Source organism: Nycticebus coucang, chromosome 14, assembly GCF_027406575.1.
Source record: "Nycticebus coucang isolate mNycCou1 chromosome 14, mNycCou1.pri, whole genome shotgun sequence".
NCBI classification, from domain to species: domain Eukaryota; kingdom Metazoa; phylum Chordata; class Mammalia; order Primates; family Lorisidae; genus Nycticebus; species Nycticebus coucang.
Window position 1 is genome coordinate 14,475,699 of NC_069793.1, and position 72,089 is coordinate 14,547,787.

Consider the following 72,089-nt stretch of genomic DNA (forward strand, 5'->3'; position numbering starts at 1 on the left):
GGGCACCATACATTGGTTTTATAAACAGTAGGGTGATAGGTGAGAAATACCTTTTTCATATTCTATTTATCTTTTATGTTTTCATGTGGTGTTTTTAACATACAGAATTTTTTTTTTTTTAGACAAAGTCTCACTATGTTGCCCCGAGTAGAGTGCCGTGTTGTCACAGCTCACAGCAACCTCAAACTCTTGGGCTTAAGTGATTCTCTTGCCTCAGCCTCCCAAGTAGGTGGGAGGACAGATGCCCTCCACAACGCCTGGCTATTTTCTTGTTGCAATTGTCATTGTTGTTTAGCAGTCCAGGGCCAGGCTGGAACCCGCCAGCTTTGGTGCATGTGGCTGGTGCCATAACCAGCACCATGATCACTGTGCTACAGGCGCTGAGCCTTGACATATAAAATTTTAATTTTTTTATGTACACAAATGAATATGCCTTTTACAGTTTCTTTTTATGGTGTTTAGGTTTTAACATGTATGTATTTCCCACCCAGAAAAATGACAAAGGAACAAAGATTCACCTATATTTTCTTTATAGTATGTGATAGATCTGCAATGCATTTTGATGTATTTCTGAGATACAGTCAGATTTCTCTTCTCAAGTAGTTAACCAGTCAGTCTGCCCCCAATGTTCGCCAAATGTTTCTTTCTCCACTGATGTAAAATACCACATTCACTACCTTTACCAACTTCCTGTGGATACCTGGGTATGATTCTGAGCTTTACAACGTGTCCTGCTGATGTATCCAATTCTTACGCTGAAAAATAGTTTCAATTATTAAAGTTTATAGTAAACTTTCTATTGAGCCAGTTAATTACCCTCTCCCTATGATTCTTATTTTTCCAGTTTTATTTATTTTTTTCTTTTAATTTATTTTTTTTATTGTTAAATCATAGCTGTGTACATTAGTGCAATCAAGGGGTACAATGTGCTGGTTTCATATACAATCTGAAATATTCTCATCAAATGTTCAACGTAGCCTTCATGGCATTTTCTTAGTTACTGTATGTAGACATTTGTATTCTGCATTTAGTAAGTTTTGCCTGTACCCATTCTAAGATGCACTGTAGGTGTGGCCCCACCCATTACCCTCCCTCCACCCTAACCTCCCCACTCCCTTCTCCTTCCTTGGCCCTTCCCCATAGTCTTGTGCTATAGTTGGGTTATAGCCTTCATGTGAAAGCTATAAATTAGCTTCATAGTAGGGCTGAGTACATTGGATACTTTTTCTTCCATTCCTGAGATACTTTGCTAAGAAGAATATGTTCCAGCTCCATCCATGTAAACATGAAAGAGGTAAAGTCTCCATCTTTCTTTAAGGCTGCATAATATTCCACGGTATACATGTACCACAATTTGCTAGTCCATTCGTGGGTCAATGAGCACTTGGGCTTCTTCCATGACTTAGCAATTATGAATTGGGCTGCAATGAACATTCTGGTACAGAGTTTTTGTTATATTGTGATTTTTGGTCTTCTGGGTATAAACCTAGTAAAGGAATTACCCTCTCCCTATGATTCTTGTTTTTCCAGTTTTTTTTTTCTTTTTGTCTGTTTTCATTCATTTTCCCTTCCTACTAAATATTGAAATTTTTCTTTCTAAAAGTATGTAAGTTTTGGCTTGGTGCGTGTAGCCCTTAGGGCTCTGGCCACATACACTGCAGCTGGCGGGTTCAAACCCAGCCCAGGCCTGCCAAACAACAATGACAACTGCAACCAAAAGATAGACAGGCATTGTTGCAGGTGCCTGTAGTCCCAGCTACTCCAGAGGCTGAAGCAAGATAATCACTTAAGCCCAAGAGTCGGAGGTTGCTGTGAGCTGTGACACCACAGCACTCTACCGAGGGCGACAAAATGAGACTCTGTCTCAAAAAAAAAAAAAGGATATAAGTTTTCTAACAAATTCTGTGTTCACACAAAGATTATAAAAGTAAAACCCTTTGTATGACACCTAGAAATACTCATTTTAATTGTTTGGTATATGATCTTCTTCAGTTTGGTATATGGTATATTTCGGAGCTATATATACATATAAAACAATAAAAACCTCAGAGTTTGGACTTCTTTTTCCACTGAAATGGCCAGAAATCCTAATGAAATTGACCTCAAAATTTAAAAAAGAAATTTATCAACTTATGTAACTAAAAACACTTGACGTGGATGGCTTCAGGTAGGATTTGTTCCAGGATTTCTTATGACCTCATTAGGCTGCAGTCTTTCTGGCTCCATCTCTTAACTTCCCTGTGGTCTATTTTAATTCACATAATAGCATCAGAAGCCCCAGATATAAATAATCAAAAGCCCATCAGGAAAAAAAGAGCATCTTTATGTTCCCAGTTACCAAATCAATACACCCACCTGCAGCTGTTGTGAGTGTTGGCTGCTAGTAGCTCACAGCTATATTCTTCCTTGGAGAAGTACCCTTGGCTAAAGGATCCACTTTTTCCAGAAATGCCTGAGAAGTCACACCCACCGTGGGGACAGCCCACAGTCAATGAATGATCGATATGGGCTGCAAAAGCTGAATTCCTTGCCTGGAGGGAGAGTATATATAACTCACGCTCCAGAGTTCCCTAAGAATCAGGCCAAAGCTTGGACTCCAGCTGAAATTGTATCTTTGGCTTAGCTATTTCTTGATTCATTCACTCCCTGTGATAGAAACTGGTCTAGGGTAGTTTGTCTTCAAGCACTTCCTTGGTGAAACTTTTGCCCATAAGTCCTTGTCTGAGATCTTTGCTTAAAGAACCTAACCCAAGATGTATTTGTTCTTGTGTGATGCTTAATATTAATAAGAACAACAGTAGTGGTTGTGTCATACATCAAAGCACTACAGATCCCTCCAAAGCTTCAAAAAGGGGGGGAAGGGCAGTAACCCCTTTCCAATCACCCCTTCCACAAGTTCTCCAGGTGACGTCAAATGGAATAGCCTCAGCACTGGGACATTCTCTCTCTTTTTCCTCCACCCTGTCCCAGCTGCCATTCTACCTTCCTTATCACTCCAAGAAACAGTGAAATACCATAGACATACTCTTACCACACAGTTATTTCAATGGATATTTAATTACAGGAAGTGATAATCAGTATTGTCAAAAATGCTCTGGAAGATAGAATGCCCTGTGCTAACTGCCAGGAGTTCTGATTTGTGGCTGCCTCCCTTCTTTGTAATATATTCTTGTATCATCTGGCATCCGTAATTGCAAAAAAAAAAAAAAATACCTAGCTGGGCTGAACGCTTTTTAATTATCAAAGAGTTTTATCCCAGCCTTGTTACTCAGAAGCCAACAGGGCACATGGCCTCTTTGAGATTCTTCCTGCTGGAAGAGCTCTGATTTTACAATAATGAGTAGATGAAATCTTACAGGGCAGGGAGTGATTCCACAGAGGCAGAACATGAGTTATTAGTGGGAACCAGAATGGGTTCTCCAAGAATCCACCGTACACCTGAGGAGATGGGACTAGACACTAAGGAGTGACTGTGGGCAACTTGGCACAAGTAGAGTTAGGTGCAAAATTATGCACTCCTGACAATGAGAGGGTGGGTTTCAGAGACCAGAGAGGAGCTGCGATCTGGAATAGTCAGCTGACCACAGAAACCCTGGAGATGAATTTGTGAGGAAGGGGAGCTAACAAGCTGCTCAGGGTGTACATATGAATAAACCATCTTTTGACTGCCCTACCCCCATTCCCTCCTGAACTAATCATCACTCTTCCTATGAAATCGTGAGCAGACAAAGCAGTCAAGTTTCAGCCCCTGAGATGGAGTTGGCTGCAGGACTAAAGGTGATCACACTGTAAAGAGCACTTCACCAGGAATCCTCAGATAGGAGTTCCAGTCCTCACACTCTTAACTGCAGGAAGGGAGGGCCAGAGGCAAAGAAGAGCCATGTTCATCCCCTGCAGAGTCTGCAGTTGAGCTTTGAGATTAACAAGGCTTAAAAGTTGGCACGAACTCCCAAAAGATTTGTTTTTACTGTCTTAGATGTGTGGAGAAGCTGAAATAATGAGCCTCTGCTGAAGTATGTTCTCCCTGACAGGTTGCCATCCCCCCACCATCTACCCCAGGGCCCTGGGGGCTGTCCCAGCTACTGATTCAGGGAAACCCATTGAGATCACTGCATTGATCTCCACCTCAACAAAACCGTCCCCAAAGGCATTTTAAATATTCCACTGCCTTGCTTGGCAAGAAGAAAACCTCAAATCGGTAGGCTCCATTGCTCTATCAGCTGCTGTCTACAAAATGCTTAACCAGCTTTAGTTAGTTTGAATCCAAGCCCCAGATGAATCCAGTTGGATTATTCCACCAGGTAATTAAGACCTAGTTGTCAACTTGGATGAGCCCTTTCACTCTTGCAGAGGGACTCAATCTTAGGAAGCAAGAGAAACCTTGGGAAGAAACTGGTTCTGCAATAGCAAAATAAGGAAGATGAAACTGGGCAGACAATCCCTCCTCTGTCATCAGAAATTGTCACCTCACGGGACGATGACCAGCCTGGGATTTCAGCTTTTATATAAAAAACATACAAGTAAGACTGAATCAATTCTTTTGGATACCTACGGATTTAACATCTTTGGGCTTATGTGTCACAGTGTAAATTTTAGAACATGTAGACAGTTTCATGGGGACAGAGTTAGTACTAGACTGCAGAGTTAGACTGGAGACTTTCCTGCAAATTACTATACTTCCTGGAAGTATGTTGGAGCGGAGTTAATCACATGTACTAGACCTCTGGGTTTGGAATCAGATAGACTCTGAGATTGTTCACTGACTAGTCATGTGACCTTGAACAAGTTACTTTTCTATTCCGTCTTAGTCTCCTCTAGGACAAGATAATACCCACTTTATAAGGTTGTTGTAAGGATTGTGTCAGATAATGTGTGCAAAATGTATAATATGATTGATGCAGAGAAGATGTTCAGTAAACGGCCATCAGTAGTGGGAAAAGCAGCATATTGGTTCGACACTCCAAATCCGGTGTCAGAGGACCAAGGTTAGAAGCTACACATCTCTTTGCAGTTGTGTAGGCAAAACACTGAATGTTTCTAAGCCTCAGTTTCCTTACCTGCAAAATAAAGAGGAATATTTTTCTCTTGGCCAGTGGCTTGGCCTATAATCTCAGCACTTTTGTAGGTCAAAGTGTTTGATAGCTGGAGGGCAGGAGTTTGAGATAATATATATTATTTATATATATCTATTTTATAGGTAATGTATATTTTTAAAATATATATTATATTAAATATAAATATAAAAATATATAATATAATATTATAGTATAAATATAATATATATAAATAAAAGCTGGCATGGTGACACATGCCTATAATCCCAGCTACTCAGGAGGCTGAGGCAGGAGGATTGCTTGAGCCAGGAGTTTGAGGTTGCAATAGCTATGGCGATGCCACTGCACTCTAGCCCGGGCAACAGAGTAAGACCATGTCTCAAAAAATACACGAATTAAGTAAAATTAAAAGTCCAATAAAATAAAATAAACCATCATAAGACAGAAAATTTTATGTAAAAATAAATTCTCTCTTATAATGTTACTGTCAGTTGAAAGGAAATAAAGCCTTCCAAGTGCTTAGCGCCTGACTCCGCTTGGTAAATGTTAACAATAATATTTTGAGAAATTGATTTCAGTCAGATGAGAAGAGTCAACTTGGATGAGCCCTTTTACTCTTGCAGAAGGACTTGATCTTTGGAAGCAAGAGAAAGAAGAGGTTGGGAGAAGGTCCCAAATTAAAGTAGGCATAACACAAGTTTAGGTACCATCTCTGCTCTCTATATGCCCTCCAGACATCTCATATTCTTTTATGTTACATATTATAATCAAAACATATTACAGGCAATAAAATCAAAGCATAAGTGTTTGATTCTAGGCTTTCTTAAAATGTTCAATGGCCATAACCATCACTTTCCCTTTTGTGAGCTGTTCTGGGTTCAGGGATTCTGTTGTTTCCCAAGTTGATGGTACTGTAGTCTCCTTACTAAATAAGACTCTGTACAACTTGGTTGCACCAACCTGGTCCTAACACTTTTTGTTCCTGAGAAATATCCTGGAAATTGCCTTAAATTGCCTTTCTGGAAAATAAGCAAACTCTGCCACATAAGATAAAAATCCGGTCTGGGTTTTCAAAAATCATTATTACGTTGCCATTTTATTGTGGAGAAAATTGAGATTCTAATCGGTTAAGCAATTTTTACCAAGATCATACCTAAGGAGAGATGTGGTCCAAATAAATCTGTTTCAGCTTATAAAGAAAGAAAGAAAAATATAGACCACAAAAAATACAAAATCAATCTTAAGCCTCTTCTCCCATGGATGTTGAGTATTTGCCTAGCAGCCTTAGAGAGATGCTTTGATTTCAAAGACGTAGAGCTTGGGTCTGCAGAAAGATTGATTTCAAATCTTTGATGTCAAAGATTTAGAGCTTGGGTGTGTCCCCCTACCACCTGCCTCCAAGACAGCACTATGATATGGTAGAGAGAGTTCAAAATTTGGAGTTAGAAAGTCCTAGGTTCAAATGTTGGTTCTATTCCTTCCAAGTTGGGAACTTCCTGAACTTCTCTGCGTTTCACTTTGTTCATAAGTAAAATGGTCATGGCTAGAGCCAACTTGCAGGACTGCAGGAAGAATTAAAACTAATTATGAAACAGGGCTGGCATGTGTGTGGAGACCTGATGTGGCTACATCTGCACCCCGACATTCTGCCACCTAATCTCTTGTCGAATGCCTTGAATAATTGTGTCCTTAATCAGAGAGAGGCCCCCTGGAACCAGGAATGAAATATACAGAAAATGGACTTTGACAATTTTAGAATTAGATGCTGAGAAAACTTCAAATTAACCAAGTTTTCTTATGATCTAGAAGGAGGAAGAGAGGCGGTGCCTGTGGCTCAAAGGAGTAGGGCACCAGCTCCATATATCGAAGGTGGTGGGTTCAAACCTGGCCCTGGCTAAAAACTGCAAAAAATAAAATAAAATAAAATAATAAATAAAAGGAGGAAGAGCTAGGAATGTTGGCTAATGCCTATAATCCCAACATCTTGGGAGGCTGAGGCAGAAGGATTGCTTGAGGCCAAAAGTTCAAGACCAGCCTGGGCAACATAGCAAGACCCCCTTCTTTACAAAACATTTAAAACTTAGCTAGGCATGCTGGTACATGCCTGTAGTCCTCAGGAGGCTGAAGCAGGGAGCTGGAGGTTGATGTACCACTGCACTCCAGCCTGGGCAACAGAGTGAGGTCATGTCTCTAAAACAATTTAATTTTAACTGAAACATAATAGATGCACACATTTTAGGGGTATATGTGATAATGTATTCATGTAATTTGTACTTACCAAATCAGTGTAATCGGGATACGTATCACTTCAAATATTTGTCTACTCTTTGCGCTTGAGACGTTCAAATTATTTTCTTTTGTTTTGAAATATACAAAAGATCAGTCACCTTAGCAATCTTTTAGATAACTTTTAGTTATCTATCAAACACTAGGTCTTATTTTTTCTGGCAAACTGTACGAATTTGTATCTGTTAATCAACCTCTCTTCACTCTCCCTCCCCCATCTTCTATCACTATCAAAATGTATGAAAAAATTACAAAGAGGCATTATAAACAGTACCTTTAATTACTACAGATTTTATCAAAACTGGAAATCCTGATGTTGCTACAGGAAAAAAAAAACAAAACTCCTAGCTGTACTACACCAAAAAGAGTTTCTCATAATCTAATTTTGATATTCATGGATTTATCCAATGTGGTTATGGATTCAGGGACGCTGAATTAGCAAAATCCACCCCAAGAGAATGAGGGATGTGGTATTTAAAAGGCTAGGCAAATGGTTCAAGGGCATGGTTCAAATCAGGAATCGTGGGTGAGGACCCTGGTTCCTCTAAGTGTGGGGTCAGCAGGTAGTTTCACACGTCTGATCTCAGTTTCTCATCTACAACTAAGATTAATGCCACCTCTCCAATTAGATTGTTGCCAGGCATCCATAAAATATTGTATGTAGAGGACCCTAGGAGGGAAGAAGTGCCTTTGAAGAAAGGAGATATGAATTGGGCAACAGCTCCCAAGGATCACCTGGACTTTAGGAGGGACTTGGAAAGTGGTCAGCGGCACGCAAGTAGAATTACGATGTGACTCAGATCTGTACCATATGGCAACAAGCAATCATAGGAAAATGCAGAATTCACCATGACTCAAATATGAAGCAAATTAAACATAATTATTTTAAGCAATTGGTAGCTCACAAGAAAAGAGCATTGGCTTGACTTGGTGTTTGAAAGCTCCTCTTAGATGCAGCAGAATTTTCATGACATCTCCTGTTTATTTCCAATCACACTGTTAGCCTTTTAGTGTGAGGCCTGGAAGTAATCCTAGTAAAGAAACACCATGTACTAATTTCAGAATTAGCCCATAGACAAAGCATGGAAGACTTGACTAGAATAGCAAGCGTGGTTATGCAAATGGAATAAAAGATACATATTTTTTAAGTGGGGTGGAAGAAAGGCCAGAAGAAAGAACAGGGGAATAATTTCTTCATCTTACTTAGTGAGAGTGAAATTTACTCAGTCAGTTCTTGTAATAAAGACTACATATACAGGGTGTCCATAAAGTTTGTTTGCAATTTTAAAATGCACACACATGAACTTTATGGCCACCTGTATATAATATTGAAACAAACATACAAATAAATTTAAAGGCAGCAATGTAACAAAGTTTAGGTGAGAAACGTGGATTATTTTTCAGAACAGGAAGTCAATAATTACAGTCTAAAATTGGTGATAATAGTAGCAACAACAATAAAAGCTAATTATTATTTAGCTCCTTGTGTGTACTGGGCACTGTTCTACAGCCCTTATAAGGGTTAACTTGCTTAATATTCAAAATATCTTTTCAACGTAGGGATCATTATTCCATGTTGTGGATAATGACTTGAGACACAAAGTGGTTAGGTAACTCACTCAAAAGGTAGCAAGCCCACAAGCTCCAATGCATGATTAGTAATCAATGCCTTGTAAATAACCAAAAAATTTCTAAAATAACATTATGTTGAAGACGATGGCCTCTGAGCTAGAATAGTAAAGATTAAAGTGCAAAGGAATGCTTTTAGTTTTCCATTAAGGCTATTTGACTAGGCAATTTTTTAACTGTCTGCCGGAATAATTATATAAGAAGGAAAAAAAGTCAGTAGGTACCAGAAGGTAACCCTCAACATGAAGGACAGATTCATCTTTATAATTCTGTTTTCTTTTCTTTTCTTTTTGTTTTTTTGAAAAGTAAATTTATTTCAGTTTAATGTGAGGGTACAAACAACCAGGCCAAAATATTTGATTTTTCTGGGTAGAATCCCTCTTATGGTTATGTCCTGCACATAAAAAATAGAAGCTCCGTACCAAAGGAAAGTCATAAGGATTGTCTCCTTTATTTTTTCTGAATGTTTTGTCATTTTGTGTTGCACATATAAGTCCATGATTCCCTTTGAGTTAATTTTTGTGAAAGATACTAGGTCTGCGTATAGATCTATTTTTTCACATTTAGATTTCAATTTTTCCCATCACCATTTGTTAAAAAGATTATCCATTTTCCCTTGAATGTTCTTTCCTCAATTATCAAAGGTCAATTGATTATATATGTGTGTGTAACTCTCTTGCAGGTGAATACTCCATTGTTTTATGTGACCATTCTATTTCCAATACCACCATCTTGATTGTAGCTTTACAGTAAGTTTGAAATGGGGGAATAAAAGTCTTTTAACTTATTATTCTTTAGAGGGAAAAAGGTGTGCCAACCTCCCCTCCCCTTCCCCCCTTACTCCTCCCCCCAACATGACTAGAAATGAGGTTTTTCTCCTACGTGGGCATGTGTCAGATCGTCTACTGACTTCATATTAGTATTGAGTGCATTGGATAATTGCTTCTCAATTCTTGTGATACTTTACTAAGAAAAATGTGTTTCACCCCCATCCAGGATATTACAGAAGATATGAAGTCACCATCTTTTTATGGCTGAATAGTATTCCACTGTGTGCATGTACCACAGTTTGTTAATCTTTCTACTTCTGAAAGGCTTTCAGGAGAAGTGATTAAAAGTGTAGTGAGTGTCTAGAAGGGGCAAACCTAAGACCAGTGTGAGAAAGGTAGCCAGAGAGCAGGTCTGCAAAGAGAATTAGCTGGTGAAACGTAATCCGCAGATGGACGTTCAGGCAACTGAACAACCACGTGGCAGGCCTGGGGGAGGTGAGATTCCAGCCCCAGATGGGGTTGGAACAGATGTTGTCTACGTCTCTTCCAAACCTGACAATTTTATGTCTCTTATCTTCACAGAAATTTCCAAAGGCAAACCAGAGAATTAATTACATATGAAACACCAGCTCAAGCCTCAGTTCCATAAAATTACAGAAGATACACAGGGAGAATCAGCCAGGTTCAGAATTTCTGAAAACCAAGCTCTATAAATAGGCCCGGAATTATAAACCAAACTTCTAGCATAGAGGGAGAGATTCTGTCCTTCAATTCCGGGATCTTTTTAGAAATTCCATGCTCATCCTCAGACCAACCATCCACACTGAATCCATGGCCAGGAATAATCTCACCAGAGTAACTGAGTTCATTCTCATGGGCTTCACTGACCAGCCCGGATTGGAGGTTCCCCTCCTCCTGGTCTTTCTGAGTTTCTACCTAGTCACCCTGCTGGGGAACATAGGGATGATCATTCTAATCCGAGTGGATGTGCGACTCCACACCCCCATGTACTTCTTCCTGAGCCACCTTGCCCTGCTGGATGCCGGCTACGCCTCGGTCATCACCCCTCAGACTCTGGCCACACTGGCCACGGGCAAAATGGTCATCTCCTACGGCCGCTGTGCTGCCCAGTTCTTTCTCTTCACCCTCTGTGCAGGCACAGAGTGTTTCCTGCTGGCGGTGATGGCTTATGACCGCTTTGTCGCCATCAGCAGTCCACTGCGCTACTCCGTGGTTATGAACCCCAGAATCTGCTGGAGTCTGGTGGCCGGAGCCTACACCTGTGGGGTGTCAGGAGCCATCCTGCGAACTGCGTGCACCTTCACTCTCTCCTTCTGTGACAACAACCAGATTGACTTCTTCTTCTGTGACCTCCCCCCCTTGCTGAAGCTCTCCTGCAGTGACACAACAAACAGGGAGATTGTCATCATCTTCTTTGGCAACTTTGTGATTTTGGCCAATGCTGTCATCATCCTGATTTCCTACCTGCTCATCATCAAGTCCATTTTGAAGGTGAAGTCCTCAGGGGGCAGGGCCAAGACTTTCTCCACATGTGCTTCCCACCTCACTGCTGTGGCCCTCTTCTTTGGGACCCTCATCTTCATGTATCTGCGGAGTGGCTCAAACAAATCCCTGGCGGAAGACAAGGTGGTGTCTGTCGTCTACACAGTGATCATCCCCATGCTGAACCCTCTGATCTACAGCTTGAGAAACAAGGATGTGAAAGCTGCCTTCAGAAAAGTCGCTGGCTGATTCCAGGTGCCCCAGAGGCTGTAGAGCTGTGTGAAAGGGTCTCTTACTTCAGTGCCCTTTCTTCCCATATCAGTGTATCCTATTTAGGCAGCAGAATTATGGGCAACCTATACCTGCAAACAGAAGAAAGATAGACAGGAGCCAGCAGGTCCACAAGAAAAACGGCAAATGTAGTGAAGTTTGCAGCAATTGCATACTATTTTCTTCTTATTCCCTGTAACCCCCTTCCAGTCCATTCCTTAGCACCCAGCAATCTCCTACTACTTTTTTTTTTTTTCTGAGACAGAGTCGCACTGTGTTGCCCAGACTAGAGTGCCATATTATCAGCCTAACTCACATCATCCTCAACCTCCTTGGCTCAAGCAATCCTCCTGCCTCAGCCTCCCGAGTAGCTGGGACCACAGGTGCATACCATGATGCCTGGCTAGATTTTCTATTTTTGGTAGAGAGGGAGTTTTGCTCTTGCTCTAGCTAGTCTGGAATACCTGGCCTCAAGTGACCCTCCTACCTCAGCCTCCCAGAGTGCTAGGACTTCAGGCATGAGCCACCACCCCCAGTCTTCCTGCTACTCTTTATGTCACAACTTATAGAATCTCAAATGTCTGAAGAGCATTGAGTTTATTTCTTTTTTTTTTTTTTTTTTTTTATTGTTGGGGATTCATTGAGGGTACAATAAGCCAGGTTACTCTGATTGCAATTGTTAGGTAAAGTCCCTCTTGCAATCATGTCTTGCCCCCATAAAGTGTGACACACACCAAGGCCCCACCCCCTCCCTCCGTCCCTCTTTCTACTTCCCCCCCAATAACCTTAATTGTCATTAATTGTCCTCATATCAAAATTGAGTACATAGGATTCATCCCACACCAACACTCTTCCCCCACAGACCTGGGCCTGCCAACCTTTCCCTTTGATTTTGCTGCCATCAATCCTACCTTCCCCTCTGTGTCAAAGATCATCTGGGATCCCTGTGATAAGTGGCCCATTTTTTCTTTCACTATGTGAGGGTCTAAACATTCAATAAACAGGGAGTGTTGTATAAGACAAGAGCCAGGGGCTCAACATCCATAGCTCAGTGTTTAGGGCACTGGCCACATACACTGAGGCCGGCAGGTTTGAACCCAGCCCAGGCCTTCTAAACAACAATGATAACCGCAACAGCAAAAAAAAATAGCTGGGCATTGTGACAGGTGTCTGTAGTCCCAGCTACTTGGGAGGCTGAGACAAGAGAATTGCTGAAGCCCAAGAGTTAGAGGTTTCTGTGAGCTGTGATGCCACAGCACTCTACTGAGGACAACATGGTGAGACTCTGTCTCAAAAACCAAGGAAGGGAGGGCTGGAGGGAGGGGGGAAGGAAGGAAAGAAGGAAGGAAAAAGAAAAGAAAGAGAGAAAGAAACAAAGAACAGACAAGAGCCAGGGGTGGGAAAACTGTGGCCTGGGGGCCCATGTGGCCTTCTGGATCCTTGAGCATGGCCTTTTGACTGAATCCAAATTTTACAGAACAAGCCCTTTTAATAAAGGGATTTGTTTGCTCTAGTTTGGACCCAGTTGCCAACCAGCCAAGGGAAGGAAGTATTTGAGAAACAGGCTTCTGCTTTACCCATGGTACCAACTCAGGCCCCCCTCACCTCAAAGGGTTTTTTTTCTTGCTCAGACCAGAACAATGGAATTTCCAAATTGTCTTACCACTTGCCACCTCACTGGTTCCACGGTTCCTGCTTTAATGTGACTCTGACATCCTCTAGATGACTTGAGCCATCTCATCTTTGGAAATGTGTCCTCAAGGGCCAGACATCTCGTCTCTGAAAGGCACAGTGCATTGCTGCCCCTCACCTGACTGTCTGTCTCATGAACGGTTCTCTCCTTCCAAGCATCCTGTTTCCAGAGGATGTTATAAAAATTAAATAAGATGGTGACTACGAAATCAGGTGTTTAATATAGAGAGTTCCCTTCCTGTTCTCTCAATTTTGATGTGAACCTGGGGCCCTGGCCACAATTCCATGGCCCTTGTCAAAAAAGAAATGATCTCAGGAATGGAAGAAAAAGTATCCAATGTACTCAGCTCTACTATGAAGCTAAATTACAGCTTTCACATGAAGGCTATAACCCAACTATAGCACAAGACTATGGGGAAAGGGCCAAGGAAGGGGAAGGGAGGGGGGAGGTTAGGGTGGAGGGAGGGTAACGGGTGGAGCCACACCTACGGTGCATCTTAGAATGGGTACAGGCGAAACTTACTAAAGGCAGAATACAAATGTCGACATACAGTAACTAAGAAAATGCCATGAAGGCTACATTGAACAGTTTGAAGAGAATATTTCAGATTATATATGAAACCCGCACATTGTACCCCTTGATTGCACTAATGTACACAGCTATGATTTAACAATAAAAATAAATAAATTAAAAAAAGAAAAGAAATGAATCACAGGACAATGATCATGAAAGTCGATGACGGGTGTGTCCTGAGGAAAATGAACAACCTGATCCTCTGCTCTAAGGAATAAAGCAAACAAGTATTTAATTGAGGAGGTGAGGGATGCATTTATTTGCATCTTTTAATTGAGGATGCATCTTTTAATTGAATAGGTCATTTGGTGCCCAATGAACACCTCTACCCAACCTTGATTTTATGAGAAGTTGATCTTCCTTGTTCCTCCATATGGAAACAACCATTTTATTAAAATGACCCACGACACACGTGGCAGATGAATGATGCAGAAATAAACACCTGACCTATGTTAGGCTAATAACAACTTTCCATTGGGCATTATGAAGCTGAGCATGTAGAAGAGATTCAGAACAGAAAATCAGGTTGACCAAGGGTAGGGAATATCCAAGTAGCCACTAAACCTATGAAGAGATGCTTATTCTCATTAGTGATCGGGAAAATCTGAACACAAAACCAAAATATGCTCAGTAGATTAGCAAAAAATTTAAAAGTATGCCTCCACCATGTTGACAAGGATATGAAAAATGGATAGCATGAATTGGTTTAACATATTTATAAAACAATTTGACATTTTTCTTTAAAAATAAAAGATACATAAATATAAAAAAAGACTAAAAAAAATTAAAAAAAAATAAAAGATACATGTAAGCAGTGACCCAGCTATTCCAGTAGCCTAGCAATACACACTACCCTGTTTCCCCGAAAATAAGACAGTGTCTTATTTTAAGGTGTTCTCCCAAAGATGCGCTAGGACTTATTTTCAGGGGACGTCTTATCTTTCCTGTAAGTAGGTCTTATTTTCGGAGGATGTCTTATTTTCGGGGAAACAGGTTAGCAGTGGTTCTCGACCTTCCTAATGCCTCCTAATGATGCAACCCTTTAATACAGTTCCTCATGTTGTGGCAACCCCCAACCATAAAATTATTTTCATTGCTACTTCATAACTGTAATTTTGCTACTGTTATGAATCATAATGTAAATGTCTGATATGCAGGATCTATTTTCATTGTTATGAAGGGGTCACAACCCACTGGCTGAGAACTGCTGCACTAGAAAAACTCTCACCCGTGCACCCCAGGATATGGGTATGAATGTTTGTAAAGCATTGCTATAATAGCACAAAATTCAAGATGGTTGCCTGCAGTTTTTTTATTCTTATGGCCTGGAGTGTAGGTGTGATGGCTGGAGACCTGCCAGCTACTGTGGACCAGAAGGTGGCCTTAAAAATGAATTCAACAGATAGAAGTCAACAGAGCAAGAAAAAAGAGATGCCTAAGGTCCTGAGGACATTTTTAATCCACTCTATGAGCTGCCCCATCTCCAGGAGTCTTTCATGGGAGAAAGAAAGAAATATTTATCTTATTAAAGAAAGCAACTAGAATCAACTACATATTGTTTTTTCAAAAATAGGCTTCACAAAGTCATACTGTTAGGGATATGTACACAAATGACAAAGGTTTACATTAAATGTAAATGATTATAACCACAGCCAAGATACAGGAGCAAGTGGGAATTGAGAAGGGGAAGGCCTCCTAAGAACTTCTGGAGAAAGAAAGTATTCTACTTATCTTGGTCTGATAGTGATTACCCGGTATCTGTTTTATAATTTTTTATTAAACTGTAGCCATTTTATGTAGTTTATTTTTGTGTACATTATATTTTGCAACAAAAATGCAAACAAATAGATTAACTTGCTTCCCACCCCTAAGCTAGGATGAAGGCCTGAGCATGGGTCCTGTGTCCACGGCAGACGGCAGCACACACCCCTCTTCACACACCCCTCTTTCCATGGCAACAACACGGTAGTATTCTAGGGGTACTAAGAGGCTCCTCCTCAGTAATGACTTTTTCTTGCTCTGATGTTGTGACTAATTTTCCACCATTAAAGCTGTCTTTCCTTTTATTTTTATTGACAGAAATTGTATGTGCACTATCGGGCTAGCTGCAGTGGTTCCGCCTATAATCCTAGCACTCAGGAAGTCCAAGGTAGATGGATGGCTTGAGCTCAAGAATTCAAGACCAGCAAGAGCAAGACCCCATGTCTACTAAAAACAGAAAAATTAGCTGAGTTGTGGCAGGTGCCTGTAGTTCCAGCTACTGAGGAGGCTGAGGCAGGAGGATCATTTGAGCCCAAGAGTTTGAGGTTGCTGTGAGCTATGATGCCACGGCACTCTCTGCCCAGGGTAACAGAATGAGACTCTGTCTCAAAAAAAAAAAAAAGGAAATTGTATAGACACTATTTGTGGTATACAACACAATGCTTTGATATATATGTACGTAAACCCTGTAGAACTGCTAAATCAGGCTAATTAACATACATCATCTCACATTCGTACCTTTTTTTGTGATGAGAACACTTAAAATCAACTCTCTTGGCAATTCCCAAGTTTCAAGTTTCTAAGCAATCTTTCTTTATACCAAAGCTAAATATCCTATAGGTCTGAACATTTATCCCAGAGAACATTCTGGAAAACAGGTGGTTAAACTGAAGAAAGCCTGGTCTCAGGGAGCCATGGAGGGCCCACAGGGGTCTGAAGAACTGCCTCTGAGGAATTCAGTCAGACTCCCCAGAAGGGGTGAAATTCAAACTAGTTCAAACTGGGTCTAGAAGGAAGCTGAAACCCTGAGCAAACCGGTCTAATAGATAAAACCAAAGTGATCAAACCCACACAGTAGCCGGATAGTCCCAGACTTCTCCCCTGACCTTCACTGATCACTGCACACAGCCTCCAGCAGCCAGCTGAGAAGCTGTGTGACCTCAGGTGAGACGCACAACCCCTCTGGGCCTGCTTCCTCATGAATTCTGTCTCAGAAAATAAAAATAAATCAAAAAATAATAGTAGGCCTGCATTCTCCCTCCATTTCTTCCCAGCATTGAAGGCAGTAGCTCAGAGATGACAACACTCATTCCCCACAGAGCACATGGAGGAACACGGGAATGATGTCATTCAGGGTCTGCCACTTACCCCTGAGCCTTTTAATCCCCAGGCCCATTGTTTGCTTACCTAGAAGAAGAGAGGCAAGACTATAACACCCCTGCAGTCAGCTCTAGCTGAGGGGAGCTGGCTTCCCCCAGAAATTGGAAGCCCGGTCTCACTCAGTCATTTGTGACTTGCAGACAAGCCAGGGCTCACACAGCCCCCACTAAAGGCAGGTAAATCATCACAGTGAATTGTGAAGAAAGAGAGAGGGTTTCTCTGTCTTTCATTTTATCATTATCACCTTTGTACATGAGCGACATCTGAGGTGATATCCACATAAGGATCAAACAGCCAGAGGACGCCAGTGAATCAGAGAACTCAGTGATTCAGGAAGATTAGGTAACTACCTTTCTGTGGGTTTCAGATCCTCACAGATATTTCCTTGGACCTGCTCAGAAAACAGGAGAAAATATTAACAGTGCTTTGTAGAAGTCCGTCTCAGGAGCACTGCCGACCAGCTCTCTATGAGGTAATGTAAACCCTGTAACTACATTACGTGGGGTGAAAAAACATGTTCCAGAGACTACTGAACGTGCTTTCCCGATTTTTTTTTAACAGAATTTACATTTTCTCTGTGTGGCCTTTTAGATGCGTTTTTATTTTCCCCAGCCTTCAATTCTGACTTCCATAAAGCAAGCACAGGAATTGCTGCCTTGCTGAGGCAGGAATCAGTAACAAATTTGTCAAATGCAGGGAACAATGGTTGGTACACAGATATTAGTACTCCCCGGACACCACTCTATCACTGAGTGCTCAGAGCACGGACTCAGAATGGGCCAGCTCCCTCTAAGGCGTTGTTCTCAGCTCGGGAAGGTCAGAGAGAAAGACATTTGCAACAAGAAGCTCTTGAGAAGATGATGTGGAAATGGGTGTTCCAGAAAGAAAGTACCATGACGGAGGGAATGATTTTTGACAAGTGCTGTTTCCTGGCCTCAGAGCGTCCCAGCTGTGGAGCAACAGTCTCCCTTCCCGGCAGCCCCATCCTGGCTGTGTGTGTTCTGGTTTGTACTTTTATGACTTTGTGGTCTTTCCTGAGGCACCAAATGGGACTCCAGTTTTGAGGGCCCACAGAGATAAATTTGGAAGGGAATATTTTCCAACACACCGGGTAAAAGTTATTTCTTCTTGGGCTTCCATTCTCTCATCTGGCAAATGAAGAAAATGTAGTAAACCAAGTGCATTCGAATCTTTTTTTTAAACAATGGAATCCTGTTCCCAAAAGAAATGAAGCACCTCGTTGTTTACCAGAGTTGGGAGAATTGCTGCTTTGTCTGGAGATGAGGCTGAGGTGGCGGCATCTCACCTGCTCGGCCGTCCCTTCCCATCCCACTGCTGTGTCCCTTTGAGACAACTGAGGAAAGCCGAGGCTCTGAGGAGCAGGGCTGGAAAGCGGCCGGGTCCTTTCCATCGCAAGGGTTCTGTGTCTCCGGGGAGGATCTTGGGTACTTTCCTCAAGCATGGAGAGGAAAATGGTGAGCCACCACTCCCAGTGTCTTGGGCCTCACTGAGCCCACTCTGAGCACCCTGTGCACAGTGACCCCTGAGCACCAAAGAGTCACCCCGATGCTTGCCTGTTCACCATGCCACATTCAAACACAGGACGTCAGACAGAAGTGGACAAGGAAACTGACAGGCAAGCTTGGGGCTTCCAGGATGTTCTTAGAATAATGTAGGTTTTCCCACTGAGACAATCACTGGGACATTGCAAGTTGCAGCCACCACTCTCCAGGAGAGAGCTGCCAGATGAACGTATCCCTCTCGGCAAACGAGGCCAATCAGAGCATGACAGTGTCTGTTCTTGAGCTGAGTGAACAAAGCTGTGCAAGTTTAATGGGACGTGTCCAAGGGCTGGACTAAAAGATTGTGACCATTCTTGGGGGAAAAAGTGCTGTGGTTGGCCAGTCATGACAGCCTAAATCCTACTGGGTAGCGAGATATTGCTATACATTTATAAGGCATATGAATATTTAGAAATATGAATTTGTGGTTATTTAGTTCACATATGGAAATGTTCAGAGTAATCTTTTAAGAGCTTCAAAGAAACTTCTGATTCAGAAACAGCAAAAAGAAAGTCCTGTGAGGTCATCAAGTCCAGCATGTCCTAAAAGATAGATCACAAAAAAAAAAAAAAAAGGATAAAGCACAGACCACCAAATTTCCACACAAAAAAAAATATTCTGTGGCTAGATAATGATGGCAAATACTGCCTCAAGAGAGGCAGTTATCAAATCATAAAATAAGATAATAGACTTGAGAGATAATTCAAGATGTCTACCGTAGAATGTTCCAGAATAAGTTATGGCCACAGTGTGGACAAGTCAAGAAGAAATGCCACAGTCTCAGCCTCAATCACAACCCAGGCTGAAGGCATAAAAGCTACATTTTCTGTCATATAACTGTCCCTGCAGACATAGCAGACAGTATGCAGGCTGGCTACATACCTTCCACTTTTTAATTTATGTACTGAGCACTCCAAAAGAAAAAAAAAAATCTAAATAAGTCCAAATCTGTTTTTAAGGTATTTAAATTAAGATATCCTAAAATAATTTTTCTGTTTCAATGGAGCCAAAGCTGATGGACCTCCAGGAGGTGATGAGCTGCAGCCACGCTTAAGTTGTATTTATGAGGATGCAGAGAAGATTCAAAAATATGGGAAACTCCTTTGATAGACAAAAACAATGGGAAGATTCAAAAACAACGGGAGCAGACAGTTGCAGGACAGAATCACCACCGTAACAGCAGTGCTGTGGAGGAAAATGTATAAATCCCTGCTCTTAAGGACCCTAGAATCTCCTCAAGTTCAGTATCTGGGACTTCCCTCGGTCCTCAGTTTCCATTAGACCCCGTCACAGGAGATGGGACCGAAGAGAGAAACCAGGGTTGTACACACAAGCTACTGCTCATCAAATCTGATATGCATTGATTTCCACACATTAGTGGGGTTGCTAATTGTTAGAACTTGAGGAATCTGGTACTGTCTCTAAGTCTGAAATAGCAGGACTTCGATTTTGCCTTATGACCCATGGAATTCCCAGGATCAAAATCAACAGGCAGCCTCGACAGTTTCTATCGACGTTCCATGGCTAGTAGGAACCCTATATTTCACAAAGGAGTCCTTAAACCTGACCCCAACCAGCTTCCCAGAGAGTCTTGGAAACCCGGATGGAGTGGCCTCCACCCCACTGCCCAGAGATGTGGTCCTGGAGAACAAAGCCCAGAGCCACAAGTGGCCGGCAGGGAAACTCACTCGCTACCAGAGAGGGAAGGATCAACCTGATTTCTCTAGAAAACTGGTTCTATCAAATACTATACACCCCCTTTCCGCAAACCACCTCTAGAGTACAGACACTAAAAAGGAAAGTACACACAGACGGCTTATGGGCAAGAGGACCCGTGCAGGACGGTGAGACACACAGTGTGTTAGAGTCACGACATGACAGTTTGAATCCTGGCGTCCGCACTTGCAATTTATTCTTTGATAAGTCAGTTTAACTGTCTGAACCTCAGATAACACATTTTAAGAGTGAAACTCACATTGGCTATTCCAGGATTATTGGGAGGAACCAATCATTAAGTTAATGTAGAAATGTCCACATTACTAATGTGGAATCTAAAGGTTTCACAGAATCACTTTCTCTCCTAGGTCCTCGAGAAAAGAGATTTAAGACAGATGATGACCTGGTTCATAGGAGAGCAAAAATAGGTTACAAAAGTACTCACAAGGAATTGTTGGAGTAACTGTGAATGTTTGATAAAAATGGACATTATCATTGTCAGTCTGGGAAGAGAATGGTTTTACCCATATGCAGAACCAAGTATAATACCAATGTGTAGAAGGTACAGAAAGAGCAATTTGGCTTTCTAACAGGCAGGATTTTTCAAAGGTGGAGTGGCCAGGGAGTCCCCATTGCACAAAGAATTAACTCAGGGCCCTGCATTTGACAATGCTCTGTCACTCAGGCACAGCCTAAGAGACCGGAAGTGGCAGCCTGATGCATTCCTGGGCTAGATGATAATCTGTGGGGGATGTTCTAGAAGAGAGAGACTCTATACTCATCCCTTCCCATTTTGATAGTCCATGGTTCTCTGGTCTTAAAGACCGTTCCAGATAATTAGCAAGTGAATTTGAAGAAATACTGACCCAGGCCCAATTTCAGGAGGGGTACAGGGAGGGTACAGGGGAATGATAATAACTGCAGGTCTGGGTCCTTAATGATATTTTCTTCTGTCTCTGAGCAGGAACACCTGTGACATTTACCTAACACCTGACACTGAAGAAAGAAAGACCCTCAATTCCGAAACCTCCGACTCCATTCTCTCCACGCCAACCAGCTACACGGAGCCTATGGCCGAACAGAACCTCACCACTGTGACAGAGTTCATTCTGGTGGGCTTCACTGACCACCCTGAGCTGGCTGTTCTGCTCTTCTTGGTGTTTCTCTGTTTCTATTTTGTCACTATTCTGGGGAATGTGGGACTGATCATTCTAATCCGAGTGGATGTGCGACTCCACACCCCCATGTACTTCTTCCTGAGCCACCTTGCCCTGCTGGATGCCGGCTACGCCTCGGTCATCACCCCTCAGATTCTGGCCACACTGGCCACAGAGAAAACAGTTATCTCCTACGGCCGCTGTGCTGCCCAGTTCTTTCTCTTCACCCTCTGTGCAGGCACAGAGTGTTACCTGCTGGCGGTGATGGCTTATGACCGCTTTGTCGCCATCAGCAGTCCACTGCGCTACACCGTGATTGTGACTCCAGGCACCTGCAGGGGCTTGTTGGCTGGTGCCTACCTCTGTGGGGTTTCGGGGGCCATTCTGCGTACCACGTGTACCTTCACCCTGTCCTTCTGTCATGACAATCAGATCGACTTCTTCTTCTGTGACCTCCCACCCCTGCTGAAGCTCGCCTGCAGCAGCATGACACAAAATGAGATTGTCATTCTCTTTTTTGCAAAATTCATGTTCCTGGCCAATGTCTTGATCATCCTGATCTCCTATATGCTCATCATCAGAGCCATTCTGAGAGTGAAGTCTGCTGGGGCACGAGCCAAGACCTTCTCCACCTGCACCTCCCACCTCATCACTGTTGTCCTCTTCTTTGGGACACTTGCCTTCATGTACCAGAGAAGTAACTCAGACAAATCCCCAGCAGAGGACAAGATTGTTTCTGTCTTTTACACTGTCATCATCCCTATGCTGAACCCCTTGATCTACAGTCTGAGGAACAAAGACGTAAAAGCTGGATTCAGAAAAGTCATTGGAAAACTCCAGCTCCCAAAGAACGTAGCTTTAGGTGAGGGTCCTTCGTCCTGACCCATCATCTCCCCGGATCTTCAGATTCTGATGGGCACCAACACCACAGGGTACTTGCCCCTGAGAGTGGACAACAGGTAGCTTTGTTTACCACCTGGAAGCAGGCAGGTGACATTCATTTGGATGACTTCCACCTCCCTTTTCTTTCCCTTCTCCCTCTTTCATGCTCCCAAACTTTCTGGGATCTAGGAATACTCTCTGACATCACAGAGGTTAAAAGTACACGGTCATAACCAACCTGATCACCACATCCATCCTCCCACCTCCAACTCACCATTCTTCAGTTTTCCCATTTGCCCCTTATTTATCCTTTTGTCACTGGGCTCACGGACTCTGATTTTTACTCTTGGTAAAAAATTATTGCTGTAAAGTGTACGAATGGAAGAATAAGAGTTGCTTTTTTGATTTATGATATGGGTAATCTGTCAACTCATTATGAAGAAGTTGATAAAAACAAACCTATGAACCCAATCAAATTTATAATTGGTATAGGTTAGAGGAGTAAGGGAAAGGTTGCTTTCTTTTGGCTACCCCTCCTCTCATGTCTTCCTAAATGATTTCTAATATCTTCAGGTCTATAATGTGCACTTCTCAAGTGACAATTCTCTAGATTCTGATCTCTAATTCCTTTGTTTGTTCTCCTTCTAAACATAGTGCCTGACTCATAAAAATTACTTACTCTCAATAGACGCACTCCCAGGGTCTGCAAAGTCAGCGATGATAGACCTGTAGCAAATAGTCATACTCAGTATTACCTTCTCAGGAAGCAAGAGTCCCTGTGGTTAGGGAAGTAAGCAATTACTGCCCCCACCAGAGGGTGAACTCCTTGAAGACAGAGTCCTAATGCTTCACTTAATAGTCTCTTCTCTAAATTGCTGCTTCTGGCATATTGAAAACTACCAGACACTCATAAAAGAGATAAAGAAGATAAAAATCAATGTAAAATCATCCCTCATTCCTGGACTGACAGAATTAATATTATCAAAATGTCCATATTACCTAAAGCAATCTACATATTCAACACTATTCCTGTCAAAACTCCAATGGCTTTTCTTATAAAAATACCCCAAAAAAAAAATCTTAAAAGGTATTTGGAACAATGAAAGATCCAGCATTGCCAAAACAATCTTGAGGAAAAAAAAAAAAAGAATAAGCTTACTGATTTCAAAATACGTTACCAAGCTACAGTAATTTAAACAGTATGCTACTAGCATAAAAACAGATATATGGATCAATGGAACACAAAAGACAGATCAGAAATAAATCCAAATTCACACACACATAGACAATTAAGCTTTAACAAGGGTGCCAAGAATATGTGATGTGGAAAAGATAGTGTCTTTTTAACAAGTGGTAGTGGGAAAACTGGATATCCATGTGCAAGAATGAAATGGGACCCTATCTTATGCATACACAAAAATCAACATGAAATAGATTAAAAACTTAAAGGTAAGACCTGGAACTATACAACTCCTAGAAGAAAACACAGGGGGGAAAGTTTCATGACATTGGTCTTGGCAATGATGTCTGAATATGACATTAAAAGCACAGATCAAAAAAAATCAAAAATTGACAAGTGGGATTACATCAAACCAAAAAGCTTCATCACAGCAAAGCAAGCAATCAATAGAGTAAAAACGCAATTTGTGGAATGGGAGAAAATATTTGCAAATTTTATATTTTATAAGGAGTTAATTTCTAAAATATATAATAGAACCTATATAGCTGACCACCTCCTTCAGTTGACCTAATTTTCATAGATTAGACATGCACCACAGGTACGTATAGTACAGTAGGCCTAGTTCCTCATGTTGACTGCCTCAGTGTGTTGACCAATTTGTTACAGTCCTTTGGGTGGTCAACTTACAGAGGTTCTACTGTGTAAGGAACTCCATACATTTCATTGTAAAAAAATCAATTAAAAAAGGCACAATGGAAAAAAAAAAAAACACAAGGAAACTGAATAGTTACTTCTCCAAAAACTACCTACAAATGGCCAGCAGGTATATGAAAAGGTGCTCAGCATCACTAATCATATGGGAAAAGCAAATAAAAACCACAATGAGATAACATTTCAGGGCCAATAAAAAAAGAGGAAAAAAGAAATACATATAGGCAAGAATGTAAAATAATTGGAACTCTTGGACATAGGTTGACCTCCATGAGATCAATTCTTTTAGTTTCCATGTATGAGTGAGAATATTTGACATTTTCTGTGCCCAGCTTGTTTTTCTTAACATAATGTCTCCCAGTTCCATCTATGCTACTTCAAATGACACAATTTATTCTTTTTATGGCTAAATAATATTCCATTGCATACACACACACACACACACCACGTTTTCTTTATCCATTCATCTTTCAATGAAAATGTAGAATTCTATATCCAGTGGAAATATCATTCAACAATGAATGTCAAATAGACATTTTCAGATAAATTGAAGCTGAAAGAGATAGTTGGCAGCATACAGACCCAAACTTTAAGAAATATTAAATATAAATGTACAGATTATAAATAAAAGAGAAATGGTACCAAATATAGATGCCTATATCTACAGGAAAGGGAAAAAACATAAAGAACAAACATGTATAAATAGTAAAGACTCCTTTTTCAAATCTTTAAGAAAATATTGGGACTGTTTACAATAAGATTTGTAAAAATTAAAATAATAACAATGTATGATGACCTTCATAACACATACAAAAGCAAAATAAGTGACAATTATAATACAAAGAGCAAGTGGAGGAAGGAAATGGAATTGTACCATTATAAAATCAACTCAAGGTAATTTGCAATAAATTAAGAGTATGTATTATCATTCTTAGAGCAACCATTAAGTGATAGGCGAAAATAGCCATTTATTTTCTGGAGCTCCTCCCTTGAGGGTTAGAACTTACTTCCCCTCTGCTTGAATTAGCCGGTCTACACGGACCATGAGATGTAGCTATGCTGGGTGAGTTTTGAGCCAAGGTCCTAAGAGGCCTTGCAGCTTTTGCTCTCACTGCCTTGAAATGCTGCCCCAGGGTGGCACCCTAAGGATGAGACACAGACTGCCTGGAGCGAGAGATCTGAACAGCCCAGCCCACCTGTCTGGGTCATCACCCTGCACTGTATAGAACTGAGGCCCCCAGCTGATCTGATTCGCTGGATATCATGAGTAGATAAGCGCGTGTTGTTTTAAGACACTAAATTTGGAAGTAATCACTCACCAAAAAAAATGCATATTGTGACTTTAGAGCAACTGCTTTAAAACCTAAGTAATAATAAGCATGACATAAACAAGTATGACTAAAAAGCCAAAAGCGGACATAAAACAGAATACTAAAAGAAAGAAAAAAATGCGGAACTAATAGCAAACAGGACAGGAAAGGATAGCCAAGAGAGCAAAGAGCAAATTTCACAAATAAAAAACATACCACCAGGTAAAAGACACATTTAATCACATTAAATATAAAGAAATGGCTGGGTGCAGTGGCTCACGCCTGTAATCCTAGCATTCTGAGAGGCCGAGGCGGGTGCAATGCTTTAGCTCAGGAGTTCGGGACCACCCTGAGCAAGACTTGGACCCTGTCTCTACTAAAAATGGAAAAACTAGCCAGGTGTTGTGGCTGGTACCTATAGCCCCAGCTACTAGGGAGGCTGAAGCAAGAGAATCACTTGAGCCCAAGCGTTTGAGGTTACTGTGAGCTATGACAACATAGTACTCTACCCATGGTGACAGAGTGAGACTCTGTCTCAAAATTAATTAATTAATTAATTATTTAATATATAAATAAAATATAAAAAAGAATCACTCACTCCAATGAAAAGACAAAAATGTCACAAATTAAAAACATTGATAAGAACCTCTGTTTACATGCTATTTAGAAGGGACACCATTCAAAGGTAAAGACACAGATGTATTGAAAATAAAAGAATGGCTCAGCACCCACAGCTCAGTGGCTAGAGTGCCAGCCACATGCACCGGGGCTGGTGGGTTCGAATCCAGCCCGGAACTGCTTAACAAACAAAAAAAATAGTCCCAGCTACTTGGGAGGCTGAGGCAAAAGAATCACTTAAGCCCAAGAGTTTGAAGTTGCTGTGAGCTGTGATGCTACCGCACTCTACAGAGGGCAATATAGTGAGAGTCTGTCTCAAAAAAAAAATATGGAAAATAATATGTCATGCAAACCCTAAGCATAAGAAAGCCAGGGTGGCTATGTTAATATTAGACAAAAGAAGGGTTTGAAGCATGGCAGACAACATGGACCAGAAACAAACAACCAGCACTGCAAAGGAGCCTCTGGATCTTATCACTCGGCCTGGATGAGTGAATTCATGTGAAAATGAGAAATGACCAAGAGCTTCAGGGCAGATTACATGCTTATGATCAACATACAAATATATCGAGAGATGTGGAGGAAACTGTGACTACTACAGAAATTCATGAAGAAACATACGAAGAGATACATACATCAATAAAATGGAATATTCCCATGCTCTTTGTCCGAGGAGATGGCATTGTCCTGCTTGCCCCTCCATTGAGAGGTGGCTGAAACAAAGAATTTATCCTGAAGGAGACTTTGCCCAATTGCCTCTTTAAATGTGCACAACATTCAAAAGAGAAACCTGTGTACATTTCGATATTAAGAAATTTATAATAACTCACACTTGCATATGAAAAATGAAATACAACTTTAGGCTATGACGAAGAAGGGAAGGGGAGGGGGACGGAGGGGGAGGGGTGGGAGGAATAGTAGGGGGACCACAACTATGGAGCACCTTGCAAGTCCAAGTTGGTTCTATCGTGTGTAGAACACAAATGTCCTAATGCTATAATTGGGTGAATGAGATGAAAGCTAGGCTGATTAGTATGATGTAAGCACTCCAATTTGTACAAATAATCAACACACTGAAATGGGCATAAATGTATTTATGATCTATAATAATAAAAAAAGAAATGACCTAAGGATTCTTCCCCTCCTGAAATGAGCTAATTGGTAGATAACTCACAACTCCTTAAGCTATATGTCATTTTTATTTTTCTACAACACTTCCAATAAATGTGAACACCAAGATGCAGAACTCTTTTTTCAAAAGTTAAAAGAGATTGCATTAGTGTACACAGCTATGATTTAATAATTTAAAAAAGGAAAAAAGTTGTTTTTAAGTTTTACCATTTTTACCTTTTATTGATACATAACATTTTATATATTTCTGGGTCACATGACAGTGGTTTTTATATGCACAGAATATATAATGATCAAATTGGGTATTTGGGGTATCCATAACCTCGGGTACTTATCACTTCTATATTTTAGTAACATGTCAAGTCCTCTCTTTCAGCTACTTTTTTATTTTTAATTTTCATCTACTTTAATTTAATTTAATTTAATTAATTTTGGGGGGAAGACAAGAGTCTCACTCAGTCATCCTGGATAGAACACTGTGGCACCATAGCTCACAGCAACCTCAAACTCCTGGGCTCAAGCAATTCTCCTGCCTCAAAAAAAAAAAAAAAGTTAAAATAAAATCAGACAAAAGAGACTTTGCTATGTGTTATCTCTAGAGATCGATAAAAACATTCCATAATGACAATGTGACTAATTTATCAGGAGGTCATAACAACCATACATACCTATGCACTCAATAACATACTTCAAAATACAGGAAGGAAGTATAAAGTTGGATATTTTAACACTTCTTTCTCAGTAATGTATAGAAAATGTAGGCAAAAAAAATCAGTAAGGATAGAGAAAATTTAAACACTATTGAGCAACCTACCTAATTGATATATATGAAATACTACACCCAAAATCAGCAGTCTCAAAATTCCATTCACGTGTACATAAAACATGTACCAAAAAGGATCATATGTTGTTCGGGTCTCAGTGAATCACAAAGGATTGAGATCAAACTAAATATGTTCTCTTACGACAATGGAATTGAACTAGTAAATCAAGTAATCAATTAAAAAAATAAACAACAAACTACTAAATGACTCATGCATCAAAGAATAGATCATGCCTGGAAATAAAGAAAATGTTTTAAATTGAACACTAATGAAAATAAACATGAAAATTTGTGGATGATGCTAAAGCAGAATTAAGAGTTGTAAATAATTATAATAGGAAAGAAACATCTAGAATCAATGATCTAAGCTTCTAACCTCAAGAAGCTAGAAAAAGAAGATCAAACTAAATCCAGATAAAATAAAAGAAGTATTAACAATGAGAAAACAACAATAAAATAGAAAACAAGTGAAATCAATTATACCTCAACAAAGTTGTTAATAAAAATAGATTCCTTAAGATGCAACGTAGACAAATTTTGGTTCCTTGAAAAGATTATTATACGTCATAAAAACCAATAATCTAAATGAAAAAAGGACATTACTACAGATCTTACTGATATCATAAACCATAAGGAGACATTACAATTAACACAATAAATTGGGCAACTTAGAAAAAATAGACCAATTCCTTATTAAACATAACTTTCACATACTAAAACAAAAAGAACTAGAACCTAAATGTCATATATCTGTTAAAGAAATTGAATCTGTAATTAAGAACTGTCTCTCTCCACTCTCCCTCTGCAAAGGAGAAAAAAAAAAAAATCTAAGTTGAGATGATTTCTCCCAAATATTGAAGGAAGAAATACTAGTTCTACACCTATCTCTCTAGAAAATAGGGAGGAATGCTTAACTTGTTTTTTAGTTAGCTTTACTGAGGCTCAACTGATGTAAAATAAACTACACATACCCAAGTGTACAATGTGATGAGTTTTGCCATACAGTATATACACACCATTACCACAAGCAATATAAAGACCAAATCCATTAACCAAAAATCTTCATTCAGCTTTGTAATCCATCTCTCTCCCATTCCTCAGCCCCTTACAAACATTTGCTTTGGGTCATTACAGATTAGTTTGCATCTTTTAGAGTTTTACATAAATTGAATCAAAAGCATTTATTTTTCATCTTCCTTTATTCAGCATAATTATCTTGAGATTCATCCATATAGTTGCCTACAACATTAGTTAGATTTTATTGTTGAATGGCATTCCATTAACTATTAATGGCTATATCAGAATTTGTTTATTCATTCACCTGTGGGTAAACATTTAGTTTGTTTTCAATTTTTGCCTGATACAAATATAACTTCTATGAACATTTATCCACAAGTCTCTGTGTGGCCATATGATGCCTTTTTATTTCTCTTCAGCAAAAACCTCGAAGTAGAATGATTGGCTTTTATGGTAGGTACGTGTTTAAGTATTTGAACAACTGCCAAGCTACTTTCCAGAATGATTTTCCGTTTGACTTTCCACCCACAAGGCAGAGTTACGATTTCTTCATATGGTTCCAACACTTGGTATGGTCAATATAAAATCGTATGACTTTGGAAAAAAAAAACATTTGCCAGTTTCTCATAAAGTTAAATATACATGTATCCTATGTTCCATTAGCTAAGAGAAATGAATGCATATGTTCATCCAAAAAGACCTTCCCAAGAATGTCCACAGCAGCTTTTCACAACAGCTCAACACTAAAACAACCCACATGCGTAGGGGCAGAAAATGGATAAACAAATTGTAGTATATTCATACTCAGCAATTTTTTAAAAGGATGAACTATTTACACAGACAAAAACATGCACAAATCTCAAAAAAGTATTATGTTGAATGAATTAAACCAGACACAAAAGAACCTACTCCATGATTTATTTTATGTGAAGTTCAAGTAGGCAAACTCATCCATGGTTAATAGACATCAGAATAGGAGTTGTCTGTGCAGAGAAGGGGAGGAGGAGTGTCTGGAAAGGGACAAGAGGAGATTTTCTGGGGTTTACGAATCTATATTTTGATCTTTGTGGTGGTTATATAGGCATGCATACATATTTTTAAAACTCATTCAGCTGTACATGCCGTATGTAAATTAAACCTCAATAAAGTGCTGATGACAGAAAATCTGTATTTGGTAACCAGTTCTGTGAAAAAGGAAAGAAGGGAGGGCGGGAGGGAAGAGGAAGAGGGAGAAGAAAGAAAGAGGAAGAAAGATGTGGAACAGAGAGGGGAGGGGGAAGGAAGCAGAGGGTAAGGAAAGAGGAGAAAAAGGTAAACATGTTTCACAGTTTCCCAGCACAGTCTCTATATACGCCTGTTGTCCAGGCACCCCGGTCAATGTAGCGTTTGTCCCACATTTTTCATTTTTTGTCATTACTCGTTCCATGGACTTTCATTTTATGCTTCCAGCTTCCCCATGGTCACACCTGTAATTGTGTGAGACACGTCTGCAGTGAACAGAGTTGTCACTTCGACACGCATGTGTATTTATACTAAAAGACAAATCAGTCATGTCTTTTCTGTCTTTTCCTGATTTCTTTCCAGACTAAAATCTCTTGCCCAAGAAAAGAACACAAGCGGTTCTCTGTTTTAACAAAAATAGTCTCTGAAGCACGAGGATGCATGGAGGCTAATTTCTCTGGTTTAGGCCGTAGTGAGGGAAATATTCAACACGGATGCTGCAGCCGCCAGCCACTGGGTGCACCAGCCAGACATGGTGCACAGTACGTGCTGCGCTGATGGGTTGTTCACTGGCAGTCTCTCAGGTATAAATAGAAAACGTGCAGAAAACAAGGACGAAAAAGCCCCACTGTAGAGAATCTAGAGAGCTTTTACTACAGTGGTTTGGTCAATTTTTGCATGGTACAAAGCCACAGTCATATATTGTATTATTTGGTAACACGTTTATATTTTGCCATGAACACACTCTGTAATCATAAACCCCAAAAATAGAAGCGCATGCTACTCAAGAAAGTTGATGATGAACATGTATTTTGCACAAAATGTTTCTTGGTATTTATCATCCACTGTGGAAGTCAAAGTACTGTCCAGGAGGATGTGAAGAATCTGCTGAAGACCAGTGAGGACTGACTCGCTTTCAAAGACTGTGCCTGATAATAATGATCTAAAACAGCCCTGCAGCAGCTGTGTTTACACTTCCCTCTCTGAACAATGACTTTTCACTCAAATCAAAGGTAATTTAACTCATTTTTTAATTCCAATTTTTTGTGCACAAATAGTAAAGCAATACTTGGTAATTAGTGTTCCAATAGCAAAAGAACAATTTTGAACACAGTGACATAAGGATAGTCTGATCTCAGCATCATCAAATGTTTTGACAGAAAATCATTTGTTAATCCAGTAATTTGATTTTGGCATCCAATTTATCAAAGTAAAGCTGAAGAAAATTCATTTTGTCGAAGATAAAATACCTGAAATTATCCTGAATGTTATAAATTCAGTTGGAAAACACCAACCTCAAAGACAACTTTGAGGTTGTATACTTCTGTTGTATTTGTATTTTGATAATACAGATAACGAATTTCAGTGAAACACAGAATCATGATAAAAAATATTCTTATTGAATTATGAAGGCAATAGAACACTTACATATTTGGAATCAGTTGTGGTGTGCATAATTTAGAAGAGCATCCCCAGAAGTCATGATTGTCTTTCCATCAAAATAGAAGCTTTGGTTGTTAAAATTTGCAACCATTTTCAGAATAGGCACAGTTAGAGAAATAGAGTTACAAAATTTTTGATCAACGTGGGATACGAAAGAAACAAAACAAAAAGCCTTTCTGCATGGCAGCTCACTGTTTCTCTCCTATCTCTCGTCCACAAGATTGAAAAAGTGTTCATGTTTTTTAAACACTTACTACTTCATAATCAACCTAAGTTACCTGCGAGAGTATTGCACTCATCTGTGAACATTTTCTCAAAATTTTGGTTGCATTTTATTCAGAATCAGCTAGAAAGCTTTAGTCTTTAACCAAAACATGTAATAAATGGAGCACAAATCCCATGAGTTTTTAAAGACTTTAGAAAATTCCAAATACTGAAAATAAATCTTATGAACTGGAAAGTGTTAACATTTATCCCTGCCATAGAAAAAGGAAAACTGAACAAAATAAATAAGCAAAAGCAGTGTACAACATGTAATTCTTAAATTGCCTAATTGTGGCTTGGAATACATTGAATTGTGGCCAGATGCTTCTGATGGAGCTCCCCATTTTAATTGGGTAAACTTATATTTTGAACTAAAATGGAATAATTGCCAGGGTTGATCTTTTTTGGTAACTAAATATGATGAAATTTTTTTTTAATTCTAATTTTATTGTTTTTATCTTGTAAAAATATTCTAAAAGATATTCTAACTGGCGACCAAACAAACAAAATTGTACAGGTGAAAATACAGGGGCTAGGGCAGCGCCTGTGGCTCAAAGGAGTAGGGTGCCGGCCCCGTATACCAGAGGTGGTGGGTTCAAACCCGGCCCTGGCCAAAAACTGCAAAAAAAAAATACAGGGGCTAAAACATTTCTACAGTTCAATGTGAAATGAATGAAGAATATCCTTCATTTTGAAACGTATGCTTGGAGTTCATTAGACACCTCTCTAAAGACAAAGTAATGCTTTCATTTAAAAATAGAACAGTTTGCTGCAACCATCTGAATGAATCTCACTAACATAACGTTGAATGAGAAGAATCAAACACGAATGCCTCCATATTGTATGACTCTGGATATAGAAAGGATAAAAGCAAGCAAACTAATCACTGCTGTTAGCCTTGGGGGAATGGTGAATGGAAAGGTACAGAAAGGGGGTTTCAGAGATTGGTGATGTAATGAGTCTAATTTGATGCTAGTTACTCATATGCGTTAAGCTGGTGAAAATTCATGTATGATATGAATTTCTCCGGATGTTCAATAACATTTCACTTTGTTTTTCTCATCCAATTGTTTTTCTTATTTTCAATTGAAAATAATTATGTGTATTATATATTTATGGGGTATAAGGTGGTGTTTTAACATATGTTTACACTATGGAATGATTAAATCAATCTGATTAGCAAATCCATCACCTCACATACTTATCTTTTTGTGGTGAAAACATTTAAAATCTACTCTTTTAGCAATTTTGAAATATTTTGTTATAATCACCAGTATGCACAATAGATGACTAAAGCTTATTCCTCCTGCCTGATGGAAATTTTGCCCCTTTTAATCAACATCTCCCTTTCCCCAAATCCCTTCCCCCAGCCTCTGGCAGCCATCATTCTTCTCTCTACATCCATGAATTCATATTTTTTAGATACCACACATAAGTGAGATCATGCAGACTTGCTTTCTATAACTAGCTAATTTCACTAGCATAATGTTATCTAGGTTAATCCATGTTGTCACAAATTATAGAATTTTTACTTTTATTTTTTAAAGCTATGTAGTATTCCATTTTACGTGTGTGTGTGAACACCCCATATCTTCTTTCCCATTCATTTGAAAATGGACCCTTAGGTTGCTTCCATAGCTCAGCTAAACCACAATGAACATGGGAATGCTGCTTATCTCTTCAAGATACTGATTTTTATTTCTTTTGGCCAGATCTGGAGAGGAAGAGGCGAGTGGTCTGGTTTCCATCCATGTATAAAACACTCATTAGGACCTCCCAGGCTAGGGAAGGATAAGAGTTCAGGCTATAAGTTGCTGGCAAGAGCAATAGGGCCTATGAAATCAGGTATTAACTCTAGGCCAGGGCAATCAGGCAACAGTCACAAAACAAGGTCCTGTGAGAGGGCTCTCCAGGTAACCTTCGAACTGCCAAATAGCCACAAGCCACCTTGCTGTTACCCACAGGCAGAGATGTCCCCATAGGGCTGGGCAGAAAAGCAGAGTTTCCCTGGGCCGGTTACTCTCCCTTTCTGAGCCTGACATTCCTCTCCTGTAAAACAAGGGGCCTAGACTGCCATCAAGACTGAGGTGGGCAGAATGAAGCATTGGACAGTTGGTATTGATAGACCTGAATCTACCATTCTGCCTTTCTCACACTCCCCGGTGCCCGCTTCAGGCTGACGGATGTAGAGTCCCTACCCATAATCTTCCTTCCCTCTCAAACTGCTCTCTGAAAGGGGCTCCTTACACCAAATGTCCTTCTGGGTCACACAGCCAGTACGAATGAGTCAGTATTTGAATCCCAGGGAACATCTAAGGGATCACACTAGGGAGACCTTCCGCCATGGTGTGGGCTCATTCCCGCAGGCTGCAGAAGGGATGCTGTGTAACAGAGCAATTTCAGGCTGTAAACATCACCCTGGGAAGGGACACAGTGGCACTGGGTGTCCTGGGGCTCTCTTGAAGCTTATGGCATGTTGTCCAACTCTCTCTTCTCTATGGAGCTTGAGTGAGAAAGGACATGGCTCCATGTCCTCTTAGCCACCTTCGTGGGGAAACATTTCAGAACACTCAACAACCCAGCTGTGTCAGTAGTTTTGTCCAGCATCTCAACAGGTGGCTTTTACAGGGGATACCTGTCCTATTTCTGCATGACACCCTTGGAGCCCATGGAAGGTCTGGGGCAAAATCCAGGAGACTTGGATTCCATTTACAGCCAGGGTGACCTGGAGCAAATCACATGACCTCTGTACTTCCAGTTTCCATCTGTAAAATGAGAATAATTCCTAGTACATGTGGGCTGTCGTGAGACGAGGCTGCTTCGTATACTGGGTACCGGCCTCCTGAAGCCCTGGTATAAGTCTTCTTCTTACCTGCCCTTAGGCACACCTGCTGGGACAGGGGTCCAGGCTCACCTGGATCTTTCCGAGCCATGACTGTGTTTCAGAGACCATTATTTCGATCCACACCGTGTGAGGGGCTATGGAGGGTTTTGCTGTTGAATTAGAGTTTGAGAATCGCCTGTTGAATCCAACATTTTCCTATCATAAAAGAAGAAACTTAGGCCCACGAAAAGGAGGAGACTTCCCCAAGATCACTCAGAGAATGACGCAGAACTGGGAATTGGTTCAGATCAAAACAAATCACAGCTGAAGGCTATGAGCAGCCACACTTCACAGTGAATGTTATGCTGAGCAGACCCCATGGCAGGCAGACCCAAGAGATGTCTTCAGCCACAAACTTAAGAAAGCTGCTTTGCTGGCTTGTTTTTCAGCCTCTCCCTGGAGACCTCAGACCACTCCTGTGCATTATTGGATTGACTCTGGCTGTGAAGATTATGGGGTGTGAGCAGGCCCGGGAGGCCCAGGGGCAGGGAAGCCTGACTCATGCATAAATACAGGCCAGGAGCAGGGTCACCAGAACAGAGGCGTGCATGGGAAGGGCAGCTCTCCTACTCCCACATCCTGGTGCTGTCTCTGCCAGCCACCTCTGCAGGAAAGTAACGAAAGTTGGTAGGATGCGAGAGGCAAGAATGGGGGCTGCTAGGGGCCCAGGGCTAGAATCAGCACAAGGGCAAAGCCTGGGAGCTCAGCTACATTCACTCCTCTCCTTCTGGAGGTCTTCCAGAAGCCCCAGCAGGTGTGCCTAGAAAGCCTCCAGGAGGAAGCAGGCCCAGGCGCTCTGACAGACGACTCCCCGGCACATGACCATGGGGAAGGGCTGGCCCCATGCCCTGTCCAGTGATTCTTGTGGTCCTGCTCTCCGCAGCATCCATGGTGGGCTGTATCAGGGCCCCTGGCTATCTGCCAATGTCCAGACCCTCGGACACCTTCTCCACAAAAGGAGACGTGCTCATTGGGGCCGTGTCCCCCTTACACGCAGTGCTGGACCAGCCAGTAGTCAAGTTCCAGCAGTCTCCAGAGCAGCTGCAGTGCCGACGGAGGGTCATGTTCTTCTTTATCCCTGGGGAGGTAGGGAAGGAGGGAAGAAGGAGGGAGAGTCACCCTCCTGGGCACTTGCACTCCAGGGCCCCTGGCAGGGAGAGCCTAAGCTGGAACAGCCCCCCTGTGAGTTCTTTCGGAGTCTGTTTGGGGCCTGGTGGGGAGTAGGTGGGTAGAAGCCATGAAGAGAGACCAAACCCACACTGGACTGTGTGTCTTCAAGAAGGGCCTCCAAGATGTCATCAAGCCCTACGACCCGGCAGAAGGAACACATCCCTAGGTAGTAGAGACTCGAGTCCAGTTCTCTCTCTCTCCAAGTCGTTGAGTAACTGAAGGCAAGGCCCTTTCTCTCTCTGGGCCTTGACACCTCCCGCTCTTTGCTCAGTGCCAACACTCTGATGGAGGGCAGAGCTCAGTACCTCAGCTGTGGGTTGGTTTCAGAACCATGGCACCAGAGTTACAATGAGATGCATCTTCATAGGCATGTTCATGAGGTCCTGGGAAGTTTAGCCCCTTGTCAACAACTCTCCCCCACACGCCCAGCTTCTATGAATATCTGGGCTCTTTCCAAGGCTTAACTGGTTTCAAACCAGATTTCAATCTGTGAGCCTGCAGGGACTCTCCAGAAAGACGTCCAGAAAGTATGTGGCTGCACATCACCCTGCCCTAGGCCTGGCTTACTTCTTCCTGCCTGAGTTTTTGTCAAAGGCATTCCAGTGCGTGTCCTTAGCATCTGCTCATCACTCTCTGCTGTGTCCGTGGCTGTGGGTCTGCACACGTGTCTGCCTATGTAGACTACCAGTCTCTACACTTACCTGTCCCACCCACCAGTCTGTGTCACCTGTTGCCCGTCACTGTGCATTTGAACTCTCTATCCCAGTCCATGTTTCTTCCTGACCATATCCTCTCTCTGCCTGAGTTTTTAGACCCGATGCCATTTATGCACCTGTACTGCTGTTGGCCTCTCTGCATGGCATCAAGTCTGTGTGTCTGTCTGTACACCTGTCACCTTGTGTGTTTCCTTGCCATCCCTGGGAAACTGCAGCCTTTCTCCCTATCTATCTACCGGTGGGTGTCTTTCTCCCATAGAATCCCTACTCCCCAAGATTCTTTCTTTAAGCAAATGTACATTTAAAGCGCACATCCGGGAGAAGCGAAGAGAGCGGAAGTGGCGTTGATCTGGCCGGAGCTTTTGGGTGAAATTGTTAGGCGTGGAGAGGGAGTGATGTCTTCCAGACTCGGTGCAGTACCCGCTACTCCGGGACCCACATCCTTTAAGCAGCAGAGGAGGACGAGGATCGTGGGAGCTAAGAATAGCAGGACCCAGTGCTCCATAAAGGATAATAGTTTCCAGTACACTATCCCTCACGATGACTCCTTAAGTGGTTCATCATCTGCCTCTTCATGTGAACCAGAGAGTAATTTTCCAACATCTTTCCGAAAATCTACCTACTGGATGAAGATGAGAAGGATCAAGCCAGCTGCTGCTTCTCATGTTGAAGGGTCAGGTGTAGTGTCAACCAAGGGAAAAAGGAAACCCAGGCAGGAAGAAGATGAAGACTATCGAGAATTTCCTCAGAAGAAGCATAAGCTTTATGGGAGGAAGCAGCGACCTAAAACTCAGCCCAGTTCCAAATCCCAGGCTCGTCGTATTCGGAAGGAACCACCAGTTTATGCAGCAGGCAGTTTGGAGGAGCAGTGGTACTTAGAAATCGTGGAAAAAGGCAGTGTTTCCTGCCCTACCTGCCAGGCAGTGGGGAGGAAGACCATAGAGGGTTTAAAGAAACATATGGAAAACTGCAAACAGGAAATGTTTACTTGTCATCATTGTGGGAAACAACTTCGTTCAATGGCCGGAATGAAGTATCATGTCATGGCAAACCATAATAGTTTGCCCATTTTGAAAGCTGGAGATGAAATAGATGAGCCAAGTGAAAGAGAACGGCTCCGAACTGTTCTAAAGAGACTGGGAAAGCTCAGGTGTATGCGTGAGAGTTGCTCCAGTAGCTTTACCAGCATCATGGGATATCTGTACCATGTCAGAAAATGTGGCAAAGGGGCTGCAGAGCTGGAGAAGATGACCCTGAAATGTCACCATTGTGGAAAACCGTATAGATCGAAGGCTGGACTTGCGTATCACCTGAGGTCAGAGCATGGGCCTATCTCCTTCTTTCCAGAGTCAGGACAGCCAGAGTGCTTAAAGGAGATGAGCCTGGAGTCTAAGAGTGGGGGCCGAGTTCAGAGACGTTCTGCCAAGATAGCTGTATACCACCTGCAGGAGCTGGCCTCTGCTGAATTGGCCAAGGAATGGCCTAAGAGGAAGGTGCTTCAGGATCTGGTACCTGATGATCGGAAGTTAAAATATACTCGCCCTAGGCTACCTACTTTCAGCCCAGAAGTACTACACAAATGGAAGTCAGATATCAAGAAGTATCATCGCATTCAGTGTCCTAACCAGGGTTGTGAGGCTGTCTACAGTAGTGTATCCGGCCTTAAAGCTCATCTGGGTTCTTGTACATTGGGAAACTTTGTGGCTGGAAAATACAAGTGTCTTCTGTGTCAGAAAGAATTTGTGTCAGAGAGTGGTGTCAAGTATCACATCAACTCTGTCCATGCTGAGGATTGGTTTGTTGTAAACCCAACAACAACCAAAAGCTTTGAAAAGCTGATGAAGATAAAGCAGCGGCAGCAAGAAGAAGAAAAGCGGAGGCAGCAGCACAGGAGCAGAAGGTCTCTAAGACGGCATCAGCAGCCTGGCTTTGAGCTTCCTGAGACAGAGCTGAGTCTTAGAATAGGGAGGGATCAGAGGAGGAATAATGAGGAACTGGTAGTGTCCTCCTGTAAGGAACCAGAGCAGGAGCCAGTGCCAACACCACTGCAGAAAGTAAAGCCCCCAAAGACTAATCATAAACGAGGAAGGAAATAGGCAGTCAGCCTGAAAGTGCTCCTAGGAGAGCTGATATGATGCTGTTTCACGGGGACCTGTGCTGGGGGAACTGAGTCATGGGGCTATGTGAAAATTCTTTCAGCTGTTTGTGTAATCAGGCTGGGACTTTCTCAGCTTCTTCTCCTGTGTAAATTTCACTGTCTTCCCTACTTAATCACTTTTATTCCCCTGTCACCTTTAAGTAGGTTTTCCTGCTATTCCTCATTGGAGTCCTCTTGTTTTTCCTCTTGTCTTGCCCAAAGAGTTCCCTCTTAAGGCGAACTATAGGCCCCTCTTACCCTGTATAAGACTAAGAAATCTGTTTGGTTGTTGTTTCCTTTCTGGGGTATAGAATGTTCTTGGAAGATCCATCGATTTAGTAGCCACTCCATCATCTAGCTTATAAAACTATTCCAAACTAATTTTTTAAAACCATAACTGATTGATCATTTTTGTATTTGTGATATAACAAGCCTAGAAGCTAGAACTGTTGTCACCCATGTAATAAAGTTCCTGTGTCTCCTTGGAGACAAACTTTAAAAAAAAAAATGTACATTTAAATTCAATACCATCTCATCCAGTTTCTTCCTAAGGAGACACTTCCAGCAGCTGTTCTGTGTGGCTCTTTCGAATGCTCTGGCCAATCCCAACCCTCCCCACTCTCTTGGCCCTCTAGATTCCAAGCCAGCTTATTCCTGAATGTTCTGGGCCTTCTCTTTGCTGTGGCTGAGGCAAAAAGGGATCCAGCCTTCCTGCCCAACATCACTGTGGGACTGCAGATATATGATTCCTGCATCTCAGGGATCCGGGCCCTGGGCAGCACCCTGGCCTTACTGTCCAATCAGCTTCGGCCCACACCCAACTTCAGCTGTGGCCCCCAGCAGCTTCTCCTGGGGGTGGTTGGAGGGATAACCTCTCCGGAGTCAGAGCCCATGGCTGAGCTTCTGTCTACATACAGAGTTCCTCAGGTGAGAGATATACCTGGAAAGAAGGACTGGAAGGCCCAACCTGGCAGAAAGATCGTGAGTTATGACCATGAAAAGGTCACTTGCCTGGGCCTGGGATTTCCCCTTTCTTTGGAACGGGAGGTGGGTCTTGGGCTAGAATGGTGGTTGCCTAATGCCGGTGCACAGGCTGGTGCTCATCTGTGGTAACGTTTCTCTCATTTGCAACAAAATGGCAAAGAAATGACATGACGCGTACAGGTGTCAGTGCAAGGTTGCCAGCCCTCCTTAAAATAGCACTTTTACATTTCCAACACTTGTGGCAAAACAAAAATTTGGCAAACTTAGGCTGAACTTTCATAATTGTTCTATTATTTTTTAAACAGCCTGGGACCCATGGGACCAATGATCCCCAGAGGCCCTTCACCCCCCAGCAGTCCACACAATGTGCGAGCCTGCTGAGAGTATCCGAGACCTGTGACCCGGGCTGGGTGATCTCACTCCTCCCCTCCACTCTTCTCAGAAATCTGGGAAGTTGAGCAAGTGACAACACATTCCACTGGGTTTCTTGATGTTTCTATGAAATAGTTGCCTAGCACTGAGTTCTTTTGGATCTCCAATATATGCCAAGCCTGTTAAGCAGGGAAGCAATGTTTATCAAACCACTTCTCAGGTAAAGAATCTTTATTCCCCACCCTCTCCCGAATGCCTGGAACAAAGGTACATGACTACCTAATTGTGACCTTGGTAGAGATGGAGTCTCACTATGTGACCCAGGCTTCAAGCAGTCCTCCTGCCATGACCTCCAAAAATGTTGGGATTACAAGTGTGAGCCACCATGCCCGGTGATACACCTCAATTTCATCATCTATAAAATGGGAATAATAATAGTCTCTATTTCATGCAGATGTTGTAAGGATTAAATAAGATATTTAAAATAAAGATAATAATGGAATATACTAATGTAGCACTTAACTATATAACAGGCATTTTCCTAGATGTTTTACATGTGTTAATTATTTAATTTTAAGAATTTTAATACATGTAAGGCTTCTAAAATTCAGTTTCTACTAAAATAAATATTCAATAAATAATACATATTGTTATTAAGTCATTTCAGCCAATATTAAAGTAAAAAAAAAAAAGCATGGGATAAACTTATTTCTCCTAGGGTGTGAATGACTGACAATATGTATATATCACTTCTGCTAGAGCAGTGATTTTCAACTGGTACGCCATAGCACATTGGTGTGCTGAGACAAGATCTCCGATGAAAATTTTTAAAGATCATTAATTAAATTATTTTTGAAAGAAGTTCAAAGCACAGTAAATATATGCCTTTTGTTTAACTTTTTTTTTTTATGTGTACCGTGGAAGTTTAACAATAGGTTCAAGTGTGCCGTGAGATGAAAAGGATTTCCTAGAGGGTAAAGTGTTTGCATAGTATTTGATTGGATGACCTTTCAATCATGACATTTGAAGCCTTAGTGGAATCTGGAAAGAAAGAAAGATATTTAATACTTTGGGGGGTGAGTTTAAAGGTCACAATTACGCAGTGTGTGTGTAAGTCCTCAATAGCCAAGCCATTTTTTGGTTAGTCGTTATATTCTTATAACCAAAAAATTTTACTCTTGATTCCATGACGGTTTCTTTTTTTGTTGTTGTTGTTGTTGTTGTTGTTGTTGTTGTTGCAGTTTGGCCGGAGCTGGGCCTGAACCCGCCACCCTCAGCATATGGGGCCAGCGCCCTACTCACTGAGCCACATAACACCATGGGTGCCCTTGAAAAGTCTTTTGCTAACAAACAGGTTAAAGAAAACTTAGTGCATCATATGGGCACCCACATGGTCTGATGGTCTGCCCCCCAGAGATCACAGTCTGTGTTGGTGTCACCCCTAACTCCTCTGCTCCAAAACCTCACCCTTGCTCAGGTCAGGAGGGATGGGGAGATTTGGATGATTCCCATCCTCTGCTATTGGATTTTCTTAGTCTGTTGCTTTATGTGCCTCTCCTCTAAATAGCAAATAACTAACTTTTGCTTTTTATCCAACTTGAAAGTGTCTATGATAGTCAAAATCTTTACTCTGATGGCCCTGTAGCCCTCCCTGCCTTGAAAAAGGAAAAACCCAGACAAAGGGTCTGTTTTCAAAGGAGTGGGCAGGGTTGGGGATGACACATCTGAAGGTCACCCACAGCAGGGACCTGATTCTACCCACAGGGGAGGAAGTAATACAGCAGGGCCTCCCAGCCACAGCTGTGGCCTTCCCTAAAGGCAGCCACTGCCCACATCTGGCTGAGCAGAGAGAAATGAACACCCCAACCTCACTGTCCTGTGACCCTGTCAAGCCTCCTACCAGAAGACAGAGGGCAGAACAGCCCCGTGGTATGGTTGATAGACATCAGCCCTCCTGGGTCCCAGAGCACAGAGAAGAGGGGAGAGTTTATCTAGACAGGCCAGCGGGGACTGCAGCCTGCTCTCTGCCATCAGGGCAACGTAACCCTTCCCATTCACTCTGCTCGCTGACATGTTCTGATGCTCTTCTGCCCTCTTATAGAACTTCCTGTTTATTATAATAGGTCATTGCTTTCTGTTCATAAATGTTAAACTATAATAATAGAAACAGTAGGGAGATTTTTATTTATTTTATGAAAAGATATTTCTATGCTTTCATTTGTTATTTCTGCTATTATACTTCACTATTTATTACACTTTCTTCTACTTCTTTCTTTGTCCTTTCTGGAATTTTTCTAATGGGATCATTTTCTTTTTTTTTTTTTTTTTTTTTTTGGTTCTTGGCCGGGGCTGGGTTTGAACCTGCCACCTCCGGCATATGGGACCGGCGCCCTACTCCTTGAGCCACAGGCGCCGCCCGGGATCATTTTCTTTGTTCCTTCTGCTGCTTTGGAAGTTCTGTATCTTGTTTCTGTTCTTCTAATTATTAATCAAGTTTTTAACCCATTTGCACTTTTATCTCCCAGTGCCAAGAATTCGACATGCATAAGACAAAACCCTCAACATATCTCTGCTTCTCTACTTTTCCCACCCGCACTTTGAGATAGGTTTGCTCTTTAGTCCACTGCATTCCTTTTTCAGAAAATAAATTGACTTCTCAAGCATGAGCCCAAGGACCTGAATGTAGCATGTATCAAAGGCCAGTGAGATAATAATTAGAAGTAAAGGGCAGAGCAGAAGTAAAGGCCAAGTTCAGGGCCGGTGAGAGCATTTCTTAAGACTTGACCACGCATGTTCTGGCCAGAAATATGCAGCTCTATTCCTTCCCCCAGATCAGCCATGGATCTCAGCACCCCCAGTTCTCCAACCAGTTCCTGTTCCCATCCGTTCTTCGCACAGTGCCCAACAGTGCCCACCAGCCCTGGTTCCTGGCCAAGATCCTGAGTCACTTTAACTGGACCTGGGTGGGCCTAGTGGGTTCTGACAATGGCAACTTTGAGCGGGTGGAGCAGCAGCTGCAGAAGGAGATTGGGGGCGAGGGTGGCTGTGTGGCCTTCTCAAAGAGGATCAGCAGTCTAGACGGCAGTATCAGTAGCACGGCTGGGGTCATTGCCGCAACCCCTGCTGCCAAGGTCATCGTCTGTGACTGCTACCATTTCCACTTCAGACTCCTGGCTGAGGCTCTGCAAGAGAAAAATGTGGCTGGGAGGACGTGGGTCTTCTCCACCTCCTTCGCCTGTAAGCCATCGATGCTGGGTCCCAGAGCTCAGGAGCTGCTCGACGGCAGCTTTATCCTGACTATACACTCAGGAATAATGCCCGGCTTTGAGGACTTCCTCTTGGCACTGCACCCAGCCGCCTACCCAGGCAACAGTCTGATGAGGAAGCTGTAGGAGGAGCTGCAGGGATGCAGGTGGTCTGGAGCAGGGGCTTCTACCCACGGTGCCAGAGAAGCAGTTCAGCCTTGCACAGGCCTGAAGAACATGACCACTGCACACCTGTCCGCCTTTGAACTCCTTGATCTGACTGCCACGTACCAAGCCTACCTGGCAGCCAAAGCCCTGTTGGTTGCCTATCATAACCTGATGTCCTGTTCTCTGGGAGAGGGACCATTCCCCGGAGGCACATGTGTGAATGCACAGGAAGCCAGGCCTTGGCAGGTGAGTAGCCACGAGCCCCTGCCTAGTCCCTGTCCATCCCAGCTGCTGTGAGCCTCTGATCAGCTGAGAGGCAAGGAGGCCTGATGAAAGGAGGACCAGACGTAGAGCCAAAGTGACAAGGACTCACCTCCCAAGTGGCATTTCTGTGAAGGTTTGTCACTTATATCCCCTGAGCCTTACGTTTCTCCTCTGCAGAGTGAGTATAACACTGTAGACCTATGGGTTGTTATGACAGGAGATCATGAGTACGACCCTGGTAGGTGACTGGGGCATGTTATGGGTCACAACTCTCTCTAGATGGTATGAGGCTTCTGCAAATGATGATGATAATTTGAGAACTACAAGGGGCCTTAGAAATGAGCTGGTCCTACCTGAAGCAGGGGGATCACAGAAATGGGAAACAGAGCCAGGAGAGCACCCAGCTGTCCTGATGCCCGCAACAAAGACAACATGAAATCTACAGTAGGGAGGAACTAAGCAAAAACTTAAGAAAATGGAAAATCTGTGATATGGAACGTGAAACCCAGCACCACCATCCTTTCTTCATCTGCGGCTCAGGGATGGAGGCAAGAAGGAAAGGGGGATAGTTTTCCCCTGTAGTCTGAGAGCTAAAGCTCTCAAAGAGAGGTGAGACAGGTTTTAGAGAGCAAAGAAAAGAGCATGTCTGGGTCTTCAGCCGGGAGAGCTGGGTCTGGGTGACTGGTCTGTCACCAGCCTGCTGTGTGATCCAGTCTCTTTGCCTCTCTGAATCTTGGGTGCTTTGGTCAAAAGAACTGGAAAAAACCTTGAATCATATACTCGTAGAAGCTTTAAGAAGGTTGATGTCAATTAGTAATTTTTACTGTGTGTTTCTTGAAGCCCAAGAGTTGCAGAGAGGGGCCTCAGGTGAGATGGGGCAGTTCTCTAGTCAGTGAGAGCCTAGGGGATGGGGCTGTGGACCACATCGCTGGCAGGACTCACCAGAGATGCTCTATTATCTCTGCCTGGTATATTGGTATTAAGCATAAGGCTTTGCTTGAAAAAGATTTTTTTTTAAGTAGCAACTAAAGGACTATCAGGGGTCCTCAAACTACGGCCTGCAGGCCAAATGAGGCAGTGTGATTGTATTTGTTCCCGTTTTGTTTTTTTACTTCAAAAAAAGATATGTGCAGTGTGCATAGGAATTTGTTCATAGTTCTTTTTTTAAACTATAGTCCGGCCCTCCAACGGTCTATACTATCACAACTACCTAACTCTGCAGTTGTGACACCAAAGCAGCGATAGGCAATCGATAAACAAATAAACCCAGCTGTGTTCCAACAAAACGTTATTTATGGACACAGAAATGGGAATTTTCATGTCTTTTCCATGTGTTACAAAAATGTTATTCTCCCTTTAACTTTTTTCAACTATTTAAAAATGGAAAAGCCATTGTTAATTCACACATCTCACAAAAATAGCTGGTAGAGGCTGTTTGGAGGCTGTGAGCAGTAGTTTGCCAACCCATGGAGAAGAAAAATCTCTAGCAGAAGGTAGGGAGATGCTGACAGCTGTCCCATCAGAGGATTGAGAAGACAAACTGGCTCCTGCTGGCAACAGTCAGTGGCTAAATTTTCAGGAGCTATGCAAGTTGTTTGTTGAGCCATTTGTAGTTTGAAACTGGCCATGAGGGAAGTATTTCTACCATGGAAGTCAGCGAAAACTAACAATCTGGGCTTCTTTTCCCGGAGAGCCAGTCGTTAAACACTGGGCAGCGTACATACTACTAAAAGTAACCAAATAAGGTTTTAAAAATGAAGTCCAAGTCGAGTAAAAATCCTTTTAATACTAAGAGAAGGTTGTCTGAGTCTGCACTGCTCCTGCAACAAAATACTACAGACTGGGTAATTTATAAATAATGGAACTTTATGTCTTATGGTTCAGGAGACGGGGCAGTGCTAGATCAGAGCATAGAAGTGGTACCTGGTGAGAGCCTCCTTGCTGCCTCACGTGGCTGGAGATAGCAGGGCAAAAGGGGCTGAGCTAGTTCCCATCAGCCCTTTTATAAGGTACAGGCGGTCCCCAGGTTACGAATGAGGTAGGCTCTGTAGGTGGGTTTTTAAGTTGAATTTGTATGTAAGCTGGAACAGGTAATATTAATAGCCTTGGTTCATAAGCATGAGTCATACTTACTTTGTTCGTAAGTTGGGTCAGATGTTTGTAACTCAGGGACTGCCTGACTAACCCATTCCTAAAGGAGGATCCCTCAAGACTTAATCACATCCCACAGCCCTCCCCTCTTAACACCATTGCGGTAAGGATTAAGTTTCAACGTAGATTTTGGAGGGGCCATTGTCATCTCAACTCTTACAATGTTTTTTTTTTTTTGTAGAGACAGAGTCTCACTTTATGGCCCTCGGTAGAGTGCCGTGGGGTCACACGGCTCACAGCAACCTCCAACTCCTGGGCTTAAGCGATTCTCTTGCCTCAGCCTCCCAAGTAGCTGGGACTACAGGCGCCCGCCACAACTCCCGGCTATTTTTTTTTTTTTTTTGGTTGCAGTTTGGTTGGGGCAGGGTTTGAACCCGCCACCCTCGGTATATGGGGCCGGCGCCTTACCGACTGAGCCACAGGCGCCGCCTGACTCTTACAATGTTTTTCAAACTAGCCACAGCTTCTTTAAGATGACTTTTTGGTAATTTCATCAGTATCTATTTAGTAAGACTTCCTTAAAGGCTGTAAAAATAATAATAGTTAACACTTCTTGAGTGTTTTTCTCTGTCAAGAAGCACACCAATCACTTCATATGTAGAAATATGTTTCATCTTCAAGATGACTCTATGAAGTAGGTCCCCTTTTTACAAATAAGAATGTGAGGACTCCATGGTCACGCTGCTGGTTGAGGGCAGAGTTAAGAATAGCACCAGGCAACCTGGCTCCAGAGTCTGGCCCTGGGCCGTGGTCTGTACTGAATTCCAGGAATCCTTCAGGACTCTAGATCCAGCTGAACCCCCAGCCAAGTGATTTGCTCACACTCCACTGTATGGTTCTACTAGACTTTCCTGGCCTAATTCAACAAATATGTGTTTATGCCATGAGTATGCACCACAGGATTGCCCATGCACCTTGGCATCTTTGGGGAATACAGAAACAAACGTACAGAATGTGTGTTTATCCTCAAGGCATTTACGCTCCAGTTAGAAAGAGGAATAAGTAAGCAAAGGTGCCAGGTATTGGTGGAAATGGCACTAGCAGGAGTGGGAAAGTTGTCCAGCAGGTTCAAAGCACTGGGTAGGAAAATAGCAGTAGAAGAAAAGGGTGGAAAGGCCAGCGGGAGCGCTACTGCCGAGAACCTCAAACGTCTTTTTGAAAAGTTTCAGGTTTCTGGAAAAGATCTCGATCTCTTTTCCTAACCACACAACCGAAGTCAATCCACTTCTCCAAAGGTCTTCAAAGATCACATCACTGGGTCTAAAGTCACCAGTGGGCTTCCTACAGGCACTTTGTTTGAAAATAGAAAAATTAGATTTCTAATTTTTTTCAACTTTATTGGAATATAAATGACAAATAAAAATTATGTAAATTTGGGCGGCGCCTGTGGCTCAGTGAGTAGGGCGCCAGCCCCATATACCGAGGGTGGTGGGTTCAAACCCAGCCCCGGCCAAACTGCAACAAAAAAATAGCCGGGCATTGTGGCGGGCGCCTGTAGTCCCAGCTGCTCGGGAGGCTGAGGCAAGAGAATCGCGTGAGCCCAAGAGCTGGAGGTTGCTGTGAGCCGTGTGACACCACAGCACTCTACCCGAGGGCAGTACAGTGAGACTTTGTCTCTACAAAAAAAAAAAAAAAAAATTATGTATATTTAAGGGGTACAATGTGATGATTTGATATACATATGTATGTTAGTTTGTGGTTGTCACAAACTAACACCTCCATCACCACCCATAGGTATTATTCGTGTGCATTATAACTGAGGCATAATAGTTATATGTATTTATGGGATACAGTGTGATATTCAATACATGTATGCAACATGCAGTGGCCAAATCAGGGTAATTAGCAAGTCCATATCTGCTTTTCATCAAAACAAAACCAGTAACATTTTTTATCAGCCACACTGCTTTGTGCTTTGAAGGCAGGACTGGGCTTTTCTATCCTAGGTACCAATCCTCTCTGGTACAAATAGGGATGCTAAGTAACTTGTATGGATGGATGATGGACAATTGAATAGGTTCATGTTCCTAAAACCAGCCTATCTATTGAACTAAGGTAAGGCCCAATGCTTCCAAATGTCCATTACCTTGGCTTTCATCTCCCTGCCCCCCATAGATTAACACAAATGTGGAACAGGAGAAAACAGAGCTCTTTTCTTTATAAAATGTGCACAGGTAAGGTCCTTCAAGCACCAGCAAGCATAGAGAAGGGACAATTGTCTGCTGCTGTGGAGGACACGGTCCCTGAATGGTTCTGCTCTAACCATTTTGCTTTCCTTCTATCTTCTGTTCCTCTCCCAGGTGCTCCATTACACACAAAAAGTCCACTTCACCACCAGATCCCAGAAAGAGGTTTTCTTCACCAAAGATGGGGAGATACCAGCAGCCTTTGACATTGAAAACATCTACATCCTCCCAGACAAAAGGAGACAAACAGCCATTGTGGGACACTTTGACTTCAGAGCACCTTCCAGAAAAAAGCTTCTGATAAATGACAATGCTATTGTCTGGGCAGAAGGACACTTAAAAGTGAGAGTGGAGAGCTCCCTGAGAACCACATAACACCTCCCCAACCCTGAGCACCCAGAGGATTTGTTACATGTAGTACTGGGCTTTCTTGGGATCCTTGGTCCAAAGAAAGGGGAAGATCATTCACTTACACAACGCTGAAGCTGTTCAGAAAATGAAACCTTCCAGAATCACCCCCTGCCTCCCAAATCAAGGGAGCTTGCTAAAAACAAAGATAATTAATGAGTAAATAGGAAAATTAATTATATACAATTGCCAGTTCAAGTTTACCCTGAGATAGCCAACTCTAGATACCTGAAGGTGCTCCTGTTTTAAACTTGCAACCTTTTGTCAAGAAATAGACATTTGATGCTGAGTTTTTGTAAACAGTGGAAAATAACCCATGGAATCCCATTAGTCCTTTCCCAGACCTCCAAGTACCTAAGGTCCCCAGATGGGAGAATTCTAATTTAAGTGACAGCTACCATGTCATGCTTCCTGCAGCTTTCTCCAGCTCACAGAGTCAGGGTTAAACACTCCCTTCTCTGAGGGAAACACTATAGTGTTGTACCTCTATAATACGAGTAAGAAAATGACTAATGTTTCCTATCCCTATCCTCAATGATTTCAGAACAGTTTCTTCTGGTCTCTCCTTAGTCAGGCATGTCTTTCTCCATTCCCACAACTAATACACCTTCCCATCCAAATCCCCCCACCCTCAGAGGATGGAACAAGGTTGCTGATGCTGAGCAAGGGAGCAGAATAGGGTTCCAGGGATGAAATGAGCATCACTTCATCAGATAAAGGGCTGGCCCCTGCCTGGTAAGTCGAGGTCCTCACTCAGTACCGCTGTGGACACCTCACAGCTCAGGTACTCACCCTCTCACTTAGCTTCTCCTTCCCAGACCACAGAATCCTTTCACTGGCCCTTTCCAAGAAAATTCATTCTGCAGGTGTAATCTGAATCTCAGTTGCTCTCAGCTTGATGGATTTTGCCTCAAAGGGTCCAATGACAATGTCTGGAAACATTTCTGGTTGTCACAAATTAGGGGTACTCCTGGCATCGGGGGGTGGTGGCCAGAGATGCCACCAACAGAGAACTATCGGTCCTAACGTCAGCAGGGCTGCAGTTGAGAAATCCCGGACTCAGGGAAACCCTGAGTGGAGCCAAGGCTTAACTAGTGTTTGTAGTCTTTGTTCTGATTCACACGGACTCAGCGAAATATTCAGTTAATACTTCAGAATGTGATCCCAGCCGCCCCATGTCTACTGTACACTCGTAGTCCTGGGCACCGTGATATGGGCATCACTTGCAGCATCTTATTCAATCTTCAATCTTCATACCATCTTTAAAATGCATTATTACTGCTACAGGTTGAATATCCTTGATCTGAAATGCTTGGGACTAGAAGTGTTTGGGATTTCAGAGGTTTTCATATTTTGGAATATTTGCATATACATAATGAGATATCACAGGGATGGGACCCAAGTCTAAATACAAAATTCTTTTGCATTTCATACACACTTTACACCTATAGCCTAAAGGTAATTTTATACAATATGTAGAATTTTAGATAATTTTGTACATGAAGCAAAGTTTATGTATGTGAGGTCAAGTATGGAATTTTGCACTTGTAGCATCAGGCTGGCATTCAAAAAGTTTTAGATTTTGGAGGATTTCAGATATTCAGATTAGCAATGGTCAACCTTTACCCCCATTTTATTGAAAAGAAAACTGAAGACTAGAGAGGTTAAGCCTAAGGTCACTCAGCCCATAAATGGCAAAACCAGAATTCTAACACTCAAGATTTCTTGGTTTACTTAATCAGACTGTGAAGTCCTTAGTTTATTCTGGCCAAGCGCAGTGTCTTATGCCTGTAGTCCCAGCTCTTTGGAAGGCTGAGGCTTGAGGCCAGGAGTTCAAGACCAGCCTAGGCACCATAGCGAGACCCCATCTCTGAAAAAAATAATAATTATTAGCCAAGTGTTGTGGCACATGCCCGTCATCCTAGCTACTTAGGAGGGTGAGGTAGGAGGATCAACTTGAACTCTGGAGTTCCAGGCTTCAGTAAGCTATGATCGTGCCACTGCAGTCCAGCCTGGGCAACAGAGGAAGCCTTTGTCTCAATATCTTGTACAGTACCTGGCATGAATATACAGAGCAAGAAACACAGGAAAGGGGAAAGGAGCAAGGCTAGGGAAGGAAAAGGAGGTAAAGAAGGAGCTTAATATAAAAATGAGAGAAAGGAGGAAGAGAGGGAGGAACCCAGTAAGTGAGAATGACAAGGCTGATTCCTCCACCACCTATCTGCTCCATCTCCCCCGGCAGTTTCCCCAGCACCCTCTCCTCTCGTTCATAGGTCCCTTCTTCGATCTGCAATGAAAAATGTCCTGTGGGAACCAGAAAGTTAACCCTACCTGAGCAGTCAAAATGCTGCTACCATTGCCTTCCCTGCCCTAGAGGAGAAATTGCAATGTCAGCAGGTAAGAAAGGAGGCTGGCCCTCAGTTGGGGGGTGGCCAGCCAGCAGCCAAGGTAGGCTTCAGTTGAAAGCGTGTATCCATATCCAGGGATGAGTCCTTGGCTGGGGAAGACAAGTCGAGGAAAGAGGAGTCCGAAGAGGTAACAACGTTCATGTGCCTTCCCACATGCTACACTGAGGCCATCGGAAGCTTACGTTCACAGTTCACACTTTCTTTCATCGACCGTGAGCTTGTTCTAACCCAGAGCCTAGTTGAACATTTGGCATAAATGTTTTTTTTAAAAAATCCCCCAGTGACTTAACCTGTACTTGACTAAGACATCATTCACTCAACAGACATCAGCTGGCAGCTACTGTAGATAGCCACGGTGCAAGGGTGGCAAAAAAAAGGCATGGCCCCAGAGAGCTCAGGATGATTAAGAGAATGATATTGCAACCCTACACCTAGCACAGCTCTTGTCTCTCCATGAAGAAACTTGACTATAAAGTGAATTTAATTGCTTTAATAAAAGTTCAAGCATTGAGCCATGAAAGCACAGTGGAGCAATGAACCCTAATGAAGGATATGCAGGGAGACTTTCCACCAGAAGGGGTAGTGTGTGATATAGGCCTTCACCAACAAGTAGGGCTGCAAAGGCAATGAAGTGGAACCAGAAGAGTTCAGGGAAGAAGTTATAAAAAGCCCAGGCATTAGAGCAATGAGGAGCTGAAAGTGTGGACAGTGCCGGGAGACTTCAGGAAGCAGGTGGTCATATCATAGGAGGTCTTACTTGCCAGACTTGGAAGCATAGACTACACTGGGCAGAAAATGGAGAGGAAAGCCCTGAATTACTCACGTAGAGAAGCAGCATGTATTTTGAGCTGTGTTTGAGGGACAGTAATGGACAATGGATGAAGGGAAAAGAAGGGATGTCAGGGCAGGCAGTCCAGGTTCAGAATCCAGAAAATTGTGAAAGCCTCAAATTCAGACAAAGTCTCTTCTCACACTGAAAATTCTCCTGGGAATATGGAGACTTTGGAAATACCCTTTGCCCGTTTAAAAATAAGGGTGCTGCTAAATTAAGCTGAGAAGGAGCCACTGGATATGGAAGAGAGGGGGAAAGAAATGTAGGTAAATAGAAATCCTTGGACTTGGAGATTAGGAGGATGTCCAATCAAAGTATCTAGGAGCACAGAGATATAATCAAATCAGGAGAGAGGTGAATGGGAATATATGGCTGTTCTAGGGCTACCATCGCAAAATCTCTCCTTAAGATCACCGCGGGATGCAAAGCTCTGAGAAGTTCCATCAGTGGAATGGATTAGGGAAGAGTCGCTCTGTTAGAGAAAAGAGAGCCTGTGTATGCAGCAAGCATCCCGTACACATTCCTTGAACTAAACAGGCTGATAGATGAATAGGTGAGTGAATTCATTAGCTGTGACTGAATTACAACATTGCCACCAGGGCTGGTCGGCCCCTCGGGGCGAAGCCTACACAGGAGTTAGAGCTTCTGCAGGTTGTCGTCTCAATGTTATCTCATGGCAGTCTCACACATGATGAGCAGCTGCCATCAGGATTTCTGCCATCTGTGTCTTTGGCCCTGCACCCAAGGACATCAGGTCATCTGGAAGTCCCTTCGGAGCAAGACTGAAATACACACACCTGCTGGAAAAGCCATCTCTAGTTGTAGAGCCACTTGCCCACAGGAAGGTTTCTAGAAGCTTCTGGCTCTGTTCTCTGACCCAGTTTCTCTTTCTCCCCTCAGACAGTGCTGCATGTCAGAAGTGCTCTGAGGACCAGTGGCCCAATGAGCAACAGAGCCAGTGCATCCCCAAAACCCTGGACTTCTTGTCCTATGGGGAGGCCCTGGGAGCAGCGTTGGCAGTGGGCACAGTGCTGCTCTTCCTCCTGGCCCTGGCCATCCTCAGCATCTTCCTCTGGCACCACCACACCCCCATCGTGCGGGCCAACAACCGCCAGATCAGCTACGTCCTACTGTCCTCTTAGGCTCTCTGTTTCCTCTGCCCTTTCATGTTCATCGGCCTCCCAGGCCCCCTCACCTGTGCCGTGCTCCAGGCAGCTTTTGGGGTCACCTTTACAGTCTGTGTATCCAGTATGTTGGCCAAGACCATCGTGGTGGTGGCAGCCTTCCATGCCACACGGCCAGACACCCGGATTAGGAAGTGGGCTGGGCCAGTTCTCCCCAGCACCATCCCCATTGTCTGCTCCCTAGTCCAAGCAGCTCTGTGTACACTCTGGGTGGCCAGATGGCCCCCTCGGCCTGTGAACTCCACAGAGCCTGGGCCCACGGTGACCGTAAAGTGTGGTGAGGGCTCCTTGGCACTGTTCTACGCCATGCTGGGCTACTTGGGTTTCCTAGGGCTGGTCAGCTTGCTGGTGGCCTTCCCCACCCGCCGGCTGCCTGACACCTTCAATGAAGCAAAGCATATCACTCTCAGCATGCTGGTCCGCTCCTGCGTCTGGGTGTCCTTCATCCCCACCCACGTGAGCACCCACGGCAAGGACACGGTAGCCATGGAGGTCTTTGCCATCTTGGCATCAGGAGGAGGCCTCATGTCCTGCCTCTTCTTCCCCAAATGCTACATTATCCTTGTCCACCCTGAAAAGAACACGAAAGGATGAATGTTTGGCCGGCGCCATCTCCAGTGAGAGAAACAGAAGTGGACCAAAGGGAGTGTCCCGCTGGCACACGGGGAGGACACTCCTCCTTCTGAGCTCTGTCACACTGGTCTGAACCCCTCCTGGTCACTAAGCTGCTTCTACTAATATTTTATAGTATCTTTCTATCGGGGGAGATGAGGCGTATTTGCAGGTAATATTCTCCTTGACAGAAGCATCCCGTCTAATTCTTTCTGTAGCCCCTCAGCACCCAGCCAGGGCCTGGTCCAGAGAGTATTCCAGGGAGGAGCAGAATAAGTCTTTGATGAGTGAATGAATCAGCTTATGCAAAATTAGCATTGGAAGAGATCTTTCAGAGGAGGCGGTGAGGCAGAGGGGTCCAGTGGAATCAGACAGACTTGGTTCAAGCACGCCCCACTTCTTTATTTTGTAGCTGTATAAAATTGGGCAGGTTATGCAACCTCTCAAAGCTTCAGTCTGCTCCCATATAAAACAAGAGACCAAGCCTCCTTCTCCAGGTTGTTGGGATGAGGAAACAGGAAAACGTGGAGAAGTGCTGAATACTCAATAAACACTCAAAGGGTGGGTATTGAAAGGCATCCGGTTCATGGTGCCCTTTTACAGATCAGGGAACTGATGACAAGAGAGGGGTCAGCTTGACTCAGGACATCACTGTACAGAAGTTTAGAGTCAGACGATCAAGGTTTGAGCCTAACTCTGCCACTTCTTCGCTTAGCTGTGGGACTCGGGACAAGTTATTTCACTTCTATGTACCTCGGTCTCCTCATATTTAAAGGAGAATAATAATAGCACCAACCTCACGAGATGATCAATGAGGAATACACAAAGGAATACTTTTAAAACATTTAGAATAGTACCTGGCACATCATTAGCACTAAATAAGTAATTTTAAATAATTCAATAAAATTATATAGAGTGGGAAAATCTAGATCTCAACTCACTGCAGAGTCACTGAAACTTGCTCCAATCTAGGTCATGGGAAGGACCTTTGGAGAGGTTAAAGCATCATCCTCAAGAGCAAAGACCTTGTGCTCTAACTTTTTCAACCTAGCCTGATCGGAGTGGACTAAAATACACTGTTTTATAAGTAAACAATCTGTGCCTGCTCTGATTAGCCACTTGTTTTGGAATAAACTGAGGACAAGTGACTGCCGCAGACCCAGTCGAGTGACTACCAGAGCAAAGTCTGCTCTGAAGGAAGCCCCTCCACTTCCCCAAGAGTGTGAGGATGCCAACGAAGCTCACAAAACATTAAGCATCAGTTAATTAGACGACAGTGCTCCTGGGGAGAGACAGAGCTTACTGGTGTTATGCAGAATGTCCACATTTCTGGCCAATGAGACCCAGTTTAAATTCCTGCTAAAAGGGGTTGAGAAAAACTACTTTGCCCAGGCTGGCCAAAGATGTTATTTGAACCAATGAGAATGGAGTCACCAAAGAAAACAAGGATATAAAGAAACAAAGAGCTGCGGTATTCCATGGCCAAAGCCAACATTTTTGACAAACATGCTCTAGAAATTAACTGCGAACAGGAGCAGTGGCTCACGCCCATAATCCCAGCACTCTGGGAGGCCAAGGTGGGTGGATTTCTTGAGCTCAGGAGTTTGAGACCAGCCTGAGCAAAAGTGAGACCCTATCTCTACTAAAAATAGAAAAACTGAGGCAAAAGGATCATTTGAGCCCAAGAGTTGGAGGTTGCTGTGAGCTATGACGCCACAGTACTCTACCCAGGGTAACAGTTTGAGACTCTGTCTCAAAAAATAATAATAATTAACTGCTAAGGATTTGGCATGTGAAAATTTAAAAAGAAGAGACTAACAAAAGACTAAGAAGCCTGAAAAGTGAAACAGGAATCCCATCACAGGTGCAAGGGATAAGAACATGGAACCATGGAAGAGGGTCCAGATGGGCCTTAGTGAAGTAGCCCCAGGCCAAAGCTGTTAGCAGTGGTTACACAGTGGTACTCAGAAAACTGTAGGGCTCTGATTTCAGAATGTAGATCCCATCATTCTCACCAAGACCAAGTCAAGGACCTTCTCTGGGGTGGTTACCTGGTAGTTCCTACTTAACAAGTGAGTATCTTAATACCCAGAATGGGCCAAATAAGATAAGCAGCACTCCTTGCTGAATTCTATCTTACTAACTCTTGTTTATCCATAATTACTCCCTAAGACCTTCTGTAGGTGCCAGTGAAGTAGTACCAGTGTTAGGTTAGCCCTGCACATGAAATGAAGATGTTTTGCTCTCTAAATAGATATACCCCCAAAAGAAGGAATTTTATTTTCATGAATTCTCTACTTATAAAAGTTTTTCTCAACATGATTTTATAATTTATCTTCACTGTAGAGTGGCTTTAAAAATACTTTAGCTCACTCTGGGAGGCCAAGGCAGGTAAATTGCATAAGCTCAGGAGTTCAAGACCAGCCTGAGCAAGAGCAAGACCCCATCTCTACTAAAAAAAAAAAAAAAAATAGAAAAACGGGTGTAGAGCTACATGCATGTAGTCCCAGATACTCAGAACGCCAGGTGAGAGGGTTGTTCAAGCACAAGAGTTCAAGGCTGCTGTGAGCTATGACACCACAGTACTCTACCCAGGGTGACAGAGTGAGATTCTGTCTCAAAAAATTTATATAAAAATAAAAACACTTTAGGGCCAAGCATGGTGGCTCACATCTATAATCCCAGCACTCTGGGAGGCCGAGGTGGGTGGATCCCTGGAGCTCAGGAGTTCAAGACCAACTTGAGCAAGAGCAAGACCCCATCTCTAAAAAAATAGCCAGGCATTGTGGTGGGCACCTGTAGTCCCAATTGTTTGGGAGACTGAAGCAACAGGATCACTTGAGCCCAAGAGTTTGATGTTTTTGTGAGCTATGACGCCACAGCACTCTACCAGTAGCAAGAAAGTGTGACTCTTGTCTCAAAATAAATAAATAAACAAAACAAAACACTTCAGCTGTCAATACCTACACATATCATACACTCCAGATTCTGATAGGTAGGTGTGTTTTATAAGGGAGTGATTATTTCAGTTTTTATATGTAAATAATCATACTTACAAAAGGGGACAGCTTATTTTATCTTGATTTTGTTTTTGAGACAGAATCTCACTCTGTCACCAGGGCTAGACTGCAGCAACATTATATCATTGCACCAACTCCTGGGCTCAAGCAGTCCTCCTGCCTCAGTCTCCCAAGTAGCTGGGACCCCAGGAGCACAGTACCACACTGGGCTAATTTTTTCTATTTTTAGTAGAGATGGAGTCTTGCTCTTGCTCAGGCTGATCAGCAATCCTCCTGTTTGGCCTCCCAAATTGCTAGGATTACAGGCATGCACCATCAAACCCAGCCAAAAGTAGGTTCTTTTCACAGTTTAATTTCTTTTATCAGGTTTTATTAAAGCAAGATTCACTTTTACACATATAGGATTCTTTCTAAAAGTTTGCATCAGAATTTTGCCATTTTATGTAATTTGTCTCAAAAATCTAGATTTATTCTTCAAGAAGCTCAAAATGGTAGGCTTTACTTGGCACTTCCCATATAGGTATTTTTAGAGTAGTTCTCAGAATCAAGAAAATACTCCCGGTGTTTGCATTTGAATTCTTTCTGGTTACAATAATGAGGACTATGTAACCAATTACATAGTTTCACTGAAAACTATGTTAAACTTGCTCTCCATCAGTCAGAAACATAAAAGTCTAATTCATTTTGTGTTCATACCTACTCAGGTCAGGTGCCTAAGAGTCCACAGTCATACCTCAGAGATACTATGGGTTTGGTTTCAGACTACGGCAATAAGCAAATATCACAATAAATCAAATTGCAAAAATTTTTTTTTACTTTGTGCAACATTTTAATTTATTCATTAGTATTATTTTATGGAAACTGAGTCTCACTCTGCTTCCCTTGGTAGAGTGCCATGACATCATACCTCACAGCAACCTCAAACTCTTGGGCTCAATCAATCCTCTTGCCTCGGCCTTCCAAGAAGCTCAGCCTATAGGTGTCCGCCACAACGCCAGGCTAGTTTTTCTACTTTTAGTACAGATGGGGTCTCAGTCTTGCTCAGGCTAGTCTCGGACTTCTGAGCTCAAGCAATCCATCTGCCTCAAACTCCCAGAGAGCTACGATTATAGGTGTGAGCCACCACACCCAAATTGCATAATTTTTTTAAATTTTCCAATGAATATAAAAGTTTACATGTCTATTAGATGTGCAATAGAATTATTCATATGTCTAAAAAAGTACAAACCTTAACCAAAAAATATTTTATTGCTAAAAAATGCTAATGATTATCTGAGCCTTCAGTGAGTCTTAATCTTTTCGCTGGTGTAGGGTCTTGCCTCACTACTAATGGCTGCAAACTGATCAGAGTGATGGTTGCTGAAGTTTGGGTGGCACTTTATGAAAATAACCATGAAGTTTGTTGCATCATTTGACTTCACCCTTCACAAAAGATTCCAATATAGCAGGTGATACTGTTTGGTGGCTTTTTTTTTTTTTTTTGAGACAGAGACTCACTATATCATCCTCAGTAGAATGCATCACAGCTCACAGCAATCTCAAACTCTTGGGCTTAAGCAATTCTCTTGCCTCAGCCTCCCAAGTAGCTGGGACTACAGGTGCCTGCCACAACACCCGGCTATGTTTGATAAGCTTTTATCTACAGTGGAGTTTCTTTCAAAATTGGAGCCAATCCTCTCAAACACTGTTGCTGCTTTACCAACTATGTTTATGGGATATTCTAAATCTTTTGTTGCCATTTCAACAGTGTTCATAGCATCTTCCCTAGGAGTAGATTCTATCTCAAGAAACTACTTTATTTTCTCATCCATGAGAAGCAACTCCTCATCCATTCACGACTTATGACATTGGAGAAATTCAGTCACATCCTCAGGCTCCAATTTGTTCGCTTGCTTGCTTGCTTGCTTTTGACCCAAGGTCTCAGTCTCTCACCCTGGGTAGAGTGCCGTGGCCTCATCATAACTCACATCAACCTCAGTCTCTTGGGCTCAAGTGATCCTCTTGCCTCAGCCTCCCCAGTAGATGGGACGATGAGCACTGCCATGGTGCCTAGCTAGTTTTTCTCTTTTTTAGTGCCGACAGGGTCTCACTTTTGCTCAGGCTGGTCTTGAACACCTGAGCTCAAGCAATCTACCCACCTCAGCCTGCCAGGGTGCTAGGATTATACGTGTGAGTCACTTCATCTGGCAATTAGCCTAATTTTAATAGTGTTGTGTCTGAGGGGATGGGGAGACCCAAGGAGAGGAAGAGGGCCAGGGAAACAACCAGTCGGTGGAAAAGTCAGAACACACATTCATCAAGTCTGCCATTTTTTTTTTCCTGAAAATCTGGTTTATTTTCCACATTGTGAACAGATCCCATCAGTGATCAGTTTTTCTGCATGTGTGATAATCTATCAAAACAAGTTTTCCCACAAGACTGTTTTCCATCAACTCCGAAAGTCTTGAGCTGACAACATATCTAAATAAAGCTCTTGAAAATCATCTCTTAAAATTTGGAAGAAAATGTGGCAAGTTTTTCTTGTAACATTTATTGCACTACAAATGACTAAAAAGAGCAATTTATATTTTAAAAAGTGACTAGTACAGCAGTTGAGTTCAGGAAATTAATGTATTAATGTATTTTGCTCCTGTGTTAACCAAGGTGCTGTATTGTTCTTTCTGTTTGTTTGTTGGGGGGAGGGCTGAGGAGCACACAAAGTGGGCTTGAGGATTTCCACTGTACGAAAAGATCTGACTCTGCAAGTGAAGCAGTGTAAGCCGCCTTTGGTTGATCCAACCTTGACTTTCTTCATCACCGCATTTCTCTATCAGTGTGACAATGTAACAAATGAAATGTTCTCATTTAATAATAAAAACTTGTGTAATGTTTTGCAAACCTCTGTCTTAAAATGTCCAGGTCTTAAGTCTACCATCTAACATGCACACCATTCATGATGCCCCAAAACAAGTGCAATCATAACATCAAAAATCATTGATCAGGATCACCATAACAGATAAAATCATACATTTTAAATATCATGAGAATTATCAAACTGTGACACAAAGACACAAAATAAGCACATACTGTTGAAATAGGCTATCTTATACCTAACACAAAATTATCACAAACCTTCAATTTGTAAAAAAACACGATATCTACAAAGTATAATAAAGCAAAGCATAATCAAAGTATGCCTGTATACCCCTGCTTCCTAAAGGTAAATTCTTCTATTTGATCCTGAAAGGTTCCCACCTCTCACTGTCTTTGCATCTTGCAGCCATCTGCCAGAATCTAGAGCACATTGGCAATACAATATGCAATAAATGAAATGACTTTCAAAATACGTGGTTTGTACCATCCCTGTTAGTGGAAAAATGCAACAGCTCAGATCCTATTTGGAGAGACTATGATGTTGAGTGAGCACCGTAATATAATCTGCTCATTATTGGCCAGCTGAGAAATACCATCCCAGAAAATCTGTCCTTCCACCCACCAAAACCAGTCCCCAGCTCAACAACTTCCTCTTCCATCTACTAGTTTCTGGAATCCACGTTCAGATGATAATTATAAAGGTCTTTCAGAATGTAGCTATTTACTTGAAGGAAACTACTTGAATTATAACTGTCTTTTTATACTTTATTTCAAAAGAGCTGACATTGCCATAGAAATCTTCTTAAATCCATTTCCATATTGTACCCTCAATGAATCCCCAACAATAAAAAAAAAAATAAAAAAATAAATCCATTTCCAAAACACCAAGTGATAAAGACAGAGGATCCCTCTATATTTCAAATAAGAAGACAGAGGTAGGAAAGTGACAAAGTGCACAGATCACATGAAACATCAACTTTGATTCTGGGAGTTTAGTCTGCATTGGAAACTGGTGGTTGTCCACCAAAATTTGTCCTCCTCTTTTTCTACAGTCATCAGCTGGCAACTGGACATCTGGCTGCACAGCTACAAGGTGTTTTTACCACCCTTGGCCTCTCACCAACTTCTCACCATGTAAGTAACAGGCAGGCTCTCGACTGGGGGTCAGCGAGTGGTCGCTGTGTCACTACTATACGCAACTCTTCCTTTGCAGCACAAAGCACCATAAACAATACACACAGGCGTGACTGTGTTCTAATCAAACTTGATTGATGGACACCGAAATATCAATTTTATAAAACTTCTATGTGTCATAAAATGTCATTCTTTCAATTTACCTACTACCACTTAAAAGTGTAAAAACCATTCTTAGCTCACAGCTCATTAAACACCAGAGCTGAACAGGATTTGGCCTACAGACCTTACTTTGCCAACATCTTAGAGGATATTGACCCTACAAGATGGAAGGAACTTGGACCCTTGAATGCTTGTTGAGCAGAGTCATCAACCAAGCTGGAACAACTCACCTTGGACTCTTTCTAGTAAGAAAAAATCTCCTTCGTTTTTTAAGCTACATGATAGTTCAGGCTCTCTTGTTACAGCAGCTTAGCATTTTATTTTAACTTGTGCATAGTCATAACTCCTGACCCAAAGCTCTCGTCCATAGTCCTCACCACCCTCCTTTTAAATATTCAAGGCAAGGAAACGGGGTCCCCCACTGCCTCCTCACCATCCCTTCCAAGACTTGAAAGAAAAGACTTTACCCAGAGCTCCCTTCACCTCCTTGTTCCGAAGACTGTAGATGAGGGGGTTGAGCATGGGTGTGACAATGGAGTAGAAGACGGACACCACTTTGTTAAAGTTGATGGAGGAGGCCACCTTGGTCCTGACATATATGAAGAACAGAGTGCCATAAAAGAGGCCTACCACCATCAGGTGAGCAGCACAGGTGGAGAAAGCCTTCCGGCGCTCGACAGCCGAGCGGATATGCAGCAGCGTCCAGACAATGTTGCCATAGGACACACCAATGACTGCGGAGGAGGCCAAGAGCACAGCCAGGGACACCAGGAAATCCACAGTCTCCTTCAGGGTGACGTCTGAGCAGGACAAGGCTAGCAGGGGTGAGGCATCACAGAAGAAGTGGTCGATGACATTTGGGCCGCAAAATATCAGTTGAGACATGAGGTAGATGGGCAAAATGGGTGTGAGGAAGCCTGCCAGCCAACAAGCAGCCGCCAGACGGATGCAGGTGCCCCAGGACACCAAGGCTCCGTAGTGCAGAGGCATGCAAATGGCCACATAGCGGTCATAGGCCATGGCAGCCAGTAGGAAACACTCAGTTGCCCCAAGGAAGGTGAAAATGAAGAGCTGGGATAGGCAGCCAGCATAGGAGATATTCTTTCCCCCACCCACCCCAATAAAACCAGCCAGCATCTTGGGCACTGTGATGGAGGTATACCAGATTTCAAGGCAGGACAGGTGCGTCAGGAAGAAATACATGGGTCTCCGCAGCTGGTGGTCCAAGCCCACCACTAAGATGATGGCCAAGTTCTCCACCAGTGTGAACAGGTACATGGTGAGGAAGAGTGTGAAGAAGAGGAAGCGTGCTTCATGCACCCCGGCAAAGCCCACCATGACAAACTCTGTTACCTGGGTCCAGTTTCTGGTATACGGCTGCATATGTGCAAGTTTTTACTCTGTAGATTCATAGCCCTGTAAACGATGAAGGCTCAGAGAGAACCTGTGAGGATGGCAGACAGAAATACCTTTCATTTCAAAAAGGGGAAAGTGAAGTCAAGACTGTTCCTACATGGAAAGAATCTGCAGTCTGTGAAGGGCACAAGAAAACAGACAACGTCAACACAAAATGAAAAGTGCTGGCTAGAAATAAGACCGGATATTGTGGTAGCACGAAGCAGGCAAGATCAACCAGCCTTAAGCAATCTCCTGGAGAGGAAACTGGTTAAACCTGAAACCTGAAAAGAAAGTATGAGTCAGTGAAACAAGAGGTAGATAAGGAGAGAGGGCTTGGCAAGTATAAGATCTCAGGCACCAGAGGGGACATGGTGCATTTAGGAAACTTGAAGTAGAGACAATTTACTATAGAGATTAAGAGCTTGGCTTCCCAAGCAAGCAAATTTGGCATCAAATATAAGGGAACCCAACTAATAGAGTTGTGAAAATTTATTTTTTTATTACATTGTATCTGTGTACATTAGTGCATTTATGAGGTACAATGTGCTGGTTTTATATACAATTTGAAATACTTTCATCAAACTGGTTAACATAACCTTCACCGCACTTTCTTAGTTATTGTCTTAAGACGTTTATACTCTACACTTAGTAGATTTGACCTGTACCCTTGTATAATGCACCATAGGTGTCGTCCGACCAGTTACCCTTCCTCCACCCATCCTCCCTCCTCCCAACCCTCCCCCTCCTCTTTCCCCTTCATCTTGGGCTGTAGTTGGGTTATAGTTTTCATATGGGAGTGTGGGTGCTTATAAATTAGATAATTCCTGGAAAGTACTTAGGATCATGTTTGGCTCAGTAAATATTAGCAGGGGTAAAGTCTTCCTGTTCATTTCTCCTGCTGCTAGCCTTGAGGAGCAGGCTGGGATCTCATCAAGGACTAGTAACCAAGTTCGGAGAAAGGAAAAAGCATGCTTCAGGCTGAGGGGTACAGAGGCTGGAAGTGTTATAAGCGGGGGAGCAACACTATGCTTTTTGCCCTGGAGTTGGGGAGGCACAATATATTTGGAGGGGAACAAGATAGGAGGCAGGAAGACTAGGCTGGGAGGTTTTTGCAAGGATAGCAGGGACTGACGGCGGTCTTAATTAAGAAAAGGCTAATAAGTGTGCAGAGTGAACATGGCTCTTAAGAGAATCAACAGGATTGATTGAGTTCACATCCAATCTAGGTTCAAATTCAAGCTCCAACATCAACTGAAATATAGGATCAAGGACAAACCACTAAATAATCTTTTTTTTTTTTTTTTTTTTTTTTGAGACAGAATCTCAAGCTGTTGCCTTGGGTAGAGCCATGGCATCACAGCTCACAGCAACCTCAAACTCCTGTGCCCAAGCGATTCTCTTGCCTTAGCCTCCCAAGTAGCTGGGACTACAGGCACCCGCCACAATGCCTGGCTATTTTTTTGGCCCAGGCTGGATTCAACCCTGCCAGCTGGTTGGTGCGTGTGGCTCGTGCCCTAGCTGCCTGAGCTATAGGCGCTGAGCCATATCTCATTTTATTAAACAGATAATAAAAAAGACTTCCAAAGGGATGACTTCCTATCTTGTTTTAGAATTAAATGAGAAAGTATAATGTCTCCCTTCTTGAGGCAATTTTAAAATACAACCCTACATTTTTGGACACTCTTCCCATTGAAAAGTGGAGTTTACATCCACTCCCCTTGAGTCTGGGCTCTGTCTGTGACTGCTCAACAACAGAATAAAATGGAGGAACTGTCAGTTTCTTCCTCCTGTGTCTTGGAACCCACCATGATGTGAGAAAGCCTAAGCAAGCTGTGGAGAGGCCCAGGTGGAAAGAAACTAAGGCCCCCCAGCCCTTGGCCTTAGCCAAGCTCCCACTGACAGCCAGCACCACCATGCCAGCCAGGTGAAAGAGCCATCCAAGAAACAGATCGTCCTCCAGCTGACCTGGCCACACTGACACCAGCCTCCCCTGTGGAGTCCTCCCCAAATTACAAATTCGTGAGCTAAATAACTGATTGTTGTTACTTTAAGCCACTAAGTTTCAGGGTGATTTGTTAAGCAATAGCAGTGTATTAAAACAATTACATACCAGTTCTTTAACCTTGGGCAAATTACTCATTACTCATGACCCTTTTGGAGGAAAAAAGAAATGTTTGCCTACAGTCACAAATTCCTAAACTGGAATTTGCGTCCAAGTTTGCCAAGGTCTAAAGCCCTTGCTCTTTCCCCTGCAAGTAATTAAGCAAGTTCCTTCTGGCTTCAACATTCCATAATTTCCTGGCAATGAAAGCATGTAGAGATACAGAATCAGAAATAAACAAGGTCAAAGTCCTCAGATTTCTGTGTGTGTCTTTACCATGCCTGACATCCCCACAGTGTGCAGTCTGTAAATACTGGCTTCCTCCCAAATAATCTCATTGTAGTCTCAGAAACTTCATGCTTCTGTCAGTTCCAGGAAATTTCAGGACATAATTCCCACCCATTCCTCCCCTTTGCCTCAGAACAGTGCTTGCCTTTCACAGAAGCCCTTCCCAACTGCACACAGACGCTATAGAAGCCTCACATGACTTGTTATATTGCAGACAAGTTTCATAGTAAAGTTCTCTAGAACGGTCATTATTTTTCGTAGTCATGGAGCATGAGATTTAGAGTCAAACATACCCAGGATCGATCCCGGGCTCTGAAATACATTAGCTTGGTTTTCTCATCTGTGAATTGTTACTGTCATTTCTGAATCTTACCTGTCCTTCCAGCTGTGATGCAATGTGACAGTCCTGTCCTTACTAGGAAGCCTTTTCTTTCCCTCATTCCTCCAACCTGTATGCAGGTCAAGCCAACAAGTGCATAGGCACCTGCTCTGTACCTGGTGAATGCAGAGCCGCATCCTGGTACAGAGAAAGTGTCCCCAGCGTCCACCCCGGGACCTGGTACAGAGCAGGTGCCCCCAGTGTCCACTCTGGGGTCTGGCACAGAGCAGGTGCCCCAGCATCCACCCCAGGGCTTAGTACAGAGCAGATGCCCACAGCGTCCACCCAGGGGCCTGGTACAGACTGGGTCCCCCCAGCACCCACCCCAGGGCCTGATACAGCACAGGTGTCCCCAGCATCCATCCCAGGTCCTGCTATAGCACAGGTGTCTCTAGCATCCACCCCGAGGCCTGATAGAGAGAAGGCACCCCCAGCACCCACCCCGGGGCCTGATACAGAGCAGGTGCCCCCAGCATCGACCCCAGGCCTGGTACAGAGCAGATGTTGCTTTATAGTACTTTCAGTTCTCTGATCCATGGCTTAGACTCAAGAGAGGCTGCCAGAATGTTAGGGGTTTGTGTCAGGTCTAAGTTAGTTCCATTGAAAGGGCCTGCCTTTGTTACTGGAAGACCACAGGAGGGGCAGAGAAAGGGGCTATGAGAGATGGGGGAAGAGCGGGAGAGGGGGGGAGAGTGGGAGAGGGGAGAGCCAGGGACCGTATTTCTGTCCCCTTAGGTCCAGACAGTGATGCATTTCAGTTGGGGGCTGAGCTTTCTTTCAGAACTAGGGATGCCTTCTCCACAACCTCTTTCCTCATTGTGGAGCCAAAGCACAGAAAGAGTCTGGATCCCTGAGGAAAATGGCTCATGTCTTCCTGGAGCAGGGATTATCCAGTCTTTTCTGCAGAGGATCAGATTATCAACAGTGGAAGCTTTGTGAGCCACAGTCTCCACCACATATTCTTATTTTATGAGGGTTTTTTTTTTTTTGGTTTTTCACAACCCTTTAAAAACATAGAAACCATTCTTAGCTCATGGGCTATACAAAAACAGGTTGCAAGTTGGATTTGGACCAAGGGCTATAATTTGCCAATCTCTGTCCTAGACCCACGTTGTACTGTTAAATGAGCAAAAATGAACATCATCTCACTGTGTTAAGCTACAGTTACCCCCCATGGTGGGCACACATACTACCCCAGCCACCCCCAAGTGGCCACCCCAAATTGTTGTCTCTTGTTCTGCAGAGAGAAGGAGGGACAGCTGATGCCCAGGAAGATATGGGCTGGATATAGGTGGGCAATTGCACCTGCCCAGAAGCCCAATGTAGCCCATCACTGCTTGCCCTGCCTTAATATCAATCTAATTAAAACTACAAGGGGGCCTCTTCTTGAATTCCAAATTGAAATCCAAAAATCTAAACTAGGGCAGCGCCTGTAGCTCAAAGGAGTAGGGCACTGGCCCCATATACCAGAGATGGTGGGTTCAAACCTGGCCCGGACCAAAAACTGCAAAAAATAAAGAAAGAAAAAAGAAAGAAATCTAAACTAAATGATGCTAAGATTAGCTTGAATCTCCACCAGCTGCCCTGCCCAGTATCCAGTTGCACTCTTTGAGTGACTCAAGGAATGAACTGAAGCTTTTAGATGGCTTATATTGATATATTAAGAAATCCATTCAAAAGTTTAAATGAATAAAATAATTGAATGGGTATCCCATTACAGTACTTATTAATATATATTAATTCATTTTAATTCATTAAAAAGAGAGAAAGAATCTCACAATTATCTAACCTTAGCCAATTTTGAAATCTATGGCCTTTTGAGCCCATTACTTTGTAAAATTACTGATGTGGTTTACCCACAGGTCCATGCCTGCCCCTTCCTCATCTAAGAATCTATCAAGGAGCCCCTTGCACTAGGCATAAGGCCTCCAACAGTGCATGAGCTATGAGCCCTGCCCTTCAAGAACTGCTATCTTTCGGAGGAGATGGAGAAGTACTCAAGGGTCAGAACAGAGGTGTGATGAGTTAGTTATTACATATCTGCCAGGACAGAGCAGGGGACAGTGAATTTGGCCTAGAAGGAAGACAGGACAGGTAAGATAAGGAAACAATTTCCTAATTAAAAAAAAACAAAAGAAAGAAAAGAAACAATTTCCCAATTAGAGCCCAGGGTAAGATTGGCCAAAGAGAAGGCCATTCTTGACTGAGAGTGAAGCAGGCACCCAGCCAGCCAGGGGAGAGAGTGTGAAGTAGCTCGTGTGACAAGGCTGTGAGGTCCACAGAGAGGCAAGAGGTGCAGTGGTTAAGGTCATGTTCAGGCACTGGACTACCTGGTATCTTCCGCTCTGAGCTCCACCACCTCCTGACCAAAGTGAAGTGAAATCAACCCAGATGGAGGGCAGTGTCTAACTCAAGGGAATGAGTATCTGACAGCATTCTTTAAGTTGTCAGAGACTAGTCTAATGAGGCTTGAATGAGAGTTCCAGGATAATCAGTGCCTCACTTCAGAGCCTTCCAATCCTGCTCCTCCCCAACCCCTACCTCCCTCGGGTCCCCTGCTGCTAGGAGGATCAGCCTCCCTCCAAGAAAGGAGAAGGGACATTCAGTGGGATAGATCTGCTGGGCTGACGCTATCTCCTTTACTCCCCACATGCTGTACTCTGATCCTATAAACAATCTTTGACAGGGGTGCTATTTGTCCTGGTTTTCATGAGATTACAAAAACTGAGACTCAGAAACAATAACTTGTACAACATCAAAAAACTAGTACATGACAGAGATGGGCTCCAGACCCCAGAATATCTGACACAAAAGCCTTTTTCCTGCTGTACTATGCCACCTCCCTCTCCCACTTCATCTCACAAATGATGTGCCTGCAACCCTGGCTCCGGCCCTGACTCTGAGGTCAATTCCTCTGCACCTCAGAGCCCCACTTCAGGATTCCCCTGAAGTCTCCAGCAACCTGCAGGAGCACAGGGAGGCTACCAGGCCTATTAACAGCATCCACTTCCTCTCCAAGGTTGAGAGAACCTTATCCACCAAGGGCTACACAGGGAACAAGTGGCCATGGGGAGAAAAGAAGGTCAGATGGGGGCATCACTAAATAAGGAGAGAGGCTGCCCTGCAACTTGGCCCAATTTGGTGGCCTCAAAAGATGGTACCCCCTTGGCTACAATGTTCCCTAACAAATATGGAAAAACAGTTTGGGGCCCATGCAGGGAAATTAAAACTTGGTTCCTGCAGCTATTTGTTTGTGCAGCTATGTGACAAGCCTGGAGAGTGAGAGAGGCTGAACTTCTATTTCTTGTTCCCAGAGGTGAAGGGAATGGGAAAATGAACCTAGTATGATCCAGGCGGTGATTTCAGAAAACAACCTCCAAACCAGATAGCTAGGAGCAGGCAAAGGGAGGAGAAGAGGGGGGTGGAATGAGGCAGAAAGATGGGCTGGGCGAGACTCAGGAGCTGGAGCCCGGGGGCCTGCTCTCTGATTCCCTCCTGGGTCTAGCTCTGGGCACGTCCTCCCACTACCCCTCCCAAGGTGGCAGCAGCAGCAACAGCCCATCTCCCTTTCCAGGGCACGGACAGCCCTTTTGTCTACAGCTCTGTCTCTGGAATCAGTGGATCTGCACTTGTCCCTGGCTCGGTCAGGTAGTAGCTGTGATTTGAGGAAAATCATTTAATCTTGCTAAGCCTCGGTGTTCTCATCTTCAAATGGGGAGGATAATGTGTAGGTTGCTGGGCTGGTCTGAAGATGGAAGGAGACAGCATGAAGGGAAAGTTCAGGGTCATTTTATTGTTCTCTCTGCCATCGCTGTGCGGCTTCCTCCTGCACTTCCTGTAATTCTGTGCACAAGGCCACCTCTCTGAAAACACAGTCCCTGTTACTCTCTGACCCCCTTCTCAGCTTGATTGTTTTGGTCACAGCCTCATTGTCACCTATATTTATGTGTTTGTCAGAATATCTCTCACACACACGTACACATGCCGAAGAAGTTCCTCAAAGACACTGTCTTCATCCGTTTGTTACAAGTACCTCTCTGTGTCACTAGTACCGAAAAGAGTCACCGTGTAGTGTACATGCAATAAATATGTTGATAAAATAAACAAATGGATGCCTGCTCCTGGCATCATGCCGACCCAGAATAGTTTCCCTTCCACTTCCATCCACCTGTTTTCAAGGAGAGGGGAAAAAAAGGAAGCCCACCAGCACTTGCAGAAGAGCCATCCAGCTCAGGTGTTGTCCATGTTATCCTCCTGACAGTCAGCTATAAGACTATGGGTTTTTGGGGGGGTTTAGGGTTTTTTATACAAGACTATGTTGATGCCTGCAGGAACGATGCCGTGGGGGCCTGCAGCAGCCTACTCCTACTGGCCTTGGGTGGGAGACAAATTGAATTGATTTTGGCATATAATTTCTTTTTCTTAGCTACTGAATTTAATTTTAAATTTCCTGGAATGCTGTACTCTAGCAGCTGTTTTCAAACTCTGCTCAGTTGCCAGATAGCTAGGAACAGGAACAAAGGAGCCCACATGTGGGGCTCCCACAAGCCTCGCTCCACCCAGCAAATAAGTGACAGAGTCCAAGTGAGAATACAACCTGTCTGACCCCAGAGCCCACCGGCTCTCAAGGGTGATTCGCATTCCTAACACCAAATCTGATCATTTGGCTGGCGTGTTTTTCTCACTATTTCAGGGGCTTCCATGCTGAGCAGGTATGACCTGTCCCTCGCAGCTGCTTACAGTTGTTCCCATGATGGGATCAAATGGGAAGCCAAGGCATGAGGGAGAAAGGGAGATGCTTCTCCAGTCATATGTGCAACAGAGACCCCAGATCTAAAGCATACCAGAGAGCCCACCATGGCAGAAAGGAACCCAGGTGGGAGCCAAACTTTCTGAGCTCCTAGCTCCCAGTCTCTACATAGGGCTAACACCTGTCTCAGGATCCTCTGTGGGTCAAGGAGATAGTGAATGTGGAGATTGTTTGAAACTTCAAAGGTGCACCCTGGGAAGACCTTCTTCCTCTCTTGCTTCTGTTGCTTATGGACTGTGTGATTACTGCAGAATTTCATTAAAGGGAAGGCCTGGGGAATGGCCACATGGCGGGCTCGGAACGGTCATGAAGCCGCACTGGAATAACAAGCACATTGATTTCACATAGATCGCGGGTTTCCCTGAGGTGCCTCAAGGGGACAGAAAGAGATGAACAAGAACAAAAACCCCCAAACGCCCCTCAGCACCCTACTTCCTATGAAATTAAGCAAATCGGTTGCATTCTGGGTGCCTTAGTTTCCACACTTGAAAAACAAGTTGATATTTGAAACCACAATGACTCAAGAAAAGAGCTTTTCAACAAAATTTTAAAAATGAGACTGCACCCTGGGAAGACTCTGAAGAGTCTGCTACACCACATCGCAGAGTCTCCGGGATATTCAGCCAGAACAGGTCCACCTCGGTAATGTTTTCCTTTATGACAGAATGAAAAGAATTGAGATATGGACAGCCCTGAGTCATTAAAGGGCTATAATGTAACCAGTGATTTACTTCTCAGGCTGACCCCTAGAACTATAATTGACAAGAATGGAGCTAAATTATAGTGTAGATTGCAAACCTGATGTATGGACTGTGGGAATAAAATAGAGTACAGGAAGGAGGAAAAGAAGCTGCGAGTTGCTTCTCTTTTTCCTGGATCTAAAGCTGCTATAAATAAAATTGAAGTGAAAGGGGAAAAAAAGAGAGAGAGAGAGATTGGGCTATACCAAAGTCAGAGGTCATTCCTCAAGACGCAATGTCTATTTGATTAACACCCTTTCCATTCACGGCGTTCCCCAGGCTCTTTGGCATGTGCTTGTTAGTTTCCAACGCAGACGTGTCCAGGTGCTCAAGCTGTCCAAGGAGCCCTCACCTGCCCCCAGCATCTTCTCTGGGTGGAACACAGCAGCCAAACATGCCAAGAACCTTGGAGATGGTGGTCAGGGCATGTTATTAGTCCCATTGTGGAACAAATCACGGGTCACAGCTTCTCTTCACCAAAGGGAAAGGACAGAGATCAGCCATTGGCAGAACTAGAAAGGGAAGACACAGGGGTTGTCACTGGGTATAAAATGACTCATCCTCCATGTGTGTGCCTATAACCTCCCAAGGGGTGACTTATGGGATCAGGTCTCTATGGAGGTTTGAAGCTCTCAGCTCACAAAAAAAAGAAAATAATAAATTACGGAAAACTCTGCCCCAGAGGGTATGCAAAAGCTATGTGGGAGTCCCAACTTTGTAGATGAGGAAGGCGAGTGCTTCAGAGTGGAAGATGGCCAGCCAGCCAGGACAGGTTCCAAGCCAACTAGATTCTTTGCCAAAGTCTCTGGCTCTAAACTAATCTAGGATATGGTAACATGAAATCTCCAGTGCTCCAAATTTATCATGGATGCAAAGAGGCCTTCCTCTATTAGAGTGGACAGATACTCCCACCACCTACCTCCCCTTTATCCCCACTCCTAAAAATAACCTACGATATAACAACAGACATTACTGAGTAGTCAATCAGGGTTGGGCTCTGTGAAATATAGGTGTGAAACAGCCAGCCCTAACCATTAAGGAGCTCACAATCCCACAGAGACTGTCACCAAGGGTCACTTTTATCATGAATGCAACTATGACAAATTGCCTTCCTTCCAAAGAACTTCCACCAGAGCATTTGATGATTACCTACAGGCTGGGCATTTTTTCCCCAAAAGGGAAGTATGGCATATTATTTCACCACACAGCAAAAGGAACACCAAGGATGTTCAGTATCCACAGTGTTTGATCCTGGGGGGCAGCTGAGCCAAAGCTAACACAGCCCAAAGGCAGCCTAGACAACTTGTCCTTTAACAGATCCCAAAAACATGGGATCATTTTCCTTGAATTCATAGGACTGGGGTCCAGCCTTTATATTTCAAGGCCAGATAGCTTATCTTCCCAACTGAATAATAAAATAGAGCCATGTCTTATATTTTGCTACATTCCCAAAGTGCCTACTGCCAGGTGGCACAGCGTAAAACACGGTAGACTTGCCTTTAAGTCCTGTATAAACCTCTTTGTGGATG

At 43.1% G+C, this 72,089-nt stretch overlaps 4 protein-coding genes and 1 pseudogene across 4 annotated transcripts; 4 read left to right on the top strand and 1 right to left on the bottom strand.

Annotated features, from left to right (window-relative positions):
• The first annotated feature begins 10,570 nt into the window (after nt 1–10,570).
• On the top strand, nt 10,571–11,491 carry LOC128565829 (olfactory receptor 9I1). The gene has a single exon (XM_053562556.1). The coding sequence runs from the start codon at nt 10,571–10,573 to the stop codon at nt 11,489–11,491; it is 921 nt and encodes a 306-aa protein (XP_053418531.1).
• A 9,776-nt stretch (nt 11,492–21,267) lies between these two features.
• On the top strand, nt 21,268–22,236 carry LOC128564302 (olfactory receptor 9I1-like). The gene has a single exon (XM_053559796.1). It carries the CDS (start codon nt 21,268–21,270, stop codon nt 22,234–22,236), a length of 969 nt encoding a protein of 322 aa, XP_053415771.1.
• Nucleotides 22,237–26,468: 4,232 nt separating this feature from the next.
• On the top strand, nt 26,469–26,772 carry LOC128566036 (U6 snRNA-associated Sm-like protein LSm3; annotated as a pseudogene).
• A 10,277-nt stretch (nt 26,773–37,049) lies between these two features.
• Nucleotides 37,050–39,359, top strand: LOC128565058 (zinc finger protein 512). The gene has a single exon (XM_053561284.1). It carries the CDS (start codon nt 37,120–37,122, stop codon nt 38,818–38,820), a length of 1,701 nt encoding a protein of 566 aa, XP_053417259.1. The 5' UTR covers nt 37,050–37,119; the 3' UTR covers nt 38,821–39,359.
• A 21,914-nt stretch (nt 39,360–61,273) lies between these two features.
• On the bottom strand, nt 61,274–62,227 carry LOC128566037 (olfactory receptor 6Q1). Its single transcript, XM_053562942.1, has one exon. The coding sequence runs from the start codon at nt 62,225–62,227 to the stop codon at nt 61,274–61,276; it is 954 nt and encodes a 317-aa protein (XP_053418917.1).
• Between the last annotated feature and the right edge of the window lie 9,862 nt (nt 62,228–72,089).

Coding starts and splice junctions, on each gene's coding strand:
- LOC128564302 (XM_053559796.1), top strand. CDS start 21,268: ATGGCCGAACAGAACCTCACCACTGTGACAGAGTTCATTCTGGTGGGC.
- LOC128566037 (XM_053562942.1), bottom strand. CDS start 62,227: ATGCAGCCGTATACCAGAAACTGGACCCAGGTAACAGAGTTTGTCATG.
- LOC128565058 (XM_053561284.1), top strand. CDS start 37,120: ATGTCTTCCAGACTCGGTGCAGTACCCGCTACTCCGGGACCCACATCC.
- LOC128565829 (XM_053562556.1), top strand. CDS start 10,571: ATGGCCAGGAATAATCTCACCAGAGTAACTGAGTTCATTCTCATGGGC.